The 72,089-nt window shown below is 35.1% G+C and overlaps 4 protein-coding genes and 1 long non-coding RNA gene across 8 annotated transcripts in view; 2 read left to right on the top strand and 3 right to left on the bottom strand.

Annotated features, from left to right (window-relative positions):
• Positions 1-14,563: 14,563 nt before the first annotated feature.
• On the bottom strand, positions 14,564-16,437 carry LOC109158108 (probable WRKY transcription factor 49). 2 transcript variants are annotated; one of them, XM_019305928.1, is made up of 3 exons: positions 16,101-16,437; positions 15,868-16,023; positions 14,564-15,198 (listed from the first exon to the last, which is right to left on the bottom strand). In XM_019305928.1, exons 1-3 carry the CDS (start codon positions 16,313-16,315, stop codon positions 14,700-14,702), a joined length of 870 nt encoding a protein of 289 aa, XP_019161473.1. In that variant the 5' UTR covers positions 16,316-16,437; the 3' UTR covers positions 14,564-14,699. The 2 variants fall into 2 exon arrangements, with proteins under 2 accessions (XP_019161473.1, XP_019161472.1); XM_019305927.1 differs by having other exon boundaries at positions 15,868-16,026; positions 16,101-16,436.
• A 12,497-nt stretch (positions 16,438-28,934) lies between these two features.
• On the bottom strand, positions 28,935-36,782 carry LOC109158329 (pre-mRNA-splicing factor CWC22 homolog). 3 transcript variants are annotated; one of them, XM_019306263.1, is made up of 9 exons: positions 36,617-36,781; positions 34,915-36,212; positions 34,466-34,655; positions 33,330-33,433; positions 32,838-32,940; positions 32,591-32,695; positions 32,382-32,545; positions 30,048-30,353; positions 28,935-29,532 (listed from the first exon to the last, which is right to left on the bottom strand). In XM_019306263.1, the coding sequence occupies exons 2-9, from the start codon at positions 36,199-36,201 to the stop codon at positions 29,203-29,205; spliced, it is 2,589 nt and encodes an 862-aa protein (XP_019161808.1). In that variant the 5' UTR covers positions 36,202-36,212; positions 36,617-36,781; the 3' UTR covers positions 28,935-29,202. The 3 variants fall into 3 exon arrangements, with proteins under 3 accessions (XP_019161808.1, XP_019161807.1, XP_019161809.1); XM_019306262.1 differs by having other exon boundaries at positions 32,382-32,695; XM_019306264.1 differs by lacking the exon at positions 28,935-29,532 and adding an exon at positions 31,793-31,845 and having other exon boundaries at positions 30,309-30,355; positions 32,382-32,695; positions 36,617-36,782.
• A 1,821-nt stretch (positions 36,783-38,603) lies between these two features.
• On the top strand, positions 38,604-39,188 carry LOC109158017. Its single transcript, XM_019305836.1, has one exon. It carries the CDS (start codon positions 38,604-38,606, stop codon positions 39,186-39,188), a length of 585 nt encoding a protein of 194 aa, XP_019161381.1.
• Positions 39,189-49,452: 10,264 nt separating this feature from the next.
• LOC109158016 lies at positions 49,453-51,450 on the bottom strand. Its single transcript, XM_019305835.1, has one exon. The coding sequence runs from the start codon at positions 51,448-51,450 to the stop codon at positions 49,453-49,455; it is 1,998 nt and encodes a 665-aa protein (XP_019161380.1).
• Positions 51,451-60,139: 8,689 nt separating this feature from the next.
• The window catches only part of LOC109158106, a 22,761-nt gene continuing 10,811 nt past the window's right edge, over positions 60,140-72,089 (top strand). The window contains exon 1 of the long non-coding RNA XR_002050306.1: positions 60,140-60,154. This is a non-coding gene — a long non-coding RNA (uncharacterized LOC109158106). The remainder of the gene's footprint in view (positions 60,155-72,089) is intronic.

Genomic DNA, 72,089 nt, shown 5'->3' with positions numbered 1-72,089 from the left:
TTTCGGCCGAACCACTCGGTACCGAAGGTACCCGAGTCATGAGAATATATCCCTCAGTGCTCCCACCATCTTGTGAACCAACGATCACAGGTGTAGCTTGGGAATTAGCAACATTGTTGCCATTTCCACCATTGTTGTTCTCAACAATATTCTCCTCCCACCCACTAATTGGTATTAAAACCAATTGTGTAACACCTGTAACAGCCACCCACTAACTAGGATTAAACACAATTTTAAAATTGGAAACAACAGGCTGAACTTTCGGGGGTGCACCCCAACCTCTCGTGCTCTCAGTTTCGATCGAACCAAGTGACTATATCGGCACTCTCGGTTTCGAATACCGACCGGCTCCAAAGGCCAGCCAATTTCCGGACAACATTCGTGCCCGCGCACACGAGCTCGCTCGGGCTTGAATCAGGCCTTTTCGATCTCGTGTCTAGTTGGAATTTGATTTGCACCCCCCCCCCCCCCCCCCGCGCGCCGCGCAAAAGAGAGCCTCTATGCTATACAATTCTACAAGCTTTAAAAGAGCTCTTGTATATAAGGGGGGCAAATCCACTTTCCAAACCAATGTGGGACAAAGTTCACTTTTTCCCTTCATTTCCCAACTCAAGTGGGTCTACTTTGAGAATCAATATCTCATTCACCCATTATCCGTTTTGAGCGTACAATATATCAATCTCTTCGTCTTACTACGAAGAATCCGAATCCACTTTGACCCAACCCAAATCGGAAGTGGACCCCACTGATAATTGTACCACAAAATAGCCACTTAATATGCCAATTTATGTCATTTTAAGCTATTTTTTCCAACAACTCCTTGATGGATTAAAATTAATTAAGTCCTTGATTCCCTTTGTTCTTAGTTTGCATACAAGACAAGAAAGAAGCCAAGTTAGACAATAGAAATAAAATTTGCAAAAGTAAAGAATTGAAAGAATGTGTAAGCTCGATCTCCTAGAAGAAAGTTTCCTTATGTCGAGATTACAAACAAGAGTTAAACACCGCTACTAATCCCCAACAACGACGCCATTTTTTTTGAAGAGTATTTTCGTAAGGATGAGTAATTGCTGTTCTCTTGAGGATTTGTGATAGATGCATGCTTGCTTAAGTTCTCTCAATCACAAAGTACTAAAACCTCTAAAGAAATCTAGCCATAAGAAAATTCATTTCATGCAACAACTAAAACAAATAGCAATAAGAACAAATAACAAACAATAGAAGAGGTGGAGGATGAGAGTTTAGACTATGCTCAAGCAATGTGACTAAACTGAGAACAATAATGAGAGTTAAGTAACTTCACAATGGATGTCTTCAAATGGGAGGAACACCTTTCTCAAGATCATTCCACTCCCTTAGAACATGCATGGATATTCTCATGACTCATGAATGCCTAATAGGCATTTCATCAAACATCTTGTGTTCTTGACATTCCATACTCCCATTTGAGTTAATTACCAAAATGGTCCCTTGACTATAGCAAAATTATCGATTTGGTCCTTGACTATTTTTTTTGACCAATTAAGTTCCTCAACTTTAAAAATCTTAACCAATTTGGTCATCCGTTTGTTTTGCCGTTAGACTTCCTTTAACTCGGGCCAAATTGGTAATTTTGCTATAGTCAAGAGACCATTTCGGTCATCACATACACCATTTTCTCCAAAAATTTAATTACTAAACATGTCACTTGACTAAAGCAAAATTACCAATTTGGTCCCGAGTTAACGGATGTCTAACAGCAAAACAAACGGAGAACCAAATTAGTTAAGATTTTTAAAGTTGAAGGACTTAATTAGTCAAAAAAATAGTCAATGACCAAATTGGTAATTGTGCTATAGTCAATGGATCATTTCGGTAATTAACTCCTTCCATTTTATCAAAGGTGGAGTATGATAAATTAACCCCTCGGGTCTAGATTAGGTAATCACATCCCAATCGGAACCCAATCACATTAATTAACATCATTAAGTCAAGTTTCATCACTCCTATTCAACCAATTTAAAGTCACATTTACATAAACTTTATCTTTATACCTATTTCCTTCCGAAGGGACTACTTACACATGATCATGATAAAAACTAACATATATTCAAAGACAAAAGAGAATTCTATATCAACAATAGGCAATGAATCAAAGTAGCAAAGCAACCAAGTAAAAAATTGACACGATCGGTCGGATTTTTCCAATACCTATATATATGTGTGTGTTAGATCTTATTAGATCTTGTTAAGTCATGCATATCATATCTATTGAGAATAAAATATAGTAATTTATTTTCTTACTAAACCGTCCGTATAATAGGGGTTTCAGTAGATTCTGCTCCATGATTGTGTAGGCGTCAATTGGCCAAGAAGGCTTCACCAGAGGACTAGATTTTTTATTTATGTTTTTTATTCCTTAGATGTTCCCTTTTCCTTCTGATTTAAAAGTAACATTTCATGAATTTATTTGTCTTGTAATAGTTTGATAGAACAATACGTTTATCATCGTTCTAATAAAAAAAATCCATACTAATTTATTATAACAGCAAGTTTCAGACTCTTCTTATTCCAATTAGGCAATTACCCTTCACTGGCCCAATAAGGAAAGCACCAATTATGCCCATACAGATTTACCTCACTGGTTCAGTAGGAAATATTTGGGAGAAGAAATCAAGGTTCGAATTTGGCAATGGCAGTAGGAGATTATGCTCAAAGTGGGCAGATCCCTTATGCATTTGGTCATGTCTGTTAAGCCATTGAGTCCGTGATTTACATCTTTCCAAATGATTTGTCGAACCGAGTCGGGGATTCAACCTTTTGGGGAAGGAAAGCACCAATTATTGGAAATTGAATGAATATTCATTTCTAGCAGTGCTGTCAAATATATCACCATCTTCTTCATTTGCTTTCCATATTGGTGGCCATATTATGTGGTTCCATGCATTTCTAATTGGCTTTCCACCCCGGAAGCAATGGACATGATTTGCTCAACATGACCAACTTAGATAAGCTACAATTTGAACAATACATACAAAATTATATTTCGAGAATTTATATCAATAACATTAAATTTATCAAATTATCTTATTAGAGATCGTGAAAGTGAATTTACATAATTTATTTTTAAATTCTAGACAATAAAAATAACTATTTTGTTCTATGGAAAAGTCTATAACCCCTACCCAATTGTGTGTTCCAGGTATTCAATAAAATATTTTCTTAAAATTTGGATAGTGACTTGCATTCAATAAATTGTCACTTAAAAGCATATACAAATCACAAAGCAGGACACCCTGCACTTTTTTTTTTTCTTTCTTTTTCTTTCTTTTAAATAACCCAAAGAAATAATAAAAAAAGTATTTACAAAATGCAATTGCACTTTCAAAAGTATAATAAAATGCCTTGTGCATCAACATTCATGGCCTACAATGATGAACTTCATTTCAACCATAAATATTTGTCACCCACAATTGATAGTGCTGAATTAAAAGAATTCCAACTTTTTGTGGCTTTAGAGCCACAAACCTGTAATGAGACTGAAACACTTTGGGATTTGCATGAATATATGTATTTTTAATTACTTTTTTTCTTTATATGTGGAAGCAAAGCAAAGTTCCATTAAAGTATCTAGGAAAAGTCCATCTACTTTAGTTTCTTTTAACCTAGGCTTTCTCAGCAGCCTAATCCAGTTGCCCTTTACTAGCCAGTGGCCTCCACGTCAAAGTCAAGAGGATGACTGGACATATATCCATTGCCACATCAGAAAAGGCTCAAACTGAGTCCTCAAAATGATGTGGCAATGCCTACACCAAGTGTTGCACTTTTATGTTATTCAAAGAATCAATAATATATAGTTGTGAATTTTTACTCTTTCTTTTTTCTTATCTAATTTTTTTTTTTCAGTACTGCTTATTACTCTATTACATTGTATTATTTGTTCATTTGTACTTTCTCAATCTGTTGAAGTACGAAGAGTCAACATCACCTCCACTGAAATTCGATCTTATGACCTCCCATATGAGAGTCTTTCCTATCTTATCTTAAACTCGTTATTATATCAACCCATCATTTATGTCTAATGCACTTATTAGAGCAACCTCAACATATGTTTGTTTGGAGTTTTTTTTTTTTTTTTTTTTTTTTTTTGTTCTTTTTTTTTTTTTTTACTTGCATTGGTTGAAGAAGATCGAGAAGGACGACTGAGTTGAATGGAAGAGGAGAGGATAGATAAAAAATAATAATTTGCAAGAGTGAAGATTTTTGTTGGCCCTACAGAAAGATAAAAACAAAATAAAGTTGTTATATATATATATATATATATATATATATATATATATATATATATATATATATATATATATATATATATGGAAGGGATCAGGTGCATTTGTGACTTCTCGTACAGTTGTGCGGTTGATTAATGTGCGTGAGCTTTGTACTTAATGTGCGTGAGTTTTGTGCTTAATGTGCATGAGTTTTGTACTTAATGTGCGTGAGTGTGTAATATTAATGTGCATGTGTTTTGTACTTAATGTGTCTGAGTCTTGTGTTTAATGTGCCTGAGATTTGTACTTAATGTGCGTGAGTGTGTAATGTTAATGTGCTCCTGTTGCTCATGTTGCTCCTGTACATATACGTATTCGTCTTCTCTTCCTCTCTTTTCCCTTAATCCTCTCTTCCTCTCTCTCTGTTCTTCTTCATATTCGTCTTCGTCTACGTCTTTGTCTTCTCTTCCTATTCCCTTAATCCTCTCTTCCCCTCTCTCTGTTCTTCATCATATACGTCTTCGTCTTCTCTTCCTATTCCCTTAATCCTCTCTTCCCCTCTCTCTGTTCTTCATCATATACGTCTTCGTCTTCGTCTGACTTTTGTGTTTAATGTGTGTAAGTTTGTGGTCTGAATGTATTTTGTTTATAGCTTCCTGTGCGATTGTGTTAAAAGTCACGCACATTAAGCACAAACCTCTCGCACATTAAGCACAATACTCGGGCACATTAAGTACAAAACTCACGCACATTAACATTACACACTCACGCACATTAAGTACAAATCTCAGGCACATTAAACACAAGACTCACGCACATTAAGTATAAAACTCACGCACATTAATCAACCGCACAACCGCACGGGAAGCCACAAATGCACCTGATCCCTTCCGGGTGTTAGCGAACATAAATGAAATTACTTGTGTTCGTGTTTCGTAAGCATTCGTTTATGTTTGTTTATTAAGGTAAACGAACATAAATGAACAAATTTTAGAGCTCCATTAATAAACAAACGAAGTCTAAACATTTGTAGGCTCGTTTGCTAAGAGCTCGTGAACAAGCTCATTTGTGTTCGTTTAATAACGTTTATGAACAAGCTCGTTTAATGATGTTTGCGAACAAGCTCGTTTAATATTCATTTAGCTAGTTTAGTATTGGTTTAATATTCGTTTAGTATTCGATAGCCCATTTAATATTCATTTAGTATATGTTTAGCTCGTTTAGTACTTGTTTAGTATGCGTTTGGTATTCGTTTAGCTTGTTTAGTATTCGTTTAGCTAATTAAGTATTCGTTTAACTTAGCTTGTTAGTATTCGTTTAGCTCGTTTAGTATTCATAGAGTATTCGTTTAGCTCGTTTAGTATTCGATTAGTATTCGTTTAGTATTCATTTAGTATTCCTTTAGTATTCGTTTAGCTCATTTAGTATTCAATTCGTTTAGTATTCATTTAGTGTTCCATTAGCTCGTTTAGTATTCGTTTAGCTCGTTTAGTTCTCATTTAGTATTACTTTAGCTCGTTTAGTATTCATTTAGTATTCGTTTAGCTCGTTTAGTATTCATTTAGTACTCGTTACTATTCATTTAGTACTCGTTACTATTCATTTAGTATTCATTTAGCTCGTTTAGTATTCTTAAGCTCATTTAGTATTCGTTTTGCACGTTTAGTATTTGTTTAGCTCGTTTAGTATTCATTTAGTATTCGTTTAGCTCGTTTAGTATTCGATTAGTATTCGTTTAGTATTCATTTAGTATTCCTTTAGTATTCGTTTAGCTCGTTTAGTATTCGTTTAGCTCATTTAGTATACGTTTTGCACGTTTAGTATTCGTTTAGCTCGTTTAGTATTTGTTTAGCTCGTTTAGTATTCGTTTAGCTCGTCTAGTATTCAATTCGTTTAGTTTGTTTAGTATTCGTTTAGTATTCATTTGCTCATTTAGTATTCGTTTAGCATTCGTTTAGCTCGTTTAGTATTCGTGTAGCTAGTTTAGTATTCGTTTAGCTCAATTAGTATTCGTTTTGCACGTTTAGTATTCGTTTTCCTTGTTAATATTCATTTACTATTCGTTTAACCCATTTAGGATTCGTTTAAGTATTTGTTTAGTACTCGTTTAGCATGTTTAGTATTCATTTAGTACTCGTTACTATTCATTTAGCTCGTTTAGTATTCTTAAGCTCATTTAGTATTCGTTTTGCACGTTTAGTATTTGTTTAGCTCGTTTAGTATTCATTTAGTATTCGTTTAGCTCGTTTAGTATTCGATTAGTATTCGTTTAGTATTCCTTTAGTATTCGTTTAGCTCGTTTAGTATTCGTTTAGCTCATTTAGTATACGTTTTGCACGTTTAGTATTCTTTTAGCTCGTTTAGTATTTGTTTAGCTCGTTTAGTATTCGTTTAGCTCGTCTAGTATTCAATTCGTTTGGTATTCATTTAGATTGTTTAGTATTCGTTTAGTATTCATTTGCTCGTTTAGCATTCGTTTAGCTCGTTTAGTATTCGTGTAGCTAGTTTAGTATTCGTTTAGCTCATTTAGTATTCGTTTTGCACGTTTAGTATTCGTTTTCCTTGTTAATATTCATTTACTATTCGTTTAACCCATTTAGGATTCGTTTAAGTATTTGTTTAGTACTCGTTTAGCATGTTTAGTATTCGTTTAGCTCGTTTAGTAATCGTTGAGCCCGTTTAGTATGCATTTAATATTCGTTTAGCTCGTTTAGTATTCGTTTAGCTCATTTAGTATTCGTTTTGCTTGTTTAGTATTTGTTTAAATATTCATTTAGTATTCCTTTAGATTGTTTAGTATTCGTTTAGCTCGTTTGTATTCATTTAGCTCGTTTAGTATTCGTTTAGCTCGTTTAGTATTCGTTTAGTATTCATTTAGTATTCGTTTAGCTCGTTATTTTGTTAGTATTCGTTTAGCTCGTTTAGTATTCATTTAGTATTTGTTTAGCTCGTTAAGATTGGTGTAGTATTCATTTAGCTCGTTAGTATTCTTTTAGCTCATTTAGTATTCGTTTAATATTTGTTTACTATTCGTTTAGCTCATTTAGTATTCATTTAGTATTCGTTTAGCTCGTTTAGTATTCATTTAGTTTTCGTTACTATTCATTTAGTATTTGTTTAGCTCGTTTAGTATTCGTTTAGTATTCGTTTAGCTCATTTAGTATTCGTTTTGCACGTTTAGTATTTGTTTAGCTCGTTTAGTATTCATTTAGGATTCGTTTAACTCGTTTAGTATTCGATTATTTTTCATTTAGTATCCATTTAGTATTCATTTAGTATTTGTTTAGTATGCACTTAGCTCGTTAGTATTCGTTTAGCTCATTAGTATTCGTTTAGCTCGTTTAGTATTCGTTTAGCTCGCTTAGTATTCATTTAGTATTCGTTTAACTCGTTAGTATTGGTTTAACATTCCTTTAGTATTCGTTTTGCTCCTTCGTATTCGTTTAGTATTCATTTAGCTCATTTAGTATTCGTTTAGTATTGGTTTAGCTCGTTTAATATTCATTTAGTATTTGTTTAGCTCGTTTAGTATCTGTTTAGTATTCGTTTAGTATTCGTTTAGTATTCGTTTAGTATTCGTTTAGTGTTCGGTTAGTATTCATTTAGTGTTCGTTTAGTATTCATTTAGTATTCGTTTAGTATTCATTTAGTATTTGTTTTGTATTCGTTTAGTATTCGTTTAGCTTGTTAGTATTCGTTTAGCTCATTTAGTATTCGTTTAAGTATTTGTTTAGTACTCGTTTAGCTTGTTTAGTATTCGTTGAGCTCGTTTAGTGTGCGTTTAATATTCGTTTAGCTTGTTTAGCGTGCGTTTAATATTCGTTTAGCTCGTTTAGTATTCGTTTAGCTCATTTAGTTCGTCTAGTATTTGGTTAAGTAATCATTTAGTATTCGTTTAGCTCCTTTACTATTCGTTTTGTATTCATTTAGCTCGTTTAGTATTCGTTTAGCTCGTTAATATTGGTTTAGTATTCATTTAGTATTCGTTTAGCTCGTTTAGCTCATTTAGTATTCGTTTAGCTCGTTTAGCTCATTTAGTATTCGTTTAGCTCGTTAGTATTCGTTTAGTATTCTTTTAGCTCATTTAGTATTCATTTAGTATTTGTTTAGCTCATTTAGTATTCGTTTAGCGGGTTTAGTATTCATTTAGTATTTATTTTGTATTCGTTTAGTATTCGTTTAGCTTGTTAGTATTCGTTTAGCTCATTTAGTATTCGTTTAGTATTTGTTTAGTACTCGTTTAGCTTGTTTAGTATTCGTTGAGCTCGTTTAGTGTGCGTTTAATATTCGTTTAGCTCATTTAGTATTCGTTTAGCTCGTTTAGTATTTGGTTAAGTATTCATTTAGTATTCATTTAGCATTTGTTTTGCACGTTTAGTATTCGTTTAACTCATTTAGTATTCATTTAGCTCGTTTAGTATTTGTTTTGTATTCGTTTTGCTCGTTAGTATTCGTTTAGCTCGTATAATATTGGTTTAGTATTTGTTTAGTATTCATTTAGCTCGTTTAGTATGCGTTTATTATTCGTTTAGTATTCGTTTAGCTCATTTGGTATTCGTTTACTCGTTTAGTATTCCTTTAACCCCAAATCCTTTACAAGTAAAATCGTGGAGGAACCCCTTTCGATTAATTTTAAAGCCTTGAGTGTGAAGCGGTTAGATGCAATGGGGACCCTTTAAGAACACATCATGGCCTCACTAAATTTTTAACTCGTTGGCGGATAGAGGTGACAAAAGTAGATGGGATGGAATGATGGATGAAAAATCAACCATCACTATGTTCATTAAAGCTATGAGGGTAGGGGACCTCTACAAGAGCCTTAAGAGGCCATGATGACGAAAACTTACTGATACACCAAAGTTGAGGAAGTGAGTTGGGCCAAAGGAAATGAGCAATAGGGGTCCTCCAAAAGGCCTCAAGTAGATGAACCCCACAAGCCAAACAAGAGACTACCATGAAACTTACTGTAGTCACTGAAGAGCACATCAAGCTGAGAGCTTTCCCATTTTCTCTTGACAGTTTGATTAAATATTGAATATACTACTTACCTAGTGGCTGCATTAACTCATGAGTTGGTATGCAAAAGCTCTTTTTAGAGAAATTTAACCCAGCCACTCAGATAGTTAATCTTCGCATGAAAATATGTGGGATCAAGCAAATGCTTGTAGAGACTTTATATGAGTATCTGGACAGATTCAATAAAGAGTAAATACTCAAAATGGTCCCTTAACTATAGCTAAATTCACAAATTGATCCTCGACTTTCAATTTTAATCAATTAAGTCCTTAACTTTGCAATTTTAACACGATTTGGTCCTCCCTCTATTTGACTATTTGTTGACCGTGATCTCTGAAGATATATATGTAATTTCATCGCCGTCCGCCCTCATCCGCTACCGTGACACAGTTTATCGCCCAGCCACAAACCACTGCCCAGCCGCCCTCATCAACTGTCATGACACACTCCACCGCCTAGCCTTCACCTACTGCCACGACACAATCCACCGCCCAAACACCTTCGCAAAATTCATCATTACCAGTGCTACAATCCAATTTGCAATCTTTATCAGGTCCAACGCCACAAACAACCGTGTCTGAGTCTACTGGGTGGCGCCGCGATTTGGGTCGGGCCAAGTACCGGCTCATGCACGTGGTCTGCACGCACTAGGGCGCCGACGATAGAGCCTACCGCTATGTTTACGGGCAGGAAGATCCGCAAGGGAAAGTCGGAATCAACCTCTCAAAAGACCTAATGGCGATCGCCGGCGAAGCCCTCAAATCCAACATAACCACAATCGGTCCGCACGTTCTCCCGCTGTCGGAGCAGCTCTTCTTCCTCTTCACCCTAATCGACCAGAAAATCTTCAATCCCAAATGGAAACCCTACATTCCCGACTTCAAACAGGCCTTCGAACACTTCTGCATCAACGCCGGCGGCTGCGCCATCATTGACGATCTCCAAAAGAACCTGTAGCTTTCATCGGAGCACGTGGAGGCCTCCAGGATGACGTTGTACCGTTTCGGAAACACGTCGTCTTCTTCGCTCTGGTACGAACTCAACTACATTGAATCCAAAGGGAGGATGAAGAAAGGCGACAGAATTTGGCAGATTACTTTCGGCAGTGGATTCAAATGTAACAGTGCGGTCTAGAAATGCAACCAGAACCTTAAAAAACCAAAGATGGACCATGAAATTACATATATATCCTCAAAAATCACAGTTAACAAACGGGCAAATATATAGACGGAGGACCAAATCGTGTTAAAATTGTAAAGTTAAAGACTTAATTGGTTAAAATTAAAAGTTAATGACCAATTTGTGAATTTAGCTATAATCGAGGGACCATTTTGAGTATTTACTCATCAATAAATTATGTCAACTTTATCCTCACCATCAATACACATAGGTTCAGTTGATCTAGTATTTTTATGGATAGGACAATGTTTGATGATGAAGACACGTGTAGATGCTTGGAAGCTTATTGATACAATGGTTATCAATTCACAAAAATTTGGCACAAGACAAGATGTTGGGATTAAAAGGGTTACTAAAGTAAGAATTTTACATCTTCAATAATAGCTTGTTGTCACAAATCAACAATTATCACAGCTCAGTACCTTGATGGTGACTCAATTGAATATGCAGCAAGCTAAGAAGGTATGTGGTCTTTGTGCCTCTCATTCTCATTATATTGATCATTATCCTTTTTTGTTTCATGCATAGGTGGAAGAATCTCATGTGGTTGGGTTTCCTAGTTTTTCATACCCCAACACTTGCAGTCAAGCACGAAAGAATAAGCTTAAAGGGAATGATCATGAGAAGTTGAGGATGAGCGAGAATGTGTATGCAATTCTTCAAAGGAAGTTGCATGTTAAATGCGACGACAAAGATTCATTTTCTATTTCTTGAGCTATAGGGAAAAAGAGATTAGAGACGGCTATGTGCGATTTAGGTGCATCAATTAATGTTATGTCATACTCTATATTCTATAATTACTACCTCAGAGACCATTTTTTTAGGACTTCAAGGACCAAGGTTGATGTATTTGAGGGGATCTTTACTATGTACTTTGATGCTAAGATTACACGCTTCAACCTTTTTGAAGCAATGTGTTACCCCAACGATGTTCATAGTTTGAAGGTAGTCGAGTCAAAAAACTTGATTAATCCTTGTTGAGTCATTGATGGTTGTATTAAGCTAATGACAATAAACAAAGGCGTTTATTGGGAAACAATCCAATTTTGATTCTCTATCTTATTTTGTATTTGCTTTATTTTTATTTTATTACTGTTTTGATTTTTATTTTAGTTTCATAGGACTTTGATAGATTGAGTGTGCTTTTTGTTGTCTGCACTAGAGGGGAATTTCCAAGATTTCTAAGGATTAGTTCAATTTATTACTGTTGTTATAAGTGTGTTTGTCTTTTTGCATTTTGTGAAAAAATAACACCACAACGACAACAGTTTTAAAAAACCGTTGTCTATGTGTATTTTTTTAAGATCAATAGTATGGTCTTCTAATATAATTTCACTTTGACTAACTGCCAACAATCTTTAGAAGTGACTATTTCAATTGGGTATCAAACAATTAATGACAGAATGATTGATCGATAGAGTTGATTTAGTTAGAAATTTGGCTTGGCTATTGACACATAGATTTACACTTGGCAATGGTTTCAGTGCTGTTTAAACATTCACTGAGAGCTAGAACATGAGGATGGGAATATATATAATGTAGCGAGTCTTGACCATATATATATATATATATATATATATATATATATATATATTCACTGTTGAACCCATGGAAATAATCAGTCCTTCTACTGATGCTGAAGTTGCCCTTGCACTTAAGAGTTTTGGATGGCTGCTGTCTGCTTCATCAGGAGATCACCATTTTGGCACATCAATACAAGGCCATTCAATTCCGGTATGTAAATAATGTAGATGGATTTTCTTGGACTTCTTTTTTAGTGATAAGCGTGGACTAATTTGACTCATCCATCTAGAATGATCAATGGCTAAAAAATGATGGGTCAATTTTATAAATGTTAGTATAAGGGAATTAACTTAGGGATTTCATGCATCTATTTCATGTAACAAAACTAATTAGACTAAATATGTGCTTTTTTACAAACTAGCAACAGTAACTCAATTGCACTTGCACATGAGACACTACCAATAAAAAAGAATTGAAGCGGATAAGCAATAAAGACAAAACAATGACAAACTTATCCAAAAGAAAATTAACAAAACTTAGAGTAATTCCAACCTATAGTATATCTACTACCTACTACCATACCAACTACAATAAGTATTTGGATAATTGTTTTTAGGAAAGTGCAAATTAAACATTAATATAATTTTAATGACAATTATAATGAACTTCTCATATATAATCTTGCATTAATATTCTTCGAATTATTTATTTAAATACAAACATTGGGCATTAAATTAATTACGTAGTGCACGTGTAAATCTAGTATATATATATATATATATATATATATATATATATATATATAAAAGAGTTTAATGAAAACAAAATGGTTTTTATTTGAAGGGCCCAAAATGTGTCATAAAATTAAATTAGTCTAGCAAAATCAGTTGGGCCAGTTTTCATTTTTGTTGAAAGGCTTTAATAACTGCAGTCTAATTCACTTGCAGTTCCTGAATCATCAATTGCAATAGCCATAAATGATAGGCAATTTATATCGGGCACGGGCGCACATTGCATTGTGCGTCCTGGTGCAAAATTACGTCGTTTTGTACTTTTTCTTTTGGGAAATCTCGCTTTCTATGTCTGCTGTTAATTTCTTTAAAAACAAATCTCATGTTTTGAAAATGTACATAATTGTATAATAGAATATACATAATTGTATAATAGAATACACATACTCTTTTTTGAAAAGATAATACACATAATCTAACATAATACATAATATACATAAACTCATAACATAATACACATAAACTCTTAACTCTTAAAAAAAGTCTCCTATTTCGGATGTACATAATTGTATAAAAAATGTACATAATTGTATAACAGAATGTACATAATTATATAACAGAATACACATACACTCTGTCGCGTCAACTCCCCATGCAACTTAACAAAATGACATTGTTTTAGGCGGGGTGGGGCGCACAATGCAGTGTGCGCCCTGGTGCACGATATAACAATTGTAAATGATAATGGAAGCCATCACGGATGTTTTGGGCAATTTATATCGTGGAAGAGGTCCACATAGCATTGTGGACCCTAATTTAAAACGATGTCGTTTTTATTTTTAAATTTTAACGGATTACCAGTTTTCTGTTCCTTATGTTTATAGACAATAATATATTTCAGGTACAAAATTCGTACTCTTAAGGTACATAATTATGTAACATAAGACATACAAACTGACAACGCAAGACACATACACATGTTATATATTTACTTATTTTCAAATCTGATTTGGGTAGATAATTTATGTTCTATAAGCATAGAATTTCACAACATAATACATAAATTCATAACATACATAAGACACATAATATGTTGTGTGTTACACAACTACTAATCTATTCTAGGTACAAAATTCACTTTAAGGTACATAAATTTATAACACAAGACACAAAAACTCACAACGCAAGACACATACATGTTATACATTTACTTATTTTACACAACTACTGATATGTTTTAGGTACATAATTGATACTCTTAAGGTACAAAATTTTATAACGCAAGACACAAAAACGCGAAACACAAGACACTCTAGGTACAAATAAATAAGGGATAAAGTACAAATAAGTCACTGAACTATTTGAAAAAAAAACAATTAAACCATCGAACTCAAATAACCCCCAAATAGTTCACTTTCAGTTTCACCCTTCTCGTTAAACGTAAAAAAAAATTAACTGTTTATTTATTTATTTGTGTCATTAGTTTGTGAGATGGAAAAGATAATATTATTCATGTTTAAATGGAGATTATAAGGCCTTTCAGCCTTTAACAAATTTGTTTTACTATTAATAAATGATGAAAAGTTGTAAACATCACTCATATTGAGATACACTTTATAACACTCAAAGATGGTAATTAAAAAAAAAAAAAAAATTGCAAACTCAGTCAAGCATACATCTCACATCATCTTTTAATACAGTTTATTTATTCATGTGTAGTTTACGAGTTATTACATATGAATAAGGTTTACTAAATACAGACTTTCAAGTAGTGTATGTGATACCAAATAAAAAAAAAAAAAAAAGTTTCTGAAAATAAAAAGACCATATACAAAAAATAAGAAATTAATTTATTGCGCTGCTCCTTAAAAACTTTATACAAGTACAAACTCAAATTATATATGTTATTATCTTATATATTTATATATAATACAAGCTACTAAGCTAGTACTTATTTAATTTATTAGAAACTGTAAAATACAAATACAAAAGCCACATGGTTTTAATAATTTGAAGCATCAAAATCTGGCAGAAAACAGTTATTAGTGGAGCATGAGAGTGAGGGTGAAGTAGGAGGAGAAAGAAAAGAGGAAGACGAAGAATACGACGTCGTCGTGGCGTTACAAATAGTTGATGATGGTCTGCGAATAACTAAAGGAACCACATCTTGAAGCAACCCTTGTGATGAATAATCCCATTCATCATCAAGAAGTTGTGCAATTGGGGTTGGATTTGTGATGCCTGGATTCTCGTACACTACTTGGTTTGTCTTCTCCTGTTCCTGTTCCTGGGACTCCACTACTTCTGCAGTGGTCTTCTTTTGTTTCTTTGTGGGTACGACGTCAATGGTGTTGTTGGGTTCATTATCCAATGTGAAAAAGGGATATGCAAAATGGAGATGAAGTCCTTCGTATGTGATTATTAGGGTGTCTGGATCATCACTGCATCTCTCCACTTGTTTTTTTGCTCCACACTTGGGGTTTGTGCACTTGTAATAGCTCCTATATATGCCAAACTCTAGTTAGAATAGTATGTACTTGCCCGTACAGGCTTAGTTCAATCGTTCAGCAGACAGTATTTAAATTCGGCAACTGTAGTGTGAGATTATGTCCAAAATGGACAGATCCCTCGCTGTGATTTACATCTTCTCAAATGCTCTGTCGGGTCAGGGTGTGGGGACTTGCGGTTGGGGATTCAACATTTTAGGAGAAGAATATTATGTACTCAAAATAATTAAGGATACAAACCGGTAACCAGTCCACAAAGTCACGAGTTCGAATCCTAACCCTCTTGGTTTGAGACGGTCAGCTATAGGCAGTGTAGGCTGGTTTACCCGTACAGAGGGTCGGATTTTGGGCTGTGCAACAGCACAGTGCCTCAAATTTTAGAGGGTCCAATATTTAATTTTTACCTAGCTAGTTAAGACATTAAAAGAAACTAAAATTACAATTAATCTTAAATAAAAGACTCCATGGAGAAATGATAGAAATGCATTTCTATGGTGTTTTATCTTAGAGGTCAAAGGTTTGATTTTAAAGATTGTACTTTTGATAGGACCTCATTTATTTATAAGAATATGGCGCACAAAAATCTAAAAATTAAACCCGCCCTACCAATATAGACTCTCGAGTAGTGGCCGGAGTTACCCAAACAGAAGTGATTAATCTAACCTGGGATTTGGGCTGTTTTTGATAGATTTCTGGCCATACTTCCTCCACTTATAACCATCATCAGCCATTGCATTGCCACAATTAGTCTTGATTCTCAAAGTATATTTACTCTCATGATGATCCCTACTCACCATCAAACCTTTATCCAACATACAACTTCTGCAAACATATACCTTAAAGTCATCACTCACACAAAACCAAATCTGTCAAGAAACCAAAAATTAGACACAAACCTGCTGGCATCATGCAGGGGTTGGTTTGCATGGCCATAAATCAAGCTGTTAAGGAATGATGAGTAATTTGAAACACCTGCAAAACTACTGGACTCCATTATTGTCTCTTGAGGAGCCAAGAACAATGGCGATTCGTCGTCAAGAAGCTCCTGTATTAGCTCTTCAGCATCCATAATCATACTTTCTGGATACATAAACTCAGTATGAGCAGCCATCCCAGCAGCTTACTTTATTTAGTACTGCAACAAAGGATTATGAAAATTGAGGAAAATTAAAGGTGGGTGACAGTGGAGTAGATAAAGGGAGGGTGTTGGAAATTATATATGTTTAATTTCTGTTGATGCACTTGTAGTATCACAATGCCTTATTATAAATAATGATATATTCTCTGGTTGGTAGATGGTGCCTCAATTCCTCTGCATAAATTAAGAAGATAAGGTGACACTCATTGGATGTTTCTGTGTTTTTGTTTTATCATTGGTTTTGACTTTGTTTTTTTATCAAAGAATTTCACTCCATAGATGTCAATGGTTAAATTCTTACCTTTTTTGTGTTACTGCAATCTCTCATCTCTCCTTCTTTTTTTTTTTTTAAAAAAAGTCAGAAATTAAAAAAGCGGTAAGCTTATATAAAGTCTATAAATTTAGTATAAATTACAGTACAAGATATAGTTAATTGGCTCTGTTTGGTAGAATAGTTAGCTTATCAGTTAATTTTGGCTTGTTTGACAACTATTAGCGGTTTGACTTGGTTAAACAACTAATATGAGATGTTGATTAATTAACTTTTTGTAATAACATATTGCTCTAAAACACTAAAATTCGAAAAGCTGCTCAAAATAGCTTTTTCGATCAGCTTTTTGCCTTTTTTGAAAAAGTCATTTTGTATGTAATCAGCTATCAGCTAACAGCTAATTTACCAAACAATTTTCTACAATCAGCTAATGCTATCAACTAGTCAAACCCATTAACTCAATCAGCTAACAGCTATTTACCAAACACCCCAATATCAATTTTTTTTTATAAATCTACTCTGTATATCTTATACCAACATTCATTCATGTTGTTAAGTTAGATTATCATTTGCCCGCATTGGTTCAGTAGACAGTATTTTGGATAAGAGACTGAGGTTCGAAACTCAAAAGTGACAGTGTGGGAATTATGTCTATAATGGGCAGAGTGCGGAGATTCATTGTGTGCACCACCGACATTTGACCATATTTGCTGAGCCACTAAATTACCATAAGATGTGGGAAGTCCTTGGAGTCGGAGATTTAATTTTGGGAAGCTAGATTATAATTTGAAACTTTTATATCTGATTAAAAACTTTTAGATTCAACCATAGTATATTATTTTAATTAAAATTTTTGGAGGTGGGAAAACAGACAGTTGTAGGTGAACTGTCACATTGTTTATTAAGGTATCTAAGCTTCACCTGAACCATGAAGTGTGTTAGGAATGAGCATGAATCAACCACTAAAGGCAGTGCTAATAACTACTTATTAAGTAGCACAGTTTTCCTAGTAATTATTAATTAATTCTATTGATACAATTGTTTACTATTTGAATTCCTCTTAGTCCTGCTAAATATATATTTAAAATTGAAATTGTTTTGTTTTGAAACTATTTTAGTATCATGATATAATATATTAGTAATAAAATATTATATTTACAATAATGAGCTGAGTCATAATAAAAATCTTTCAGATTAAATTAATTGATTAATATCAAACTAATCTAAGGGAGCATTACTAGCTTGGAGTTGTGTTATTTTAAGATTTGTGTATGTTATAAATTAGCAGGTTGGAGCAGTAGATAAATATGTCTTTGGAATAATGTTGTTTAGATTTTGATGATGTTTATATTTCTATGTTCAATCAATGGATCTTGTCCAGAAGATCTTGCAATAGATCTTTTCTTTGGTAGAAGTCTATATGATAAATTGTTTGTTAACTGGTTCAGCAAATTTTGATAAATCGTACGTCTAATAAATTTTATGTGATCAATAGATTCTCTTAGGGTAGTAAATTAATCCAATGTCCACAAGTAAAGATATATCTGAGTTTTGACATATGTCAATAAGAGAAATATGAAATGCCTTTTGATAAAAGGAGTTGTTAGGCATGTGTCTTAAAACTCCTGACTTCAAGATATATTCAAAAAGGTCTTGAATTTGCTGGACACCTACCATCTCAAAGGGCGCCAACGAATAGATTTCAAGCCTTTTTAATTTAATTTGTGCCTTCTCAACTCTATAAATAGAGCTCCTCCTTACGCTTTTTTTTCTCTTTTTTTTTTTAAAGTTGGTATTAAAGAGTTGAGAAAAGTTAATTACATGAGTACACAAGCCATCAAAGCATTCTAAACAACTTAAGATTCAAAGAATCATTTTCGGTTATGGTCAATTGTTTGTTAAAACAAAATCATATCTTTGTGACTAGGAGGTTGGAGTTGGATCATCTTCATTCAAGACGGCTTGGTGGATGACACTTGAAGTAGGAAGCTAAGATTGGGCAATGAAGAACGCGCAGCATAGTGAAGAAAGCCTTCCAATGACTGTCAAAAAAAAAAACAATAAGTTAAGTAACTCTTTTTTTTATTCCTTTTTTTTTTTTTTTAACACTACTGACTCTGTTAGAGAATTCTAGGTAAGACCTTCCTAGAATAAGACTATAAGAGTTAAACTTTGTTAGCGCAACTCGAATCCAAATTAGTCATAGGCCCTGTTTGGTAAAATGACTGTTAGCTGATAGCTGGTTAGTTGTTAGCTGATTGTATAAATTAGAGGGTATAAATAGTTGATATCATTAGCTGATTGTAGAAAAGTGTTTGGTAAATAAGCTGTTAGTTGTTAGTTGAATTTTAGCCTTTTGGAGTTGCAAAAAGCTAATTAACCAAACATTTAAATTGATATTTCAACTAAATCAAACAATTAATAGTGGTCAAATAAGTCAAAATTGACTTATATGCCAATTTTTTACCAAACAGGGCCATATAGTGATGGAGATACATAATGCATGTTATATATATATAAAAAAAAATGTATTTGTTACGAGTTCGAATTTATATATACCACCTACGTCATACCTAATCCAACCAGGTGGTGTATATATGATTTATTTATTTATAGTTTATAAGTCAATAATTATGAATAATCATATCTTAGTGCAATAAAGTCTTAAAGTTGGGGCAAATCTTGGCAAAGCTATATATTAAAAAATAGAATACAATATATATAGTTTTTCTTTTATTTTGGATGAATGAAATTAACTTGCAATTTTGATGAATATTTATTGTTTTAAAAAATTGAACATATTAGTTATTATGTTAGAATATTTTTATTAAGTCTTATGAATTTTTAGTTTTAACTTTTGCAATTATTTTATATTTTATCAATTTGTAAAGTTATTTATTAAAGACTAATAATGATGAACACCTCTTATATATTTTCCTTTAATTTCAATTTTTACCGCCTTCACACAACATAATTTTTGTGGACAACTAACTTCATTTTTAAATTAGCTGTGGGTAACTAATTCATGGACACCTGATGAATAGAAAGTCACCATGAAAGAAAAGTTGAAGGAAAAATTAATGGGGAAAATTAATGAGGAAAATTAAAAAGGCATTTTCCTTTGTTAAAATATAAAATAGAAAGTATGATTGTGAATATAATTATACCTGATGATGGGATTAAATTTTTTAAATATCCACTCGTTACGAGGTAATAATAATAATAATAATAATAATAATAATAATAATAATAATAATAATAATAATAATAATAATAATAATAATAATAATAATAATAATAATAATAATAATAATAATAATAATAATAATAATAATAATAATAATAATAATAATAATAATAATAATAATAATAATAATAATAATAATAGACATTGAAATTATAAAAACAAATTTAATTAATGGTGAATATGGTCTATTCCAACTCAACTCATCATTTCATGTCTATCTCCAAAGCATTTTGTCCATGATTCAATAACCTCTATATGACCCATTGGGTTCTTGAAATGAGTGGACAAATTAAACTAGAGAGACAGGGACTTGACCTCCTAAACAGGTTGTTGAAACCAATGGATCGGAACGGTACATAAGACAAGAAATTTATGTAATTAGGATCAAGGACAACGTACGGGTGTTTATCCATTTAATCGACATTAAAGTCTACTAAATTTTCAACTAAAGGTCATCATGGCCAATCGTTATATCGTGGATCAGGATCTACGTGTCCTGGTCTTAAACGATATTGTTTTGAATTTTAATTTTAACAGCGACCGTTTGTTATTCAATTAATTAACGTTATCGTTTTTTTTTTCTTTCTGTAAAGCATGTGTATGTATGCGTTTTGTATTATGCGTTTCTGTGTCTCATGTTATGCAATTATATACCTTAAGCGTATGGATTACCTGAAATAAAGAAAATATAACATGCACTTTTGTGTCTTGTGCTATGCGTTTCTGTCTCATTTATGCAATTCTGTACCTTAAGTGTATAGATTTTGTACCTAAAATAGATTAGTAGTTGTGTAACAAACAACATATTGTGTCTTATTTTACGAATTTATGTCTTGTATTATGAAATTATGTGCCTATAGGAGTATAGGACATATATTATATACATAAATAAGATTTGAGAATAAGAAAATATATAACATGGTATGTGTCTTGTATTGTGAGTTTTTGTGTCTCGCGTTATGAAATTATATACCTTAAGAGTATTGATTTTGTACCTAAAATAAATTAAAATTTGTGTTGGAACATGAAAAAAAAAAAAAAAAAAACTACAGAACTATTAAAGCTTAAATATCACAATGATATTGTTTTCGTCCAGGGTCCACAATGATATGTGGACCCTGGTCCACGATATAAATTGTCCATCATGGCATGGATTCAACAGTATTTGATCATACATTGCAGTTTATTAGATTAATTATTTGTATTGTACTTTCATCGTTTTAAGCAATAAATAATCACAAATTTAACAAGAATCATATAAATCTGCTAATCTAAGTCAGAGATTTCAGGTTCAAACATTATAGAAATTGTTCGGCTATTGAATACCTAATCTACTAACTAAATACAAATCTTAAGGTCTATAAAAAGGAATTAGTTAAAGATGTTAAGTTACCATAATTAGTCATTAATTTCCCCAAGAAGATCATATTTTCTTCGCTAAGCTAAACAAAAGGACTAATTAAGACTTAAGAGTAGATCTACTTTAAATAATAATAATAATAATAATAATAATAATAATAATAATAATAATAATAATAATATTCACATTCATATTGAGTTCAATGAGTAATCACAAAAAACTCACAATTAAGATTCACAATATGACTAACATAACTATATAATTATATAGACCAAGATATATGTTCATGATTATTACCAACATTAATATAATGTCAGGATATATATGAATATATTATTATTTGAAAATTTCAACATGTCGATCAATACCGGTACATCTTATACCCAGTGTTGTAAAAATCGGCCTAAGCACCGACTAGGCGCTAGGTGCTCCTAGGCCGAGGTAATTTCATCCCTAGGCGGCTTTTAGTTGGCTGACCGATTAATCGGCCGACTAGGCCCCCTAGGCGTCGAATCGGCAGAGTTGAGCGCCTAGCTCGGCCGAGTCGGGTGCATAACTCGACCAAGTCATTGCCTAACTCGACTGAGTTGGCGCTCAACGTAACTCGGCTTAGTGATTTTTTTTGCCCACTCGACTACTCCTCTTCTATATTTCTTCAACCATGTACTCAACTATCTAACATCTGTAGTTGACTAGTTTGAGTGATTATAAGAGTCTAACAACTTCTAACCCTGAATGAAAAAAGTGGACACGATATACTCGGATTATTAAGTCGTCTAGGCGGCGCCTAGGCGCTAGGCGCTCCCGAATGTCTGACTAGCGCCTAGCATCTAGCGCCTTCTGCAACATTGCTTATACCTAGTACAATCCTAAAGCAAATGGTAAAAGTTTTGAATTTGTAAATTATCCCAACAATACGTGGTACAAACCTAAAGCAATTTTAAAACCTAAAGTAATTTTAAAACTTTTTTTAGCTTATACCGACACAAACAGCATTGGTATTCTTCCCGTAGACTTTCCCAATATTATATTTATATTTTTGAAAGTAAAATTATGCATATGAATACTAAAGCACGTGCAAGTAGGTCCAAATCGGTGGTTACTAAAGAGTGATGGGAATTTTGTCGATATATGGCGTTGACTAATGGAAGAGCCAAAAGGAAAAGAGGCCAAATATCGGGTGTGCATTGAAAGAGGACAATATAATATATTAATGTTTATGGGTTTGACTGATGAATGGTTTTCAGTGGAGCTGTTCCAACTGAAAGTAAGACAACAATGGCTGTATGGAAACAAGGCAACTTCACAGACTCTCATTGCAGCCTAATAATGTACACAACCTTGACTTTTAACTTGCATATGCAATGGAAACCCCGTGACTATTTCTTGGTTGTGTTTTCCTCCATATGTCAACGCTTTTTGACGTGGACCCCTTGGACCACATGCCCCACTTCCATTGACTTTAAATTCGTGTTTCGTTAGAGCAATCTAGAGCATCCTCAATAGGCATAAATTTAGAGTAGTAATTTTTACAGGTGTGACTAGAAAAGAGAAGATGAGAGGAAATGAGAAAAAAAAAAGGAAAAACAAAATCTAAAAAGCAAAATAATAATAATAATAATAATAATAATAAATAAATAAATAAATAAAGAAGAAATATACAGTTTAACGCGCTTGACTGTGCGCTTCTGGTGTGCTTCACGCACACAGCACACTAGAGGAGGTTGTTGCTTTTTTTGAGTGGGGCTCACTTTTCTTCCAAAAATCAAGTTCTTCTGCAAGCAACTAAGGCTGTCCTTATCCCTGCAAACATCTCTCACTCTCAAAAATGGGTCCCACTTCCACATCATCTTATTTGCAAATCATCTCCTATTCACACTACATCCCTACAAATCTCTCTTACTCTAAAAAATGGATCCCACCTTTATTTTATATTATATATATAAAAATAAAAAAATAAAAAAGAATAAAAAAGTAAAGAAAAGTACATATTTGCAGGCAGCATGGCTGCCTTGCAATACTAAAGTACAAAGAAGGCTGCCATTCGGCAGCCTTCTTTGTACTTTGCAAACTTGCAAAATATGCAAGTTTGCATTACACATCATAAAACAAAAAAAAAATAAATAAATAAAAAATAATTCCATGTGGCATGCCAAATAAGATTGCAAATGGGTACACTTGCAGGGGTAAGGTCAGCCTAACACCTTATATTTCTTCTTCCTCTCTCTTCCACATAAGCAACCCAACGTGCTAAAACCATCCAAAATCCTCCTATTGGGGGTGCTCTTAGTAGCAAATTTTTTGTGGTTTTTGTCCGTACAACTATGAATGAGAAATTAAAGAAGAGGAAAGGGGAAAAAAAACAAAAAATAAAAAATAAAAAAGGTGTAAAGATTAATGTGTTGGGCGCGAGATTTGCGTCGAACGCGAGAACCCTACAGTAACTTTGTTTTCCTTTCTCTCTCTTCTGGGCCCACAAAAAGCCTATAATTTGCGGTAGAAAAAACACCCTAAGAAGCATCTCTATCAGTTGTTAAAAATCAGCCTACAACTTTTTTACTGTATTAAAAATCACTAAAAAAACTCCTATTAAGATTACTCTTAGACTTAATTTTATTCTGACAGGGAACATGATTGAATTACTCTCATCCTTAGAGCTATATCTAACTTGGTGTATTGTGATTGATTGACAAAGTAATAACTCATCTAAATTTTGTATATACTTGTCTTACAAGTTAATTAGAGTCAATGGAGCTGAGGGAGTTAATAATTTGGTATATCCTATTATTTATATACTTAGATATATATGCTGTCTTTATTTATTGTGTTTGCATTGTTTAGCTAATTTTTCCCTGTTAGGGCTAGAGTTAAGTTTAATGAGTTATTAATTGTATTATCTCTATCTATATATAGTATTTACAAGATTTATTTTCTATAATTATTTATTTCTTTTTTTGGATATGCAACATATAGAGATCGAAAAGGTTTTGGTATTATGCTGAAGAAAGATGAAGCTTAATGCTTGAATTAGGGAACTAAATGTGTTTGATATATAGGGCTAATTCTGGGTTCGGATGGCTCCTCTCATGCGAACATGCGGATAGATTGTGATGGTATGAACTCATATTAATGGTTAGAAATCGATAAAAAAAAAAAAAAAAAAAAAAAAAAAAAAAAAGGGAAAAAAAATACAGTCGCATTTTGATAATTTCAATGATATGCTGGTGTAGTTAGTGTTGGGCATCGGCCGGGTTGACCGCGTTCAGCCCCTGCTCGATTCGAGACGTGGCGCTGTGGTTGGCCATGGAGGGATGTTGTTAAATGGTTATGTCCACCTACTTATCACCAATTGGTTTTAAGTTAGATATGGCAACTAGATAGCCAAAGAACTGTATGGTTCAGCGTGCTTGACTTACAGCAGTCACATGATAGGAGACCCCTGCGAAGTAAGCATAATGCAGTACAAAGATCTAACTATTGGTATCAGAGTCGAGGTCACGGGTTCGAATCGATGGTGAGGCGAAAGCCGAGTCCAGTCCCACATGGGATGTGGACGTAGGTCGGGCCAAGTCCTGTCCTGGGTGTGGGATTAGTGGGCGCGGAGGCTAGGTTGCGGCAGGTACCGGGAGGGGGATTTTTGGGCATCGGTCGGGTTTTGCCACGTTCAGCCCCTGCTCGATTCGAGATGTGGCGTTGTGGTTTACCATGGAGGGATGTAGTTAAATGGATAGTGTCCACCTACTTATCACCAATTGGTTTTAAGTATGATATGACAACTAGATAGCCAAAGAACTCTATGATTAAGCGTGTTTGACTTACACCAGTCACATGATGGGTGACCCCCTAGGAAGTAAACATAATGCTTAAGCGTGTTTATTTGACTTACATCAATCACATGATGGGTGTGACCCCCTGGGAAGTAAACATGCATAATGTATAAGAATAATGCAACGCTGAAATCTAATAGTTAGATATGTTTCATGGTGCTTTGAGTCCAATGCACCGTCAAGCATTCCCGTGTGCACCACAGACCAATATTTGGTGATGCACCATAGAGCAACCCGTAGTACACCACAGACCGATATTTAGTGCACCACAAAAATATACTTGGTGCGTAAAATTACCAAAATGTCATTGTATTTTTTTTTTCATTTTTATTGATTTTCAACTATTGATCTAACCTCATCCAATGGTCCCGATTTGTCTGCATGTGTGTGTCTGTATTTTTTTTTTCACTTTTATTGATTTTCAACTACTGATCTGAGCTCATCCAACGGTCCCGATTTGTCTGCATGTGTGTGTGTGTGTGTGTGTGCGTGTGCGTGTGTGTGTGCGTGTGCGTGTGTGTGTGTGTGCGCGCACGTGTGTGTGCGGGGGATTAAATGAGAACAGGGTCTTCCTGTAAAAGTGATGACTAATCTCAGCCGCCCATCAAGGTTTATCAATGATTGAGAATTTTAGTAAAAAAAAAAAAATTTGCGAGTCAATTTTATAATTATTGAAAACTCAATCATTAATCTACTTAGATTGATCGATTAGATTAGTCCTCACTTTTTACATGAGAGCATGTTCTCACCGGAACGGTTGAACCTTCCCATATATATAGGTATAGTTAATCATTATGATCAAGTGTTTAGTTTTTTTTTTTTTTTTTTTTTTTTTTTTTTTGAAGAAAGAGAGGCTAGCCCTCAAGAAATTATCTAATTCTACGGGTGCAAGAACCACCAACATCTCAAATAAGGAAGCTATCCAACCTGTTTGGAGCATCTTGAAAGATCCAAGTGCTCCAGTCTTTATTCTGGGCTAAGTTTGCTAAAAAAAATCAGCACATTGATTTCCCTCTCAAAAGATATGATTGAACGAGATCCTTTCGAACTTCTTTGCCATGGTAGCGCAATCGATCAGTAACGTACAACACTATATTACGCCAAGTCTATGAGCCCCGACCAACTACATAGCATGCCTTCAATTGGATTTGTGTAGATTTATTTTCGGGCTTATACTTGTGTAGCAATCAACACTACGTTTCTCCCCTCTTCGAGCACCTACATACAATACTAATTATTGAGATTAAGGCCTGCATGGGTAGCTCAATTGGTCATAGAGGTGAAACTTTGAAAGAATGACTAGGGATTGAGTTTCACTAGCTGCAGTGTGGGAGCAACCTCTCAAAGTGAGGGGGGCTCCTTGTGCGCAGTAAGCACTGGTCTAGCCTTTGTGGTTCATGTTCAGTTGAGTCACCATGATTTATACATCTTCCCAAATGCTCTGTCGAGTTGGGGTTCAACCTTTTGGAAGAAGAATTATTTGGATTAAGCATTTATCACTATGTCAAAAATTATAACTCATAGCAAATATATAACTTTATTTTCTTATATTTACACAACTGTGCCACGTTTAGATAATGGGATGTTAGAATTGTCCCTCTAAATCACCACCCAACCCTAACTAAATGCGACGTTATTACATGATTACCATATAAGAGTGTATTGAATTGACATTATTCATAATCACTAATTCATTGTTTTTATTTAATTAACCTTCTAAATACGTGTTTCAATGTGAGCTGGCCATGGTGTTATTACCCTCAAAATGGTTATATAGTGGATGGCTCTAATCCTTTGCTAGATACACCTTAGTCTCTCAAAGAAAAACATATTTATAGGCATATGAAAGGCAACTAATTAAGAACACAATAACACAATTCTTTGTTAGCAACCAATTCAAAAATGGAGATCACACATGAAAGGCAAGAGAGATAGATGTCCAACAAATTGAAAAGAAACTGAGTCTTCATTTAGTAAGGAAAAAGATCTCAAAATTAAGAGTGTGTTTATTGTGAGACTGTCTCAATGATCTTTATTCATGAGATGGATCGAGTCAAGATGAAAATATAATATTTATGTTAAAAAATGTAATACTAATTAGGAATAAAATATTTTTTTAGCTATAAGGGAAAGTGTAATACTTTTAAATCAAAATATAACATTCACGGATTGAACAATTACTTATTAGAAAAAGTATAATACTAATCTGGAATGAATTGATTGATTGTTGCTTACGAAAAAAAGTGTAATAACTATGAGGAAAAATGTGATACTTTTGATGAAAAAATGTAATACTTTTAAATTAAATTTGTAATATTAGGGGTTAAAATGTTATTTATGAAGAAAATTATAATATTAATGAAAAAAATTGTAATACTTAGGAAAAAGTCGACTCCACTCACATATGAGGATCTCTGAGGCGGTATTAGATTTTCTTCCAAAATTAATACAAATTTAAGATATTTATGGGTATATCTTACGCCACCCTAGTCCTACCCTAGTTAGGGAAAACTAAATCAATTAATTAACTAACAAAAAAATAAATATAAACTAAGGACACACTATGCAGGGCTAGAAACTTCATGTCTATTTTTAACCATTTTTTACTCTAGAAACTCCAAACATTGGCCCATTTAGTTTGCATGAATATTAATTTCATGGAGTTTCTATTTTTAAAATTTAACTTTTTTAGTCAAAGGTCTTGCGGTTAAGTGATATAATTGTGACTTTTTCAAGTAAAATATCACAAATTTGAACCCTAATTGAGACATTGATTTCACAATATTTAAGAAGAAAGATATCACTATCATATAGAGGAGTTTGAATCTTTATACTAATACTAGTTTTACACGCGCATTGCACGAATGAGTTAATGTCCAATATTTATAATTAAATAAGTATGTATGTGAAAGTATATCAAATTATCAATGGAAGATTATATATGAGAAGTTCTTACATAGGTAATTGAATGTCGAATTTGTTTATTTAAATATGTAACTATATGAATAAAAAAAGAATATAGGATATATTCATTATAATTATCACTAAAATAAATGTTTGCAACTTTATAAAAGCGATAGTCTAACTACTTAGTTAAAAACGGTAGTCTAAATAAATACTACTTTTGGTTTGAATTTTTCTAAGTATTCTTACTTCTCTTTTGAGTAGCATTGTCAATGTCTTCATCATCTTCACTATTTGTCATCTTTGTTTTTTTTTGTAGTGTGTTATTTGCAATTGAGTTACTATTGCTAGCATAGATGACAACGTCATGCAATGAGATTATGGTGTAGGAAGCTGCGAATTTTTCTTGTTGTGTATATTATTTGGATCTTAGTTGTATTATCAAACTCTTGATCTTGCAATTATATTTCTCCTAATCAAACTCTGAAATTTTTCACTTCTTGAAATTAAGTGAGAAAAGAATTGCAATTCCTCTCTACCAAATATGTCATTTAAGCCTATAGTATTAGTCCTTAAATCTAATAATGCAAATGGCATTAAAGCAAAACTGAACTTTCCTATATTTGTCCTTAATCTAATAATAATGCAAATGGCATTAAAGCAAAATTTCCAATTATATTATGTACCCAAAGTTTATTTTACAATATAGACTGTGATACAATATTTATTTTTAATAGGTTCATTATATTTTGAAATAAGTTCATTTTAATGTATTGCAAGCAAAAATAAATCTATAATCTATAATACATTAAAAATAAACCTGCAATATAATAAGAATAAACTTATACCAAAAACACATCTAATCCAGGCAGTCTTATAATAACTTCAATGTGTGAATAAAATAACATCAAATCCACAACAAAAATGATTAGTCAAATAGTGTGTTCCCTCATGTAGCCTTTTTGTTCTTTTTCTCTCACAACTAACAAGTAATAAAGCTTCATTAGCCAAAGTGGAGTAGAATGATCTCCAATTGCATACTCTATTTGACTAGAACTAGAATGAACTAACTGCATTTTCGTTACAAGTAAAAGGGCATATTACCCTCATCCCTATATGAAATTCGGAAAGAAAACTCACCATGAACTACAAAATATCCACAACTCTAGACTATAACTATGAATTCCCGAGTGAATGTAATTACACTACGAAGGGCAATTTATATACACAGTCAAACATTTGGACACATCACTAATGTCTCCTCCGTTTCCTTCGTGTATCCTCTTCGGAGCTGGATGATTCAGATCCCGACTCAGACTCCGAAGAATCAGAGCCAGAGCTCTCAGATGCGTCTGATCCAGATACGGGTTTCTGTTGTTGCATGATTAGCCGTGGCATATTTTTCAAATATTCCCGAAGATTTTCTGTAATCCCACCCAGACCAATGGATGTGAAGAAATTGATTGCAAAACGAGTGTTTTTGGGATTATCCTTTGGAAATATTGACTCAAAAGACTCTTGCATTGTTTGGTCATTAAGACGCTCATTCAACAAGCGGATTCCAAGGTGTTCCGACAATTCCTGAACAAGAAATCAATGTAAAATGAATATAAATACGGAATAGCATATAAACAAAGGAAAATTATGCTTTCTTTTATATTTGATATAGAAGCCTATGGATGCTGGGAATAAATAATGGCTCACGCCCAGAAATCTCAAACATAATTAAAAAAAGCACTAATGAAGTTACTATTATTTACCTCCACAAGGTAAAGAGTATCTATATACAAAATAACTAATTTTGCATTAAAAAGAAAGTCAAACAGAGGATGATATCCCTATACTGAACAATATTTGTCAGGATAAATTATTTGGGAACATACAAATAACTATTATGGACTATGCCAAAACTGAAGAGGCAACTGAGGATTATAAGGGGTCATTGCAGGCAGGTTCATACATCATACAACAAAAATAAGAGACATAAATAAAAATCAGGAACACAAATATATCATGAGTTAAGAATATGAGGAGCTGAAGAAAAGACAAAGTATAAACGAGAATACAAAGGGAAATATAATTAATCAAGCAGTTACCTGGAAGAGAATCTTGATAAATATCCGAGAAGAAGAGGTAGTGTCTTCTTCTGTAAGCCGGATGTACGCCAGAACATGCCAAGGCAATGCATAAGTTCCAAGCAGATGTGCAAAAAACTTGGCAACATTTCGAAGTTTATTAGTTTCCAGACGGTGAATCATTGAATACTGTTGCACAAAACACGTCTCGAAGTTCTCCTGGTGAACTTTGTTGATCATGCAAAAACGCTGCCCTAAAAGACCATAGTAACGGAGGTAAGTTCTCTCCTGACTGCAGCACTCTAAAAGCATTATGCATAACTCCATCTGGCACAGACAAACAGAAATACACCAGAGTTACTAATGAACCCAATCATTGACCAGGCCAAAAAAAATTTTAAAAACAAAATCAACCATCAAGAGAAGCATCTCAAAAAACTAGTTCACACCAGTAATCACCAAGAAAAACTAGTAACAATATAACGTCTAACAAAGTCCTATTCTCAATTTAACAGTAATACAGCCCATTTCACATTTCCAGTCTTACCATATAAACTGTTATGTTCTCGGGCAAACACATGCATCACAGGGGGGATTAACACTATTGGAGGTTTTTGGGGGTTGCCTATGTTGAGAGATGAAGTAATAAAGTAAGAATTCAAATTACATTGTTTGGTAGGCAGGAATAGAGTTACTAGGAATTGAAAGGGAATAAGTGATATAAAGACTAAAATGTCCTTGTGTAATAATAATAATAATAATAATTCAATTCCACAATAGGAGGGAATTGCAATTCCATCCAACCAAACAATGTAGTTGTGCTCCACAAAGAATTAGGCTGTAGTTGAATTACAACTACAGCCTACCAAACAAGCCATAAAGGAACGAGGGAGGAAAGACAAAAGCTGACTTTAATTGGAGAACAAGATACTGGGAATGTTTTGAGAGTTTTCCCACCTCTGATTTTATCTTAACTTCTTGTCTCTTTTATTAGAATGAAAATCCCCTTTATAGGAGGGTTACAAAGACTAAATTAAAACCTAAAAAGGAAAGGAGAATCATTAAGGTTCCTTACCACAATTATTATATATATATATATATATATATATATATATATATATATATATATATATCGTGGTTGCAATAGGCGCTAGGCGCTAGTCGGGCGGTAGAGTAGCGCCTAGCGCCTAGAAGGTCTAGGCGGGGCCTAAGCGGCCTAGGCGGTCGCCTAGGCGGCTAACTGAAATAATGAAAAACAGTGCACGTGTGTAGGTGCATATATGTCATATTACACACACACACACACAGAGATATATATATATATATATATATATATATATATATATATATATATATATATATATATATATATATATATATATATAAATGACGAGTTAACTCGGCGTAATCGGCCGAGTTAGGCGCTAGGCGGACGCCTAGGCGGCCAGTCTCCTAGGCGGGAGCCTAGGGGCGAAATCGCCACGGTCTAGGCGGGATTTTTGCAACCCTGATATATATATATAAAGGAAATAAATCAATTCAAATAGCAAAGATATTTTAGAATCAACTAATCAATCTCATGATTTTCTTTGCCTGATTTCCTGAATCATAACATATACATTTAAAACCAACAAAGTGTAAACAATTTCCCCAAAAAAAAAAAAAAAAAAAAAAAAAAAAAAACAAATTAAATAAAATATATACACCAACCTACTTCTCTAGGCATAACCAACCATACAATAGTTAACATTAATCACCTTCGAAGTTCGAACTTTTCAACCAATCAATACCCAGAAAGTAAATCATCATACCCCATCTCCTACAAAACATAAACCATTTCTCCTAAATGTGTAAAATCAATGAGTACCACTAAATTAGGATGGGAGATAATCTACGTGAAGTACGAGTGCACCACTTTAACTTAACAAATCCACCAGAATACAAATTGCGGCCTAATCTATTTAATTTTAGGCATAGGAATAGTTTTGTGTATATTGCCTCAAGATGTTTAGACTTTAGAGATCCCAATCATGTTACAAAACTATCTTATTTGCATAAAAATGTCATAAACACAAAATGTGTTCATATCCTACTTTTGTCAACATCCATTATAGTTTTTTTCTTTTTAACTGCAGCCCTACCACCCTCCCTTTCTCTTTGTGGGGAAGGGGTAATCAGGCATGAACTGCAACACTAAAATAGCATAGCATACTGCATACCAATTAGATGCCAATAGAATGATAAATTCCTTCTGTTGCAATAGTCATGGTCAAGTATGAATCATCAGTTAAATTGGAAACAAACAGTGAAAAGAAAATAAAATAGATATGTAAAAGAAACATTCACAAAACCAACCTCCTGACCAGGCTCGAGTTTGATCTTCAACAACTTATGGCCTGCTTCCTCAAAGTCGACGCTTGACATAATTGTCAGATAGATAGTTCTCCGAAGGTTGACTAAGTTTGTTTCTGTCTCATCTTTTATTTTCATTTGCTCCTCATCCTCTTCTTCATCTTCATCTTCATCCCCATCCTCATCCTCATCCTCATCTCCAGACTCGGCACCAGAATCCCCTTCTTCCTCAGATTCCTCCTCACCTAGGATTGCCTTCTTCAATTCTTCATACTTCTTTTCATTCTCTACGAAATTGGGATCTGGCTTAAAGATATCTGTGCATTGACAATCACAATGAAAAAAGATATGCATCAAAATCACACATATTCTATTGAAATATAATGAGCAATTATTGAGACATACCAGAGATACCTAAAGTGACTAGTATCAATAGTATCTGAGAAAGTGAGGGCATACCTAGAGCAATTTCAGGATCTATAGTATCTTGGAAAGATATTTCGTGAGTCAACTGATCCTCTTGCTCTACTAGATCAAGTTCTGGACGTACCGCAGGGTACCCCTGTGTAAGAATTCATATAAAGTAACCAATTCAAGACTCTTACTTTGCTAACATTTTATCATTTTATCATAAATTGACCTAAACTAGCACTTCCTATGTCCAGTTGTCCCTTTCCGTTCCCAATGGTAAATGCAACATAACATTGACCAATTTTTAAGACGATTCTTTAAAATTTTGAGATTTCAATTCTTGAAAAGAGGTGTAATCTTTATGTCTTTTCTTAATCTCTAAATTTTATTTTCAAAAAATAATATTACCAGAATAAAAAACTTGAGTTGATACATGCTCAAATTGAACCCAAAAAAAAAAAAAAAAAAAAAAAAAAAAAAAAAAAAACAGTAAAGGGACACCCCTATAACGGGAAGGGAGTAATATACGATTTAGTTTACCTGAAACTTTGCTTTACGTAATGCAAAGAGGCCTTCGATTAAGAACTGAACCCTTTTATCTATCTCTCCTTCATGAAGTATCCCACGAAACCACTCAAAGATGCCTAATTAAATAGATATTCATATAGGCAAATTCATTAAAATAATCAAAGAGTACAAGTTTCTGCAAGCAGAAGGAGAGGTATCCACAAATTCAGTAAACAAAATGCAAATTTCAACATTAGCATCTTAAACAAAAAACAAAAGAGAATGTAGACCCTTCCTCAGGAATTGAAGTCACTCTAAAAGTATAAATATAGGGAATTGAAAATGGCAACAGCAACATAATCATGTTTAACCAGTTGAATTAGGTAGAAAACAGGATTTATATACCAGTCAAAAACAAGTCAGCTTAGATGAGAATTCAAATCTAGGTAGATCTAGCAAACCTCAATCTTTGCAGCAATTTATCCATTACACAATCTGTATGATATGGGCAACTGCTACCATCAGTGCTAATTAAAATCACAATACACATGGGCAAAATCTCCAAGAGTTATCAAGCCAGTCCATTACTTCCCAAATATGAAGTCAAATATATGAGTTTTCCTTCTATTTTTATCTCCTTTTTCCCTACTTATTTTACAATATGCTAAAGAAGTGCAGTGTACAGACAAGGATTAGCTGCAAACAAAAGTAGTGGTAATTAAACTAACTATCCCACCCCTTTAGCTCCCAACCGCCTCCCTCAAAACACAAAGTGAAAGGAACTTCTGGAGGTGGCACTCACACCATCATCAATAGCATATCCAAAAAAAAAGCATTTCACAGGCACACAACAAAGACATATATAAGCCAAGAAAGTCTCAAGGGCAAATATCAAAACCTTTAAAATAACAATATTGGAGGGGAAGGAATATTTAAAAATAAAATAAAAGAAACAGTAAAAAAGAAAAAGGAAAAAGCTGCATTAATCTCAAAGTCAAGCAAAGTGATGGAAACGTATATGAATCTCGAAGCAATAATCAAGTTCAATATCAGACCGCCAAATCACTTTGCTTAAACAAATCACTTGTGTGTAAAATGGACAAAACACATAAACTACAAGATAGGCCATTATCAGATTATGGAGTACATAAATAGGAAAGTTTGCTCACCATGCAACCCGCGGGGAGTGAGATCTTGCAGTATGGATCCACACTCAGTAACAAAACCAACTGCTACCTCAACACTATCATCAGAGGGATTCTCCAGTAAAACAGCAAGTAATTCCAGAGCAATGAGCTCATGAACTACTTGCTGGTTCACAAGATGAGCAATGAATTTAACAGCTGCCAATAACTGGGGCTGCACAGAAAGTACACCAAGGATGTAAATACATGAAATCAGCAATAGAAATTACCACATGACTGAAATCTGATTTCCTATGCAAAATAGAATGTCAACTTTAATTTTTGTTCCCCCACCCCCACCCTTCCTCTTCTCGTCTTTCCTCTCATTTTTGCAAATAAATATGACAATTGCATTAGAAGATTAACATATACTCCTTATAAACTACCAATATGAACAAAACAAATGGAGGCCAAGAACAGAAAGTGGCACAAACCTTATCATTACGTTTATAGGCCCTTTGAAGTTGTAATATAATCCTCCTCAAAAGAAGATCACCCACCTCTGGAAACCTAGTGTTTACAACAGCAACTAATGCTGCAAATACATCTGTGAAACCAGGAGAAGCCATTTGGGACTTCATACACGACCGACAAAACAGACCCCTTCCACGAATCAGGTTCTCTGCAAACAATTCCGGAATGATGTTCTTTATATTTGTCGCATTCACTTTATTCACTAACCCATTTATACTCTTCCTAAGAGCATCCCATGTCATTCTTTGGTATTCAACAGAGCTTTTGTCCTGTATCTCCTTCATCATCCTTGCCAACTTGAAAGGAGGAATATAAACTCCTCCACTTCTCCCCAAATTGGCATTCTCCATAGTCATATTTCCTTCTTGCTTTGACACTTTAGAATCCTCATTCAACTTTGCATTATCTGCACGTTCTTGTTTGCTCTCATTATTATACTTTTCCCTATCATACTTCCCTTTCTTGCTTTTATACCTCTTACCTTTTTCACTATCCTCTGCACTATTAACCTTCCTATCTCTTTCTTTCTCCCTCCTACGTTCTTCTCGACTAGAATCCCTATAACGATCCTCCCTGTGCCTATCCCTGCGGTCAGTTTCCCTTCTGTTATCATTCCCATCATAGTCCTTGCACTCCTTCTGTTGCTCATTCTCCCTCTTGACATTCTGTCCACCATCATCCTCCATCCTGTCCAAATGCCTTTGCCGCTCCACTTTCTTATTACTCTCATCTTCAGAGTCATGGTGCTGTGATTTACGCTCCCTACCCCTAACATCATCATCATCATGATTATCATCTTGTCTCCTCCAGTGCCCATTCTCGTATTTATTATCCCCTTCATGACCACTTCTACGCATCCGCTCATAATCTCTATCTCTACCATTGTACTTTTCTTCATCTCTATACCTAGTCCGGTAATTCTCGTCCTTGTCTCTTCTACTTCCATTTTCCTGCCTGTCAGTATCATCTCTGCCTCTTCTACTTCTTCCCTTTCCCTTCGCTGTTTCATCTTTCCTTGTGACTTCACACCCATCAGAGTGCTTCCTTCTTCTATCACTTTTTCGGGGAGAGGTATCGTGGTCGGAACTAGAGCTGCACTTCTTATCTCCACCTTCTCTTTGGTGCTCAGACCTACTCCTTTCGTTTTCTCCTTCAGCTGCTTCTTCATCACTAGAGTGATGTCTGCCGCGTATTTCACCTTCCTCATCTGAAGCACTAGAGTCAGAATGCAGATACTTCCTAGCCATAGGGCTTAAACCTTAAACAATGGCCCCAAAAAAAAAAAAAAAAAAAAAAAAAAAGAAAATTGCTGAGTGGGGGTAAAAATTAAAAGAAACCATAACTCAACCACAAAACAACATTTAATTAATCTATCTAACAACATTCATCAACTCAGCAAGTTTCAAGCACATCTATATGTTCGTCAATTCGTAAATAAATTAGAAACTACAGTATAAATGAAATACTGTAATAAATTAAGAAATAAATCAAACAAAAACTATCTTCATCAATGTTGTCTTGACCACACACAAATAAATTAACAATTGGACTTGATAATTTAAATGGATAAATCAAATAAAAACTTCACCAATTTGATATCAAATCTAAATTCATTATTCATATATTTAAGGATAATATACACGGACTTGCAGATTCTAATACCTCTATATAGTGACAAAGGGTAGTAGCGGACTGGCGGTGGGCGACGGCTCTCGGCGGTCGGCTAGAGGGCAGTCGCAGTGGCGGAGGGACGCTTAGAGCATCCACACTTCTGCAGTTCTGCGGCAGTCAGTTTCGTCACTTCGTTCTTACTGAGGGGAGTGTATTCAATCCAGACCTTTTAAGAGTTTTATGATTTTTAATGACTTTTAAAATTGAGTGTTATTCAATTTAGACTTTTAAATTGATATTTGATTCAGACTTTTAAAAGTTTATTGGTATTTAAATATTTGTCAACTCTCATAAACTCTATCAGAATAGAATTTATGTAGACATTTTCTTCATTAATATAAGGAATAAGGGTCAAATAAGCCATCCAACTGTACACAATAATTCAATTAGGCCACTGAACCTAAAAAATCAACAATTGGGTCCCTAAACTAACCAATTTCAAACAATTCTTCCAATTTCAAGGTTTCCAACAGGTCAACAGGTCATCCTTCCAAATTAATTATTTTTTAAAAATAAATTTTTAAAATTAATTATTTAAATTTAAAAAATAAACAAATAAACAAAAAAAAAAAAAAAAAAACAGGACTGGCCGGAGATAACTTGTTTTTTTTAAACAAAATTTAAAATTAATTATTTTTTAAAATTTATTTTTTTAAACAAACAATTAATTTGAGAGGATGACCTGTTGACCTGTTGGAAACCTTGAAATTGGAAGAATTGTTTGAAATTGGTTAGTTTAGGGACCTAATTGTTGGTTTTTTAGGTTCAGTGGCCTAATTGCATTATCATGTGCAGTTCGATGGCCTATTTGACCCTTATTCCTTAATATAAATAGATGAAATCCGATCTTCCAACCCCAAACTTTTTAGTTTTCTCTATAAACTTTTTTTCTCTATCTAAATCAAACAAAATTTTTCATCATTTTCCGGTACGTCTCAAACTTTTCATGATAGTATACGTTGTAACTTTTATTATTATTATTATTTATTCAATTTTGTGTTTGCTGCGAACAGCAACAAGAAATTTCTTGATGCGCATTCGTGAAATCTTCTTTACATAAAGAAATTTCGCAGCAGAAATCTTCTTTATTGGTTATATTAGTGAAAATTGATTATATTTTCTTTATGTATAATATAATCTATTTTTGTAACAATTAATATTTATTTTTTATTTTTTTTGCAATGCATTAATTTAGTTATGATTTATATAAATATATTTTTGTACATAAATTATAAATAATGTATTAATAGAAGTTATGGAATGTTTGTAAGGGTGTATTTAATTTAGAATTTTAATGACTTTTGTAGACTTTTTAATATGAAATTTTTTTTAAAAGTCTATAAGTGTTTGTCTTATGGATTTTTAAAGACTCTTTCAAAGTTGATGAAAGTTTAAAAGATTCTATGAAAGTTTACAAAATCTCTACAAAAATCATTTAAAATCCATCTCTTTAAAAGTCTGGATTGAATACACCCTTGAGTTTCGGCTACTTTGACTAATTAGGTTTTGATCCTTCCTTAAGCGGGAGTTTCTTAAAAAAATATGACGTTTTTCTGGGAGTTTCTTAAAAAAAAAAAAAAAAAAAAAAAAAAAGAGGACGTTTTCAAAAGTAGGACAAAATTAAGAAAAAGACAATTGAAAAATGTGTTTTTATGTCTGTCCTGATCAAACATATACACAAGTCCCACTTGTATATATTTTTTTCTTTTTTTTTTTTTACGGAGAAGCCAGCGACCAAACTGGTGTCTTCGATTTCTCCAGCAAAGGAGAATGCGACCAGTGACATTCTCCTTGGCTAGAAAATCGGCGACACCAGTTTGGTCGTTATATTTATTTATTTTTATGTACTATATATAGCTCATACTTTACATCAATAAAGGTACAGTTTCTTTCCTCACATGGTATCAAGAGCCATAATCCCCTAAGGAGTTTTTTTTTTTTTTCCTCTTATTTCTTTTCCTTTCGCCATTCTTTAAACATGGCTACAACCACTAATGATATTGTCCAGCTTAATGCTCCATCTAATTTCCCTATCAAACTCACCTCCATCAACTTTCCTATCTGGAGACGCCAAGTTCAGTTCAAACTGATTGGCTTTAATCTCTTCGGATACGTCAACGGTTCTATCAAAGAACCAACTAAGTTTACTGATACTGCACAAACAACTCCTAACCAGGCACACTTAACTTGGTATCGCCAAGATCAGATAATCACCAGCGCCTTACTTGGGAGTTGTTCAGACACTATTCAACCCCTTATAGCATCCGCCTCAACAGCATCTGATGCCTGGCAACAGCTCGTTGCTAACTACGCTAGTGCCTCCCGAGGACGAATCATCTCCCTCAAGGCTAAGCTTTCCAGGAACCCGAAGGGTAGTCCATCAGTCACCGCGTTTTTGAGCGACATGCGGTCTATAGCTAACAATCTCGCCCTGGCTCAATGTCCTGTTTCAGATGAAGACATGGTTGTGTACGTTTTAACACAACCAGGAGACGAGTATAGTTCTATCGTCTCTGCAGTTCGTATCCGTGACAAGCCCATTCCGTTGTGGGGAATTAGCTGATGTCCTCACGGATCATGAACGTCAGTTGGCTGAAGCTGATGATACTCGCCAATCTCTTTTGGCTACTGCTAATGCCTCCCAGCGTGGTCCTTCGGCTTCTCGAAATATTCAGCACTCCACTGTCGATCGGAGGTCCCGCAACAACAACAACAACACGTATGGCAATAATAGACCGAATTGGTCGCACAACAGCAACACTCGACTTGGTGTTGTGTGTCAGTTCTGTCACCTTACTGGCCATGAAACTCGTGTTTGCCGTAAGTTAGCCCGATTTTTAAAGGCCCATAACGTGTTTCCCGTGCAGGCTCATCCATTTCCTCAGTCTCAGTCACCAACAGCTAATTCTACCGTGGGATCGACTACGCCGTGGATGTTTGACAGCGGGGCATCTCACCATGCCACACCGGATATGACTCCTCTGCACACTTTCACTAAGTATAATGGTCTTGATGGGATACGACTGGGCGACGGTAATTCTTTAAACATCTCTCACATTGGCCAGTCATCTATTCTCACTCTCTCACTTCCTATTCCGTGCTCACTCTCCAAAATGTCTTACGTGTTCCACAATTGCATAATAATTTAATATCCATATCGCAATTGTGCAAAACTAATCAAGTGTCGGTTGAATTTTTTGATTCCCACTTTCTTGTGAAGGATCTTCGAACGGGGATGTCATTACTACGGGGGGTGAACATTGATGGTGTATATTATCGACCTCTCCTGTATCAACCCACAGCCAATTCCATGCAGTTGTCTCGCGTTTCCCAGTGGCACCATTGTCTTGGTCATCCGTCTAATAAGGTGTTGCATCGTGTGTTGCAACACTGTAACGTTCCCATATCTATGTCAGCATTAAATAAGTTTTCCTGCCAATCATGCAATGTATACAAAGTCATAAATTACCTTTTTCCAAAAGCACACTTGTTAGCACTAGGCCTCTACAACTGGTCTACACTGGTGTATGGGGCACATCGGAAAAATCTATTGATGACTTCGCTTATTATGTTATATTTGTAGATCACTTCTCTAGATATGTCTAGTTATATCCTTTAAAACGAAAGTATGATGTTTCCTTGATTTTTCCTCAGTTTAAAAGGTTAGTGGAGAAATTTTTTGGTCTGTCAATTGTGTCAGTTTATTCTGACAGGCAGGGGGGGGGGGGAGTTTATTAAATTAATTCTAATGCTCAATGCTCATGGCATTTCGCATTTTTTGACTCCTCCACATACACCTGAGCACAATGGCATGACTGCACGGCGACACAGGCATGTTGTCACAAGTGGAATGTCACTTCTTCACGCTGCTTCTTTGCCTTCTTCATACTGGTCTCACGCATTTCAGGTTGTCGTCTATCTCATCAGTCGACTTCCAACGTCGGTATTAGGTAATCAATCCCCTTATCAAGTTTTGTTCAAACAAACACCCAACTATGATAAGTTACAACCTTTTGGTTGCCTATGTTTCCACTGGTTGTGTCCCTATAACACCAAGAAACTACAACCGAGGTCACGTCCGTGTATTTTCCTTGGCTACTCGAACACCCAATCCGGTTATAAATGCCTAGATTGCAGTTCGAATCGTATCTATGTATCTAGGCATGTTAGATTTGTGCCCCATGTATTTCCTTATAACGATTTGCAAAAGTCATCTAACAGCTTACCTTTTGATTCTCATGATTCCGTATCACACCGTATTTTGTGCAAGTCGTCTCCTTTGTCTACACAGGTAGAGACTGTGGGTGTTCCAGCACCAGTTCCAACACCCGTTCCAACACCAGCTCCAACTCCAGTTCCGAGTCCAGTTCCAACACCCGTTCCAACACCCGATCCAACTCCAGTTCCGCGTCTAGTTCCAACTCCAGTTCCGACACCAGTTCCAACACCATCACCGTCAGCTGCGTCCAATTTATCATCTCCCACTGTCTTAGAAAATGGTCAAACCAGCCGTCGTTCGTCACCACCTCCGTGTCGTTCGTCGCCCACTGTTACTACAGCCGGTCAACCACCCAGTCAACCCAAACATTCCTCGTCCGACACCTCTCAGTCACAAGATGGGCTGCACCGCTCCTCTATACCATGTTGTCCTAACCCCAGGTATTATGACTATGTTATCAACCACGCCACAACACATCCCTTACCTCCCACTTTAAAACCTTCTACCGTCGCTCAGGCCTTGAAGGATGCTCGGTGGAGGAAAGCTATGGACGATGAGTTTGACGCACTCCAACGTAACAAAACATGGTGCCTTGTTCCTCGCGGTGTTGCGGTTCCCATTGGTTATAAATGGGTTTACCGTGTCAAGCATAAACCCGATGGCTCAGTTGATCGGCACAAGGCACGCCTTGTGGCAAAAGGCTTCTTACAGACTGCTAGCCGGGATTACTTTGAGACCTGTAGCCCGGTTATAAAAATGATAGCGTAAATTGAACCGGGGGTTACGGTTATACTACGAATACGTATGTTTGTGAACGAGTAGAATGAAGCGCTCGACGGTCAGCCGGTCGGTCGGTCGGACTACCGGGCGACGACTGAGCGGTCCGAGGCTAAGTAGTATTGCAACTAGTAAGTAATAGGTTACAAGCGGGTTGCTATTACAGGGTGAAGGGTACAAGTAGTAAGTAGTAGTTACAATGAGATGAAGATGAGATGTGAGGAGGAGATCCTCCTATTTATACTGCTTGAGTCGGTCTACGCATTTAATGCGCCTGCTGCAAGTGGATCGACGTGGCGTCTTCTCGTTGGCTCAGTCAGGCGGTCGCTCTGCAGCTATGCGTAGGTTGACTGATCGATGAGACGGAGCCGTCCTACCTGCAAGATGTCCATCACCGCCCTGCAAGTGCAAGTTGCATCCCAAGACTTGTCGTGCAAGTTACGTTTTCGGCTCTGCAGGCTACGTCATCTTGCAGGCCGACCGGTCACCCTACGGTAGACTGGTCGGGTGATTTTCCGTCGGGGCAATTCCAAGAGTGATCCGAGAGCATATTCTCTTGTCACGAGGCCTATCGGTACGAACGGTGCGGTTGACCACAAGTGATTTAGTCCTGTCGGGATTATTACCGTAACGGACCGGTCGGATGACTTCTTGACGGACCGGTCATACGGATTATTCTTCTATACGTATTTACCCATCACGAGTCCCCCACTTCTTGAATCCACGAGAATTGTTGGGTTCGAGAAGTGAGAACTATTTCCTCCGTAACTCTCCCTGTCAGCTTGTCACGAAAAAGGTGTCATCCGGTCATCCTACCGTAGGGTGACCGGTCAGCCAGCTGTTCTCCTTCCGGTCTACCGGACAATTTTTGATAATTTTTAAAAATTCCCATCAGTCTTGATCGGATGGTGCATGCGCAATGTTGTGACACGTGTCGCAATCCGAGCTTTCCACGTGATCGGGCCGACCCTTCAACTTCCAAGCTCATCATCTACCTATAAATAGCTCCCTTAATTTTTTCTTCATTTTTTACTCTCACTTTCCTTAGCTTAACTGATTTTCTGAGATTTTTCTTCATCTTACAAGGTAAAAAATTTTCACTTTCCTTTTGCTTTTCTTTCCTTTTCCTTTCCATTGCTTTGTTTTATATTTTTCCTATTCTTCGTCCGAAAAAAACCCTGGCTGCTAAAGAGAATTCTGTTCCCGCTGCTCCGTACGTCAACCGTCCTTCCACATAGCTGACCGACCGATCGTAATTCTTGTACGTCGACCGCTGCCACCAACTTACGTATGTTTCTCCACTCTCCTTTCGTAATGCTTCTTTCTTTTCCTACTAAATGTGTGTACATGTGCCATGCTTATCATGCACCACGTGTGTTTTTCCCTTGCAAATATATATGAATGTATGCATGTGTATATATATTTGTTTGCTTTCTTGGACATGAAACACTTCTGCTCTCCCCTTATATATATATATATATATATATATATATATATATATATATATATAAAAGGTCGGTCGACTGTTAATTCTTTTCTTTTTTTCGATCGATCGCCCCAACATTACTGTTGTTGTTGCTTTGCTTCAAATTACTTGTTGTTGTTGATCCGTCGCCAATCGCAATCCATTATTTTGTAGACCAAACATCCAATTGCACATTTTGTAGACCGATCGTCCAATTGCTAAACTGATCGACCATGCGCCAACTGTTGTAGTTGTTTCCTTGCTATTGTCATTTGTTTATGCTACCTAGTTGATCAATCACCCCGCCATCCGGTCGATCGTCCGGATGGTTGACCGGTCGGTTGCTCCACCCGTCTTGGCTCCCATCAGTTTTGCTTCATCAAAGTGTATTGATCTCCTTTGATTATAACATAGCTTTGAGATTTAATTTGATCGATTGCTGATTTATGCTTACCAATTTTTACTCTTTTTTATCGCACAGCATGTCATCGGATGATAGTTAGAATCTCTCCGCCCGCGACTATGATGACGAGGAAGTTGAGGAAATTAGTGATTCTAAGGGGTCGTCCTCGGGTCTAGAAGGTGATGGGTTTGCTATCCCCGCTCGCCCGGTTGGCGAGCGACCGACCAGGGCATGTCCGGCTGTCCCCATACGGTCCGTCTCGTCGAAGGCAACTCAAAAGAAGAAGAAGAAAATGCACAAAGGGGAAAGTACCTCATCCAAACCCCAAGGGTCGTCGGTCAGCAAGCCCGATATGTCGGGTGTCAAATATGTCACTCTGGACCCTGCAGGTGCTCGTGACACCCCTCTGAACTTGTCCACCAAGGATGTGGACTTTATCAAAGAACATTTTGGAGCGGAGGTCACATACAAGATTGACTGGAGCCTCCCCCACGTCATGAGTTGTCATTGCAAGAGGTGGATAGGCGTTCATCTTGACTCCTTGAAGGTCGGCATGCAGATTCCACTTGATCCATTTCTAGTCGCATTTGTGAGTTACTATGGTATAGTCCCGAGTCAAATAGCGCCGAACGGTCACCGCATACTCGCATGCTTCCCTCAGATTTGCAACGGCACCAAGTCCCCTGCACAATCGACCTCTTCAATTTTCTCCATCTCGTGAAACCTTTGACGAGGTCTCAAGGCAGCGGCTTCGTTATGATCCAGTGTCGCGGGGCAGTCGGGAAAATCAACGATCTGCCGGACAGTAACCACAATTGGAAAGGGAAGTTTTTACGAGTTAGGCTGGATGATGAGCCGCCATTCACGAACAAGTGGTCGTCGCGGATGCGTAAGTGCGTGTGTCCGCCCGAGACTCCAGAGATCCTTGATGCTGTCGAGAAGATCGGATCCAAGTCTTATCTTTGGGAGGTTTATCACTCTTCGGGTGCCTTGAAAGCGGATCAGCTTCCTCGCCCGACCTACGAGCCATTGGGTCGCTCTGTCACAAGTGGTGGGTCGGTCGGTCGAAATATCGCGACCTGTTTCCTTTTCACTTCTAATTCTTTTGTTTGTTTTGTCTCTTGTTGCGCAGGTCAATCAGCAATGGCTTTCGACGATAATCTAGAAAAGATGTTAGATGCTGCTAGGAAGGCTTCGCCAGGTAGCAAAAACAAGCGGAGTCTGAAGGTTGTTCTGAAGAGGACGACCGCCTCTTCCGGGGATCACCATACTGCCGGCCGAACACCTGTCGGCCCCCATCCGTCTGACTCCTCTGCTGCTCCGATTCAGACTAAATCAGCCGGGAAACGTCCTCTAGGTGTGGCGGAGGTCGAGTCATTCTCGGAAGTCCAAGCTGCTGACCCTAAAAGAGCCCGGGTATGCGAGGAGGCGCCTCTACTTGCTAAAGCACTTACCCAAGGCACGACCAATCTGCCGGAGATGTTCAATCTGTTGTTCCAACTGAATCCTCCACCTGAGCTCCTAACTAATGGGTCGACCGACTCCCTGGGAGGGCAAGTTGCCCATCACTTGGCCCTGGTACTTACTCCGGCTACCAGCCGCTTCCCGCTCTTTCCTTGCTTTCTCTTTTCTACGTCTGTCAATGTTACATTCCTTATTGATTTGTGCACATGTCAGGCTGCTAGTGGAACTGCTGAGTTGTTCATCCCGGCTAAATGTGAAGCCATGGGGCGTGACTCAGAAGTGTATAAACTTGAGGAGAGGGTTAGAAGCCTAGAGGCTCAAGTGGACTACTGGAATCAGTATCCTGGTTTTGCCCCGTTTTTTCCAGAAAGCTGCTGAGCTTTACCTTTCCCAACCGGCCGAGCTACCTGACCTGGCCAAGTCACTTTGTTCGTCCGAAGACGCCGTTGTCTCCTTCCTTCAAGCATTGTGCCGTGATCCCGTCGGTCTGCAGGTAGTGCGCAGGGCGACCGCCTGGGGTTACCAAAGGGGGAAGCATGCCATGCAGGTGTCTTTGCACCAAGCTCTTGAAGAAACACTTCTCCCAGAGGATTGGGAACAGGTCCGTACCGGGCTACCTAGAGAAGTAGGGCCACCAGCGAATCCCAAGCCATTTATTGATCCACCGACCGACCCCTCTACTGCTGCTTCTCGGAATCAAGGTTCTTGATTGTGATGTGATGTGATCTGTAGTTGTCTTTCACCTTTCCTAGACTTTTGACTCCTCGTTCTCGGGAGGCCGACCCCCTTCTTGTGTCAGTCAGACTTTGCCTCATTTGCTTATGTGTTATCTATTTCCTTTGCTCTGTATTGACTACTTGTGATTTTCTGTTCTTCATGTGTTGATCCGACTAACCGTCTTCCCTTCACCCGATGGGTAAGGCTTCTTCTCGTAAACTAAAAAGCGGGTGACAATTAGACATGTCAGACCGACCGGTCGAGTGTGACCGTACTGGTCGGTCTGAAGAAATCAACCGGACAAAATCGTGCAGGTAAGGCCAGGGTAATTCTACCGGGCCAAACCTCAAACGAAAGAGTCGGGGAAACAAGTGAACTTAATCACAAACTCAAACGGACAAAGTCGTGCAGGTAGGGCCGGGATGATGCGACCGGGCAAAACCTCAAACGACAGGGCCGGGAGAACAAATGAACTTAATCACAAACTCAACCGGACAAAATCGTGCAGGTAGGGCCGGGATAACTCGACCGGACAAAACCTCAAAAGATAGGGCCGGGAGAACGAGTGAACTTAATCACAAACTCAACCGGACAAAATCGTGCAGGTAGGGCCGGGATAACTCGACCGGGCAAAACCTCAAACGACAGGGCCAGGAAAACAAGCTGGCCGACCGGCCGTTTTTTTTTTTTTTTTTTTCTTTTCTTTTAAGGAGCCACTTGAAATATTCGGAGCGAGGTCGGAAATGATACAACGACATTAAGAGGGAAAATTTCTATTTAATCATCCGAGTACATGTAATATAGTAGTCAACCTACAGTACTTGTAAAATTTCATGAGGTGCTCGGAGTTCCATACTCGGTCGATCAGTCGACCGGACAGGGTCTCTAATTTGTAAGTGCCAGGTCAGACAACTGCCGAGACTTTGTAGGGCCCTTCCCATTTCTTAGCAAACTTTCAATGGTCGGTAGGTCTACTTGCTTCCCTTCGCCGGAGTATCAAGTCACCGACTTGGAAATAGCGTGGTTTCACCCGACCGTCATGGTAGGTTTTGGCGGCCTTCTGGTACTCAACCATCCTCCGTGCCGCCATATCTCTCTTCTCATCAATAAAATTTAGCTCTGCACCTTGCAACTCATCATTTTCTTCTGGCTGATAGTTCTTTTCCCGAGCAGTAGGGAGCCATGCTTCAATTGGCACTCTCGCTTCAAATCCGTAGGCCAACGAAAAAGGTGTTTCGTTGGTCGCCCGTCGAGGAGTGGTTCTGTAGGTCCAGAGAACATACGGGAGTTCCTCCACCCAGCCTCGACCCGCGCTTTGCAACTTCTTCTTTAGTCCATCAAGGATCGTCCGATTGGTGTTTTCCACCTGTCCGTTGGCTTGCGGGTATGCTACAGCTGCTCGAGTGTGTCTGATGCCCAGCCGAGCCATAAAGTTTTTGAATGGCTGGCTATCAAATTGCGTCCCATTGTCAGTGATCAAGTAGACTGGAACTCCAAACCGAGTGATCACCTTTTCAGAGAAACCTTTGGCATTGCTGTGAGGTGATGGTTGCAAGTGCTTCCGCCTCCACCCACTTGGTGAAGTAGTCGATTGCTACGATCACATATTTCTTCCGGCCGGCCGTCATTGGGAACGCTCCGATCAGGTCCACTCCCCATCTCGCAAAGGGTATTACCTCGCTGATCGGTTGGTAATAAGTGGCCGGTCGGCCAGGCAACTTGTGGAATTCTTGACAAGTAGCGCATCGACGAACGTACTGCTCGCAATCCAAGTTGATTGAAGGCCAATAGTACCCTAGCAAGATGATTTTTTGCGCCAACGTCCTTGGTCCCTGGTGGGCGGAACAAATTCCATCATGAACTTCTTCAATCACAATTTTAGCTTCGTCATTGGTCAGACACCTTAAGAGTGGTCCGCCGTACGACCGTTTGTAGAGCTTCCCGTCGACCAACTGGAAACGCGGTGCTCTCAGTTTGACCTTCTTTGACCTGGTGGCGTCATCCGGTAGGGCGCCATTGGCTATGTAGTTCTTCAGGTCGTACATCCAATCTGGCTCGCTTATTTCGACCGGTCGGACCTCAATGATGTCAATGCTTGGCGACCCGATTTCTTCAATCCGTGCGATTTTGGACACGTACTCTGGGGCTTCCTGGGTCAATTTAGACAGCATGTCGGCGTCCGTATTCTCTGTTCTGGGCACTTGGATCAACTCGTACTCGCCAAACTGCTGTAACAATTCCAGCGCAATGTCCTTGTACTGTATCATCCGATCCTCCTTTGCTTCGATCGTGTTGGAAAGTTGACCGATTATCAATCGGGAATCTGATCGTATCCTCAGTCGGTCGGCCTTTATCTGTCTGGCCAACCGTAGTCCGCCTATGAGTGCTTCATATTCGGCTTCGTTGTTGGTGGGTCGAAATTTGAAAATCAAAGCCTGGTAAACTTTGAAACCTTCAGGGGAAGTGAGTACTATTCCTCCTCCGCATCCTTTCTTGCTGGACGACCCATCAGTAGAGGCTTCCCACCATGGTTCCTCCAGAGCAGTCGGTCGGTCTGGCTCCGGGTCTCGCGCAGTGCACTCTACGATGAAATCGACCAATGCTTGTGCTTTGATTACAGGGCGCGGCTTGTACTCAATCGCAAACTGGGTAAGCATCATAGCCCACTTGATCAATCGCCCCGACGATGTTGGGTTCCTGAGAATCGTTCCGAGCTGCTGGTCGGTCAAAACTACCATCGGGTGAGCTTGGAAGTAGGCTGCAAGTTTCCTGGCGGTCACCCAGAGTGCAAATGCGGTCTTCTCAAACTTGGTGTATCTCAATTCCGCTCCCTGGAGGGCTTTGCTGACGTAATAGATTGGTTTTTGGACTCCTTTGGTTTCCTCTCGAACGAGCACCGAGCTGACCGCCCGATCGGACACCGCCAAGTAGATGAACAAAGTTTCTTCTTTCTCTGGCTTGGAAAGGACTGGTGAGGAGCTCAAGTAGGCCTTCAGGTCTTCGAAGGCCGACTGACATGCTGGTGTCCATTAGAATCCATTGGATTTCTTCAATATTTGGAAGAAAGGTAGAGATTTCTTAGCTGATTTAGACAAGAAACGACTGAGTGCTGCTAGCCGACCGGTCAGTCGTTGAACATCTTTGACCTACCGGGGGGGTTGCATCTCTATTATGGCTCTGACCTTCTCAGGGTTTGGCTCGATCCCTCGCTCTGTCATCATGAACCACAAAAATTTTCCTGTCTGGACGGTGAAAGCACACTTACTTGGGTTCAGGCGTAAGTTGAAAGTCTCCATCACTTTGAATGCCTGAGTCAGGTCGGCTGGGTGGCTCTCCTTCGATCGGCTCTTGACGAGCATATCGTCAACGTATGCCTCCATGGTCGACCCGACTCCCGAGCAACCCCTTGAACAACTTGTTTACCATTCGTTGGTAGGTGGCCCCAGAGTTTCGTAGACCGAAAGCCATTACCACGTAGCAGTACACTCCGTCAGGGGTTATGAACGCAGTCTTCTCTTCATCTTCCTTGCACATGAAAATTTGATGGTACCCTTTGAAGGCGTCCATGAAACTTAGCAGCTCACACCCGGCCGTTTCGTCAACCATCTGGTCGGGATTTGGTAGTGGGTATGGATCCTTCGGGCAAGCTTTGTTTAGATCAGTGTAGTCTACGCACATCCTCCACGTAGGGGGTTTGGGCGCGAGTACTACATTTGCTAGCCACTCCGGGTAGAACACTTCTCGGATGTGTCCTACCGACAGGAGAGTGGCGGTTTCCTTCTTCACGAATTCTCTTCTTTCACTTGATAGATGTCTCTTCCTCTGCTTGACTGGCTTGAAGCCTGGTTGGATGGATAACCGATGACATATGACTGACGGTCGACACCAGGCATGTCCTCAGGTCCCCAAGCAAAGACATTTTTGAATTTCTGCAATACTCTGATGATGTCTTCCCGTAGACCGACCGGTAGGTTCCAGCCAATCCCGACTACTCGCTCCGGCCGGCTAGGGTCAAGCGTGATCTCTTCTATCTCTGAAGCTGGTTGTGGCCTTTCCCTTTCTTCACCTCCATCAACTTGCTGGGATATGGTATGGATCCTAGCATCTTCGCGGTCGGACTGCTTGACTGATTGTACGTAGCACTGACGGGAAGCTCGCTGGTCTCCACGAACCACTCCGATCCCGTTTGGCGTGTGGAATTTCATGCATAGGTGGTTCATTGATATGACGGCGGCCGCTTGGGAGATACCCGGTCGACCGAGTATTGCGTTGTGAACACATTTTAATTTGACCACCACAAATTCCATGATAGTCCTCAAGATATTCGGCTGGATGCCTAATTCCACATTCAAACTGATGACTCCCTCTGCCTCTATGGAGTTGCCGGTGAAACCTGATAGCGGGGTCCGAATAGGAGTCAGCTGGTCGGTCGTCAGACCCAACCGGGTGAAAACGTCGAAGTACAAGATGTTCACCGAACTTCCTGTGTCAACTAGCACTCGCTGGACATCCGTCCCATTAATGTCCATCGTGACGACAAGTGAGTCACTATGGGCTTCCCCATGCATGGGAAGATCTTCATCTGTGAAGAAAATCGGCTCTACACGCTTCTTTTTCTCCCGGGGTTCCGAGTGGACCCACCCGACATACAAATTTCTTGCCCATTGCTTCCTTTGACGTGAAGAGGCTCCGCCTTCTGGGCCTCCGTAGATGACGTTGAATACAGGTTTCTTTCCGGTCGCCTTATCGTCAGATGACCCATGCAGACCGGGTGCCTTAGATTGCTCTTTGGGGTTCCTTTTCCACACGTTTTTCTTGAACTTCTCCTTGTCTCGTTCGTTCTTTTTCACGAACTGATCCAACTCTCCATTCTGAATGAGTTGTTCAATCACCAGGCGTAGGGCTATGCATTCCGCCGTATCATGGCCTTTGGTCTTGTGGAAAGCACAATACTTGTTCTTGTTTGTTCTTTCAGGTATTGGTTCGGGCGGGTGGACCAAGTTGCACTGTTCGGCATACTGTAAAACTTCCACTAGGGGTCTGGTTAATGGAGTGAATCGCGGTCCGTCTTCCGGTCGACCACGTTGCTTGAAACGTTGTCGGTCCCTCCTTGGGTCATGATTTCTATCCCAACTGACCGGCTGCTCGTCCCGTCTCTTGGCCAAGTTAGCCTCTGTGGCATCGGCATGGTGTCTGGCCCGGGTGATTGCTTCCTCGTAGGTCTTGGGGGGATTAACAATGAGGTCGTAATAGAGTGCCCCGGAGCGAAGTGACGTCAGGAAGGCGTGGATTGCCGCCTGATCTTCCATTGGCTCTACCTGTTCGACCTCACGATCCCACCTTTGTAAGAAAACGGACAAGGCTTCTCCCACGTCCTGCTTGACTGGATTAAGATAGGTGTATGGCTTCTTTTTCAATCTGTTGACTGCGAACCGTCTCACAAATTTGTCAGCTAGCTGGCTGAAATTTCCAACCGACCGTGGCTCCAACTTTCTAAACCACTCGGCCGCTTTTCCAGCCAAAGTGGCGAAGAAGGCCCTGCATATGACTGCGTCGTTTACTCCTAACATCAACATGTTGCCGTAATACATATCGATGTGTTCTTGAGGGTCGGACCGCCCGATGTATGTTCGCATCATCGGGATCCTGAGATCTTGCGGGTAATGCGTGTTCATGACGTCGTCGGTGAAAGGAGTCGAGATTAGCGGAGTAGGTGGCTCTTTACTTGCACCGTTTTTTTCACGGAGTTCTTGCTGTAGATGGTCTATCCTCTCTTGCATTCTAGCTAGCTGACGGCGAGGACTATCTTCTCTGCTTGGGTGTCTTTCTCTTCTGACCGGACGGTCACCGACCCGACCATCTAACCGGCCAGTCCTGCCTCCTTTGAATCGCGGGGCACTTCCGGTGATGCTTCCTTCTGTCTCCGTAGTCCTTCGAGATTTTTGTCTTGAGCAGTCCTGGTCGTCTTGGGGTCCCAACCGAGATCTTACACTTTTTCGGGGTGATGATTATCTTGGCGCTCTTCTTGGTTAGATCTTCGCGACCGATCTGCTGACTGGATTTCTTCAGGGTCACGATCTTGGGGTTGCGGGTGCTGGCGTTCTTGGGGTGGTTGAGCCACTGGTTGATGCCGCTCCACGACTGGAATTTGGGGGGTCATCATCATTTGCGGGGTTGGCGCCATAACGTAGTACCCCGGCGTTCCAGACCACGGTTGGTAAACCTTAGTGAATCCTTGTTGCGATGTTCCTTGTATGGGGTTTTCTCCAAGTGCACCCGGCGTTGGTGGCAACATCTGACCTGTCGGAGGTAACATGGTGTACGTTATTGGCATCGTGAAATTGGGATTGACTACGCCATTCCAAGGTACTGGGATGTCGGGTGGACGGTCATGCATCCAGGCTGCTGGTCGGTATTCTGTCCGACCGGATGGGTGGGTTGTGTATCATGTCCTCCGTGGTTGGAGGTGAGCTCGTTCATCAGTCCTCGTGATCGGTCCAACTGTCTTCGTAGATCATCTTCGAGGAGTGTTTCAGCCGTATTGTTGGGGTGATGTCCAACCTGGCGGGTTGATCCTTCCCTCTGCATGTGACTTTGGCTCCGGCTCCTCCTGCTGTTTGCCATTTCGATCAAGCGAGGTAGATGTGGAAAAATGGTAACGGGACAGAGAGTGACTCGTTCAGGTCCCCACGAACGACGCCAATGATAGCGTAAATTGAACCGGGGGTTACGGTTACACTACGAATACGTATGTTTGTGAACGAGTAGAATGAAGCGCTCGATGGTCAGCCGGTCAGTCGGTCGGTCGGACTACCGGGCGACGACTGAGCGGTCCGAGGCTAAGTAGTATTTCAACTAGTAAGTAATAGGTTACAAGCGGGTTGCTATTACAGGGTGAAGGGTACAAATAGTAAGTAGTAGTTACAATGAGATGAAGATGAGATGTGAGGAGGAGATCCTCCTATTTATACTGTTTGAGTCGGTCTACGCATTTAATGCGCCTGCTGCAAGTGGATCGACGTGGCGTCTTCTCGTTGGCTCAGTCAGGCGGTCGCTCTGCAGCTATGCGTAGGTTGACTGATCGATGAGACGAAGCCGTCCTACCTGCAAGCTGTCCATCACCGCCCTGCAAGTGCAAGTTGCATCCCAAGACTTGTCGTGCAAGTTACGTTTTCGGCTCTGCAGGCTACGTCATCTTGCAGGCCGACCGGTCACCCTACGGTAGACCGGTCGGGTGATTTTCCGTCGGGGCGATTCCAAGAGTGATCCGAGAGCATATTCTCTTGTCACGAGGCCTATCGGTACGAACGGTGCGGTTGACCACAAGTGATTTAGTCTTGTCGGGATTATTACCGTAACGGACCGGTCGGATGACTTCTTGACGGACCGGTCATACGGATTATTCTTCTGTACGTATTTACCCATCAGAAACATGTCACAATCAGGTTGGTTCTGACTATTGCATTGAGTAACCACTAGGGTTTGCGTCAATTGGACATCAACAACGTGTTTTTGCACGACACATTACATGAGGAAATCTATATGGACCAACCACCCGGTTACGTTGATCCACTGTATCCGTCCCATGTCTACAAGTTAACAAAAGCTATATGGCCTTAAACAGGCCCCGCGAGCCTGGTACCCAGGAACTCTCATTGTTCTTGCAGCAGTCTGGGTTTATTAAGTCACAAGCTGATGCTTCACTTTTTATTTATTCAGCCAAAGGTGTAATTGTCTACTTTTTAGTGTATGTAGATGACATTTTGTTGACAGGAAATAACTCTACCTGGCTTGATCGTTTGTGGGGTCCTTGTTAGCACAATTTGCCCTTAAAGACCTTGGTACTTTACATCATTTCTTGGGTGTGGAGGTCATTCCTACTGGTGGTGGAATTTTTCTATCACAGAGTCAGTATATTATTGTCATACTGATGCAGTTCAAAATGGATGGTGCAAAGGATGTTTCAACACTGCTGGCTGCTTCAGAGAAGTTGGTACCGCTGCGATCGTCTGATGTTGCAACTGATGCCACTCAGTTTCGTCGCTTGCTTGGTCTAATGCAGTATTTGGTGATCACACGTCCGGATGTGGCATTTGTGGTCAACAGACTCTTGCAGTTCATGCATGCACCCTCGGTGTTACACTGGCAAGCCGCTAAACGCCTCCTGCGGTATCTCAAAGGAACAGCTTGCATGGTGACGTTGATATACCTTGTCCGTTCTCTAACTCCGGCTTCATATTCCGTACTCAACAGAGAAGCTTTCATCCAACTTTTATCCATCACAAGTCAATCTAGGATAATATTAATTCCAATTAAACTTTTGTTAACATTGATTCAACTCTATCTAAAATAATTGTTGTGGTGAAAATAGACTAGTAATTACAAATATATACAAATAAACCCTAAAATGCAAATAAATTGACTAAAATTCGAAATTAATCAATAATAATTACAAATATATACAAATAAACCCTAGAATGCAAATAAATTGACTAAAATTCGAAATTAATCAATAATATTTACAAATATATACAAATAAACCCTAAAATGCAAATAAATTGACTAAAATTTGAAATTAATCAATAATATTTACAAATATATACAAATAAACCCTAAAATACAAATAAATTGACTAAAATTCGAAATTAATCAATAATATTTACAAATATATACAAATAAATCCTAAAATGCAAATAAATTGTCTAAAATCGAAATTAATCAATAATATTTACAAATATATACAAATAAACCCTAAAATGCAAATAAATTGACTAAAATTCGAAATTAATCAATAAAAATTACAAATATATACAAATAAACCCTAAAATGCAAATAAATTGACTAAAATTGAAAATTAATCAATAAAAATTACAAATATATACAAATAAACCCTAAAATGCAAATAAATTGACTAAAATTCGAAATTAATCAATAAAACTTACAAATATATACAAACAAACCCTAAATTGCAAATAAATTTAATAAAATTCGAAATTAATTAATAATAATTAAAAAAAATTACAAAACTTACCGGCGATTATGGCTCCGACGATGGCTGGCGGCAGCGGCGGAGAGCAGGGCCGGTTGAGACGGTGTGGCGGCGGGAGGAGAGGGTGAAGCGGCGGCGGCGGGGTTGAAGTTGCAGCGGCGGGGAAGGACTGTGGCGTCGGCGATGTGGACGATGCAGCGCAGCTGGGTGGGCGATGTGGACGTCAGCGAGAAGCAGCTGGGTGGACGACGTCGGCGCGGAGGACGTCGGCGGTCTGAGACGGTGAAGCGGTGGGAAGAAGTGCGGTGGGGAGGAGATGGGAGAATCAGAGATGGATGCGGTGGTGGTATGGTGCGTCGTCTGGTAATTAGTTCTCAGATCTGGCTTTTTTTAAAACTTTATAACGTCGGCTAAATTGATTAGCCGACGTTATAAAGTAAAAAAATAAAAATAAAAATTAAAAACAATACGACGTCGGCTAGATAGTTAGCCGACGTCGTATTATATTTATTTCTCTCTCTTTTTTTTTTTTAGTATATAATGTCGGCTAAACTGACTTAGCCGACGTTATATATAAATAACTTTTTAAAAAAAAAATAATAAACAACCTACGACGTCGGCTATTAATACAGCCGACGTCGTAGGTTATATATTTCTTTTATATTATTATTTTATATTTATAACGTCGGCTATTTTGTAATAGCCGACGTTATAAACTTAATTATAAAAAAAAAATTAAATGTTTTTAACGTCGGCTATGTATATAGTCGACGTTAAAGACCCGACGTTGTATGTGAATTCTGTAGTAGTGACAAGTATTTAAACCCACGACCAGTGAGAGAGAAAATCTCAAGAGCTAATAAGCAAGATCAAGCTCAAGACTTCGGCGACCATCAAGAAGATCTCAAGCCAATTCTACAACTATGCAGAATCATCAACCTTTGTGTGATCAACCAACACTATCTACTTGGAGAAGTAGAAAAAGACTGAGTAACAACTGGTGTATACTTGTGAAAAACCTAGAGACTTGAGGTTAGTTTTGTAGTCAAAGCTCAAGTGCTCATTCTTGTACTAAACGAACATAGTACAAACCTCCTAGGAGTTATAGGAGAAGTGTGGAGTAGACTGAGTTTGGTCGAACCAATATAAAAATTCTGTGTTTGTGTGTGTTTATATATATATATATATATATATATATATATATATATATATATATAACAAGCTTTACATTCCAGCTTAATTATTGGGCAAACCTAAAATTTTCAAGAGCTAAAAATGTGCAAGATAATTTTAAAAGGGGTTCAAAAATTTTCGTTATGCACTTTGCATTAAAGTTGATTTATTTTTTTTTGGGAAAAGGGTCAAATACGCCCTTGAACTTTAGTGTAAAAGTCAATTAGGCCCCTAAACTTTTTAAAGGTGCAATTACACCCATCAACAATTCATTTAGGTGCAATGAAGCTCAAAAACAAGTTAATGACCTGCTATCACAGGTCATTAGGGTTCAGGCCACCTTTCGGCAAATTTTCCGGCAAAAAAAAAGTGACCAGCAACCGACCCAGATTTGCCAAAAATTTCGCCAGTCATTTTTTTATCGAAAATTTCGCGGGTCGCTTTTTTTTTTTTTTTTTTTTTTTTTTTTTTGCCGGAAAGTTCACTGGAAGGTGGTCTGAACCCTAATGACCTGTGATAGCAAGTCATTAATTTGTTTTTGGGCTTCATTGCACTTAAATAAATTGTTGATGAGTGTAATTGCACCTTTAAAAAGTTTAATTGACTTTTTAGCTAAAGTTCGAGGGCCTATTTGACTCTTTTCCCTTTTTTTTTTTTTTTTTTTTTTTTTTTTTTTTTTAAGTTCAAGATTTCTTGAGCTTAAAGATCTCTTTTTTTTTTTTTTTAAACATACAAGTCTACCTCCCCTCTCTCTCTAGACTTGTAACCCAACTCCTCGATTCAGATCAGCTATCAACTAATTGCCAAACACCCCCTAATTTTTTAAGGGGGATGTTGGAATTTCTTGGATTAGGTTTAATTTAATTAATGTGCCAAAGTATTATGATTTCTCGGTGGAGGGGAGGGCAAATTACACCGTGGACCATGGTCCAAAACGGTGCCGTTTCTTTTAATGAAAATAAACGCACCCGTTTGTGTTGTTCTATGTGATAAGTGTGTTTATGTCCATATTTCTACCCCATATATAGACCTATTTTGAGTGAACGATACTTGGTATTATGCAAAATGTGCCTTAATTCATTAATTTATATCCTTAGGTGCATAAATTTTTGATTTGAAGACAATCGTATGCCTTTCGGGCATTTTGAATGAATCTCGAGTTAATAAGAGCTAAGGTGAAGCTAAGGAGGTAGCTAAAATAGTTCAAAGGGAGCCAAATAGTGGTGTCTTCAATGGTTTTGATCACTTGGGCAAACCAAGGCAAAAGTGGAGCAAAAAAGCAAGAAGTTAAAATTCTCGCACAGATTGACCATTGTTCGGTATTTAGACCATATCTCAGCCTAGGAATATCCACTGAACTGTCGCCAATCTGTGCGAGAATTTTTTACTTATTGCTCTTTTGCTCCACTTTTGCCTTGGTTTGGCCAAGTGATTAAGACCATTGAAGACACCACTCTTTGGATCCCTTTGAAGTATTTTAGCCACCTCTTTAGTTCACTTTGGCTCTCATTGACTCGAGATTCATTCAAAATGCCCCGAAAGGCATACCATTGTCTTCAAATCAACATTTATGCACCTAATGATATAAACAAATGAATTAAGACACATTTTGCATAAAACCAAAATATCATTCACTTAAATTAGGTCTAATATATGGGATAAAAGCATGGACATAAACACAGTTATCAAGATCAGAATGGAAAAGGGTCAAAATCAGCCTACAAACCGGAGCTGCGTCACATGGTGATTCTCGACGCGTCTAGCCAAGGTCTCGACGCGTCGAGAGCCACAAATCTGCGAATGTTTTCTGTCTTTTTTGACCCCCATTCTCCACCCCCACTATATATAGCACCATTTCCTTCAAACCCTAACATGGGTGGCAGCTTGGGAACACAAAATGAGTGAAGAGAGGTGATTCTTCACACTCCAAAGGAAGAAGGAGGGATCCTCATACCTTGGAAGAGTAGAATCACACCAAAGGCAAAATATAGGATATTAGAAGCTTTAAGTTACACGAAAGGCAGAGGAAAAGTTTGGAAGAACTTCATTTGGAAGAATCTCTTCCCTTTCTTTTACTTCCATTGTTTCTTGCTTCTTCTTTAATACTTTTGTAATGAAGACAATGTTAGCCATGATTGGCTAAGCTTAGTTTGGGGTTTTTGGGTTGAAAAGTATTTATGAACCTATGTGTATTATATTGTTCTTAATTTCCTTAATGAAATATATGTGTTTGTGTTTTATGTCTTGTGTTGCAATTGTGGTTTATATTATTGATACTTGTAATTGAGGATCTAAATTACTTTTTTCATTGCTACATTTGTGTCTTGATGGAGTTAGGGCATAAATTTGGGCATCCACAATTGCACTTGGCTATTGCACCTTGAGAGAGGGCATTTTGGCTAAGGATCGGAGTTTTATCTTAATTGTTTGCTCTTGAATTGTTTGAGTGATTATTTCATGGGAATGAATATATTCACTCACATTATTTTGGGTTGGAATTGTGGAAGTAATTTCTCTTCTTTGTATGCAATCTTTCAAACTGGTTTAAGACCAGATAAATTACTTCACCTTAGATTGACATTAGGTGATGATTAAAAACTTGACTCGCAGAAATCTCAATCTTCATTCTATTGAATTTCCAAGTTTGTTTGCCTTATCTTTATTTTACTATTATTTGATTATATTGAGCTATCTCTTGTGACGTTAGGAATATTTTCACAAAAATAGATTACTAGCTAGTGTTTAAAACCACTTCCCTGTGGATCGATAACCTCGGAATACTCCAGGTATTTGTTTGTTAAAATATGCTACAATCACTGTGTAAAATAGTTTTGTTTGTATAACATATTCGGTTTCATTTTATATACAATGCAGTTTCATTTCAACTACATTTTCATTTCAATATAACTACAATTAATTCGACATTATACACTCAAATATGTGAAATTGTTATTCAGATTCATTTTATATACTATACACTATAGTTTCATTACAACACAACTACAGTATCATTTCGATATAACTACAGTTTCATTGGACAATATATACTCAAATATGTGAAACTGTTATTCAGTTTCATTTTATATAAACTGCAGTTTCATTTCAACACAACTACAGTTTCATTTCGATATAACTACACTTTCATTCGATATTATACACTCAAATATGTGAAATTTTTATTCAGTTTCATTTTATATACACTATAGTTTCATTACAACACAACTATATATAGTATCATTTCGATATAACTTCAGTTCCATTGGACAATATAGACTCAAATATGTGAAACTATTATTCATTTTCATTTTAGATACACTGCAGTTTTATTTCAACATAACTACAGTTTCATTTCAATTCAATTAGAGTTTCATTTGATAATATATATACAAAAATATGAGTTAATTACCGAAATGTCCCCTTGACTATAGCGAAATTATCAATTTGGTCCTTGACTATTTTTTTGACCAATTAAGTCCCTCAACTTTAAAAATCTTAACCAATTTAGTGCTCCGTTTGTTTGACCGTTAGTCAACCGTTAACTTGGGACCAAATTGGTAATTCGCTATAGTCAAGTGACTATTTTGGTAATTAACTTTAAGGGTGGGCAATTCAGTTCAGTTTTCTCAAACCGAACCGTACCAAACTAGTTAGATTCGGTAATATACCGAACAACTGAACGGTAATAGATTCTTGTATACCGAACGGTTCGGTAAAAACTCGAACCGAACTGAATTATTCCGTAAAAATCGAACCGTACCGAATACCGTTTGAACTTTGGATTGTTATTTTGTTATATATTAGACTTTGGATATGGACTATGTAAACACCATAACACATAATATAGAACTTTTGATAACAAACCATAAAGAAATCAAATAAAACATTTACGAAAGATACCTTTGAGAATATGAGCTGGACGACAGAGCAAGGGACTTGGATTTACTTTTTATTTATTTATTTATTTATTTATTATTATTATTATTAAATATTATTATTATATTTAAAAAAAATTAACAGGTATTCGGTTCAATTCAATTTTTTACCGAACAATTCGGATCGATTTTTTATCGAACCTTTCGGTATACATGAATCCAATACCGTTCGGTTGTTTAGTATATTACCGAACCAAACTAGTTCGGTTCGGTTAGAGAAAAACTAAACCGAATTGTCCACCCTTAAAGTTAAATACCAAAATGGTATCTTGACTATAGCGAAATTACCAATTTTGTCCCAAGTTAACAGTTGACTAACAGTCAAACAAACGGATGACCAAATTGTTTAAGATTTTTAAAGTTGAGGAACTTAATTGGTTAAAAAAAATAGTCAAGGACCAAATTGTTAATTTCGTTATAGTCAAGGTGACCATTTCGGTAATTAACTCTAAAAACAATATGTGAGACAGTTTCATTTTAGATACACTAGAGTTTCATTTTGTAATTAACACACCAAAAATACGGGCTCCGTTAAGATGTAACGGCAGTCGTTTTTTACTTAAAGAAACGGCGCCGTTTTTGGACCATGATCCACAATATGAGTTGAACGGCAGAGCAAGGGACTTGGATTTACTTTTTATTTATTTATTTATTTATTTATTATTATTATTATTATTATTACTAGTATTTGCGCCCGTGCGATGCACGGAATAGATTTGTTGTAATATATTAAAAATATTTGGACTGCTATATAATTTTTTAAATTAGAACATCAAATATTATATAGTGCAATTTAAGATGTGATTCGAATCATTTATGTGTTTTGATGTTATCATTGCTTGATTTTGAGCAAATAATTGCTCAAAGTAATAGCTAATATGTAGATGTACGCATGCGGTGCTGTAATTTTGAAGATTTTATTTATCATCATTTAGTATTTTTTATAAATTTGACAAATGTGCTCGTTCTCTAGCAACTCAGTTATAGCAATGAATTGCTATCTTAATTCATTTGCATATATGGAAGATATATTTTTTATTGTCTAGATATATAGCAATTTTGTCATTTAAAAAAACATAATGTCACCGATTGTATTTACACATTATTGAAACCTTTTATAGACGACATTGGTAGTCCCAACACAATTTTGTTCATCCTCGTCTAGAGCTAACATCTTCCGTCCATCAGGACATGTTACTCGGGTGAAAATATATAATGGTAGAATATCACTCAATTAGTGTTCCCTTAATTTTTTTAGTCAATTAGTAATATCATATTCATTTTCAACAAATTATTCTTTTTTTATTTTTAGTCAATTAGAATATCAGATTCATTTTCAGCCAATTATTTTTTTTATTATTTTCAGTCAATTAGAATATTAAATGCATTGATATTTTTACTTAATTTTCGCTCCATTTTTAATTGATGATGTAGATATTATTATTGAAATATTTCCGTTCCATTTTTAATTTACCTTTATTATTGTTTAAAATATGCATTAACTATTGAAGTTGTAGAATATTATTATTAAAATATTTTCGTTTAATTTAAATTTATGCTTCATTTTTAATTATAATGCAATGATCTGACCATTTGTTTTTTTAGTCAATTATGGATCATTAATATCAATTTTTTTTTATATTTTCAGTCAATTAGTTAATTAGAATATAAATGCAATGATATTTTTACTATTGATAATGTAGAATATTATTATTGAAATATTTCCTTTTCATTTTTAATTTTCCTTTACTTGATGATGTAGAATATTATTATTGAAATATTTTTGTTTCATTTTTAATTTCCATTCTATTGTTTGAAAATGTGAAACATTTATGATATAATTGTGATTTGATTTATTCTACTGTGTAATATTATTGTCATAAATTAAAATTCAAGAATTTGACAGTTTCTTTTTCCATTTTATTCAATTATGGATAGTTTTTTTATTTTCAGTCAATTATTAATATTCATTTCATTTTCAATGTATTATAATTATTAGTCAATTATACTAAAATTATCATAAAAATTACACAGAAGAAGGTGATGAGAATTACCATAAATAATTATTAAGTAATAATATAAATTATGAAGACATGCATAATTTATTTTGTACTAATGTATATAATGTTATTAGTACAAAATCAATTATACTTTATAATATTATAAGGTATAATATTATGGCAAGTATAATTGATTTTGTACAAATAATATTATACCTTTATATATATATATATATATATATATATATATATATATATATATATATATATATATATATATATATATATATATATATATCACCATAAAAGTATTCTAATAGTTACACATAATAGAATGATAATATATTTTGTACTAATAATATTACACCTTTTAAATATAAAATAAAAATATTAGGCAATTCTGTTAATAAATAATTAATATTTTGATACATTAATTTTAGCTAGGAAATAATTAGGCTGGAAATAATTATAATAAAATAGTATGCAATATGAATGTCATGAAAATGAATTTTTGAGATCCAACTTTCAGTCTTGGGATCACTCATTCAAAAACATTCCTTCCCATGTCTTTTTCCTGGCTTGCACCGCCTTCCCTCCTCTAATTTCCGGTGGGTTTCCTATTCCACTAAGACGCTTTTATATTTTCAATTAATTAATAATATCAGTTTTCTTTTTCAATTTACATTTACTATTGTTTGAGTGGAAATTTTACAAAGGAGGATTTTTAATTTATTAATAGTATAGATAGATTTAAATTTTAACGGTAAATTACATAAATAATTATTATTAACATTATTATTATTATTATTATTATTATTATTATTATTATTATTATTATTATTATTATTATTATTATTATATACATATTAAATTTTAATTGTAAATAATATTTGTATCCAATAGTAATAAAATGAGTTTGATAAAAAGGAATGCTTCTTGAGTGTGGGAGCAGAGCAACCTCTCAAAGTGAGGGAGGTTCCTTGTGCGCAGTGAGCACCGATCTAGTCTCTGTGGTTCATGTTCAGTTGAGTCACCATGATTTACATTTCCCAAATGCTCTTAGGGTTGGGGTTCAACCTTTTGGAAGAATGAGTTTGATAGAAAGTAAAGTACGTAATGAAAACATTATTATTATTATTATTATTATTATTATTATTATTATTATTATTATTATTATTATTATTATTATTATTATTATTATTATTATTATTACTATTATGGTAATAATATCACGGTGAATATTTGTTGGAGACTAAAATGGAGTAACCATATGATGATTGTCAAAATGCCATATTACTCATTAGTCAATATAAATAGATATAGGTACTCAATATAAATACCATATTATGCAATATTATCAATTAATAGGTTTTAATTAATTTCTAGCTTACCAAATAAGATTTATTAATTATTTGACAAATAAAATATTTAATTAATGTGGTAAAAAAGTTTGGGTGAAATAATGAAGTAGGGGAATTATATATATATATATATATATATATATATATATATATATATATATATATATATATATTAATATTAATATTCAAGTATTAATATATTTTATTTTTATTTTTAATCAATTATTAATATTCATTTCATTTTGTGCATTTTAGTCAGTTTAAAATATTTTTAATTTTCAATCGATTATTAATAGTCATTTCCTATTTCAATTGGCATAAATTTTGTGTCGTTTTTATTCTCAGTTAATAATTATTTTTGTAATATTCTTTTAAATACTATTATTTCACCTATGGACATGCATGTGTGGGTAAATGAATATTCAAATGAATGTAAACCCATTAAATCTTTCAATTTAAACAAAAGACATACATTTAAAATGTAAATTTTTAAATATAAAATCTATATGCTTATTCGTGCAATTTACTGAATATGTTTATTACTAATTAATTATTTTACCAATTATATTATAAAATACCATACATATTATTACCAATTATGCTATTATGTTATTACCTAATTAATATTTTTTGTACACGATTTTAACAATAGAATATTTAATTAATTGACTACAAAACTTAGAGCGGAAAAATGAAATAGGAAGATTTTATCAATATATATATTAGGTATTATTTCTATAATTAAGTTATAATATTATTAAATCAAAATTATTTAAAATATATAGATTCACATTAAGGAAGATCTTATTAATTTTAGATATTAAAATTATATATTTATATTAAAGGTGAAATTATAAATAATTCAGTTTCAATAAGTTTAGTTATTTCGTAAATTATATATGGTTAGTAATGAATATTTTATATATTAGATTATGCTTATAAATGCTTTATCCGTATTAACCATCACTATATTAGATTAATATATAATTATTTTAATATAATATATAATTAAATATAAACATATAGTTAATATTTATTCAATATTATTATGAAAGTATTACAATTATAAATTGATAATTATAGCTTTGTATATGAAAAATATAGAAACTTAAATAATTTAAATCAAAATTATTAAAATCAATGTGTCTACAGTACAAAATAAATTATACATGATTTAATAATTAATTATTAATATAATTGCCTAATATAAATTTACAATTATTAATAATTATTCGTGGTAATTATTAGGCATTAGAAAAATAAAAAGAATAAGAAAAACAGAAGAGGAAATATAGATTCCATATGATATCTTACATAAGGCAAATTGATATAAAATTTAATCTAGAATTATGGTAGGAATAGGAAAAATAGGAAATAATATATTATATTAAGAATTGTATTACCATATTTTATTATACAATTGTTGTACACAAAAGAATTTTATATTTATTAATAGTATAGAAAAATTTAATTTCATTAGATTTTAAATAAATGTTGCCATAATTATATGTAGTAATTTGTCATATAAAAATTTCTTACTTTAATAATATTAATCATATGATAATAGATTCTATTAATAAAAAATAAAATCATCCGTGCATAACACAAATAGAACAATAAAAAAACACCATGAGATACTCAGTACTTAAAACACAACTCACAATATATATATATATATATATTTAAAAAAAAAACATTGAATGGAACAAATAACCCATACTCTAAAAAAAATAAAAATTGGTTTTTATAAGAATTTAATTACAGGAAATCTAAGTTTAGGTCAATCAAAACAAAAAACACTAAAGGGTACTTTCAAGTATGCACATATAGAAATATTTTAATCTATTGGCCTTCAATTACTTCTTAGAGTAAGAAGAAGTATCTTCATTAGATGAAGATGAATCACTTTCCACCACCTTGTTATGAATGTTGCCATCGACTTAATTTTTTTTTTCCTTCTCTATAACTTGTTTAAAAACAGTGAACTCGGGTAATATCTCTTACTGACTCCGTAACCATTGCATCACACAAATAACAAAAACCATGCCTGAAAATAAAATATATAAAAAATATTACAAAATTATTGTTTTAAACAAAGCAATAATACAAAAAATACATATACTACAAAATACAATTTTTTTTTTAAAAACAACAATTAAAAACAAATCCATAATAAAGAATGTAAATAAAAAAATAATAACTTTTTTTCGCAAAGATAGAAATAGATAGAAGAGAAATTGTACATTTAATGTCTTGAAATATGCATATTAGTTTGAGCAGCTATTGAACCACAATGATTAAATTGGTGATGAGAGAGTCATCTGCAATGTAAAATGAAGACTTTAATTTTTTTAGTCATCAATTCATTGTATTTATAGGTGAAAAATATGAGAATTATAAATTTGTAAGATTTTTCAAAAGGAAATTGTATTTATTTATTTAAGGTATTGTCATAATTAATTTATTATATTGATGATCATAATCAAGTCATTATATTAATATTTCTAATTAATTTTATTACTAATTAATTCATAATATAGATAGATAGATTGGTATTGATATTATTATTAATCTTTAAATTCATATAACGCAGAATATATATGAATTTACGTAAATCTATATATAATAGCAAATTGTAATTGTTATTATTTAATGCTAAACTTTACCAAATTAATCTTTCCATATAAACTTCACACGGAGAATATATATGTTATTTAATGCTAAACTTTACCAAATTATTATTTCCATATAAACTTCACACGGAGTATATATAAAAGTAACCCCCTTCTGTTTCAAATTTACTACTAACTTTTTTACAAATTATTATTAGTATTATTAATTGGTAATTTTTTCCCCTTTTTATTATTACTTTTTTTTTATACTAATATGTGAATGGAGTAACACAAAATCTGAAATTGTATTTGTTATTTATTTCTTCTTTTTAAATAATCATTGTTTTTGTGTTTTACACAAATTTAGAAAAAATCAAATATAGTGAGATTTTTAATAGGTTAAACAAACACTCTACTCAAGTTGATATATATATATATATATATATATATATATATATATATATATATATATATATATATATATATATATATATATATATATATATATTGATTATAAAAATGCTGTAAAATGAACTCTGTTTGTTAAAAAAAAAAACATAGAAACTTGAATGACATGTACAAATCTCGAAATCAACATACTAACTCTAAGTTTCAGAAAATCTTACAAAATTATCAAAATTACCATCTTTATCATCCTCAGTCGCATCTCTACAATCTTCCATAAAAACTAAACCAATAGGGTTCTGTTACAAATGCTCTTCCTCCTCAATTTTCTTTTGTGGAAGCAGAGTCTCCTTAAGTATCTTCAAACTCATACCAGACGATATAAACTGTAAAATATATTGAAGTACGTGAGAATATAGTTAAAAAAATGTAGAAAATTCATACAAAAAGAAAGCAGAGAGATGAGTCTGAGATTCTTTGATTGAAGAAGCCCTTGTATTTATAGGTAGAAAATACTAATTCAAAAGGAAAGTATAATAATTTATTTATTTAAGGGAAAATATAATAATTTATTTATTTATTTATTATTATTTATTTAATTTCCATTTGACATTTACTTACCAAATAAGTTTTACTACAAAAGTTTTGGGGGGAAAATTTGTTAGAAGGATTTTACTTTTATATATATATAGATATAGATTATTATTATTATTATTATTTTGGTCTGTTGTGTTTGACGGTTTGACCACTAATTAACCATAATAATGGAAAATGGAAAGAGAAAGGGTGACAGGCCATTGTCTTGACTAGCTGACTTCAACTCTAATGAAGGTGTACGTTGAAGTTGACGCGTCTCACAATTTTGACCAAACCTTAGAATAAGAGACCAAATTTTAATTACTCAAATATTGCATAGATTCATATTTTCTACTTTCTATATGTAACTAAACTCTCTATATGTAGTCTTTTTTTCTTGGAAAGAAAAAAATAAAAAAAATTATTTATTACTTCTAATCCTTGCCCTACGAAGGTATATAGTCTAACGTATAGATAATGAGAACTTATGTAGTAAGGCTCGTTTTTTATTTAAGGAGTCTAAATTTTTTTTTTAAACACCAATAAAGTGATTTTAAAATTTTTATAGTTTCAATTCTATTTGCATCTATTCTATATTTCTACTTGTATGTAATAATAATAATCTTATCAACAACATATCACATATGTAATTAATTACTCAATCCGTCATATTTTATATATCTGATTTGCTTAACACACATGGCTTGTCTCAAATCATTTATAATTCAATTTTTTTTTTTTTGTAATATTAATTTAGTATTAACCTATAAAATTTATATATTTAACAACTACATTAAAAGAAGGGAAAATGACACTTTTTCCCCCTAAGTTATATACTTATAGCACTTTTCCCCCCTGAATTATTTAGGTGGCTCTTTTCTCCCCTAAAATGTTAAATGGACATATTTACCCTTAAAATAAATATTTAAAATAAATATTTCATTTATTTTTCTTCTCCAACAAATTATTACTATAATTTAGTTCAAACCAAACAGATACTATATAGCAACCAAACCAAAATATTCCAATTACAATTTAGAATCAAAACGCGATATTTAGAGTTTATTAAAATCGCAAACCGGAATGACCGGTTCATGTTCCAAACTGAAAAAATAAAATACATTTATTGCTAAATTTAGACTATTTTAAAATAAAAAATAAAATAAAATTTTAAAATAATGACGGTTCAAAATTGCGAACCGGATCCGGAACCGCCGGTTCACGGTTCATGATCCAGTTTTTTGGTTCATAAATTTAATAAATTGAAATTCAAATATTGGGTTCTAGATTTGAATCATAACCGAAAACTTTTAATTCGATTGCTATAGTGTCCGGTTCAGTTCGAACCGAACCGTGGTCATTGCTACATATACACAATAATTTGTTGGAGAAGTAAAATAAATAAAATGTTTACTTTAAGGGTAGAAATGTCAATTTAATATATCAGGGGGAAAAACCACCACTTTTAAAATAATTGAGGGGGCTAATGTGCTTACATAAATAATTGAGGGAGAAAAAGTGATATAAGTATATAACTTAGGGGGAAAAAGTGCCATTTAAAAGAATTATTAAAAGCAAAAGGTGAAATTTAAAAATTATGAGAAAACACTAAGGACCCGGTTAGTGGAAAATATTTGAGGAGAAATGGAATTGAAATTCTATGGAAAAGAATTTACCGGGAAGATTAATTACATTGTTTGGTTGGTAGAAAATAAATTACTGGAAATATCGATTCTATTGTTTGGTTGAGTTTGGAATTATAAGGAATAATGAGTATAAAAATAATTATTCCCCTACATAATAATAACAGCAACAATAATAATGGTAATTAGAAAAGTTGGTGAGGGGATAATTGTCCTACTTGTTTTTCATGAAAAACAAAAGATCAAAGGGGACCATGAAAAATGTTTTCCATGAACCAAACAAAGAAAAATCTTAATTTTCCTTAAATTCAAAGAAAACATTTTCCTTGAAAAACATTTTTCATGAACCAAACATGCCTTAATGAAAATAAGCGTAAAAAAAATTTGATTTGACCTATGAACTTCGACAAGTAAAATTGAACAAATGGAATAATAAATATGCAAGTTGTAACTTTCAAAAAAAAAAAATATGCAAGTTGTAAATTACACTAACGAGATTTATTAAAACAAAATCATAGAGGAAAAAACATGTGATGCTCCATCTCAAATTATGCATAATGCGTTTTTTTTTTTTTTTTTTTTTTTTTTTTTTTTTTTGCATAATATGTTTATAAAGTATCACATGTCACATGTGTAACTAGTAAGCATGAATAGCGTGAATTAATAAAAAGATGTGTCATAGATAATCAGATAAATTTTAACTGTTGAAATTTAAAATACTATCAATTATGATTGAGTTGTCAATAGAATGTCCAAATTGGCAACGTTATAAGAGCATTAATGGATTAAAGAAGGAAATCAAGGATTCATGATTTTTGTTGAAATGATATTTTAATAATCGGAATGGAATCCAATGGTAGGGCCATTGTAGATTTGTAGTATCACAAATTTTCCCACCTAGCGAAGTAGGCGCCGTCTCCTTTGAACATTATTCCAAGTCGCGGTCATCTGTGTCGCACTTTTTCCTGTCCCAAACTTATGACATGTACCGTTTCATGCTACGGTATTTAACACATGTAATTTAATTTTACTTTTTATTTATTAACTTGTTAATTAATTTTAATTTTTAAAAATACTATTTTTTTTTCAATTAATATAAATTATTTATTGAAATTATATATTTAGTTATTTACGAAGTATAAGTAATGTTTACTTGCATTGTAATTGTTTATTTGTTTCTTGTTGTTACTTAGTTGTAAATATTAATTTATGTTTTTAGTTTAACATGACATGATTTTTTTAGTTTAATTTTATTGTTATAGTTATATATTCATATTTAAAACGCCAACTACCATATAGTATGAAGTCATTTTGGGTTGTAATAGGTTCAATTTTAGTGAATTATAATTTTATTTTTAATATATTGCATATTAAATTTTAATATAATATAAGTTCATTTGTGCAAGTTTATTATATTCCTAATTTACGTTCATTTTTAGTATAAGTAATATTATTTTTTGGTGTATTACAAGTCCTTTTTACGTAGACATACTAAAATTGAAATTAAAATGAGCTAAAATCCTTACATTTTTAAAATGAATTTTGGATGTTAACACAAATTGAGAGAATAATTTACATGCAGGTTCATTGTTAACATGCATGTTTAACTTCAACGTGATGGAAATTTTGAATGAAAACATATATTCGTGATTTACAAGAATGTCTGATGTTGTTTGAGTAAATAATTACATTAATATTTTTTTCTCAAGTTTAACTTTATTGACTCTTATTAAGATTGTAAATATATATATGTATTGTACGTATATATGTATGTATTGTATATTTGTATGTAGATCAAAGAAGAAGCTAGAACAGTGGAAAATGTAAAGAGAAAATGTTTTAGGCCAATTGTTATATCGTGCACTAGGGTGCATAATGCATTGCGCGCGCTAAAAATTTCATGTTTCGGCCAATTGTTATATCGTGCACTAGGGTGCACAATGCATTGCGCGTGCTAAAAATTTCATGTTTCGGCCGGCCAATTGTTATATCGTGCACTAGGGTGCACAATGCATTGCGCGCGCTAAAAATTTCATGTTTCGTATGTACATAATTGTATAGTAGAATACACCTAAACTCCTAATATAATAAACATAATCTAACATAATACATAATGCACATAATCTACCATAATACATAATACACATAAACTCTTAACATAATACACATGAAATCTTAATATAATACACATAAACTCTTAATATAATACGCATAATAAACTATTAACATAATACATATAAACTTTTAGAGCGCACAATATATTGTGCATCCTGATGCACGATATAATTTGTCGTTTTAGGCCAACTCGCCTTGACCAAAATAATAATAATAATAATAATAATAATAATAATAATAATAATAATAATATTATTATTATTATTATTATTATTATTATTATTATTATTATTATTATTATTATTATTATTATTTTGGTCTGTTGTGTTTCACGGTTGGACCACTAATTAACCATAATAATGGAAAATGGAAAGAGAAAGGGTGATAGGCAATTGTCTTGACTTCACCTCTAATGAAGGTGTACGTTGAAGTTGACGCATCTCACAAGTTTGACCAAACCTTATTATAAGCACCCAATTTTAAATTACTTAAATATTGCATAGATTCTTATTTTTTTACTTTCTATATCTAATTAAACTCTCTTTATGTAGTCTTTTTTCTTGAAAAAACAAAAGAAAGCAAAAATATTATTACCTGTAATTCTCGTCATAAAAAGGTGTATAATCTAAGGAATAGATAATGAGAACTTATGTAATAAGGTTCGTATTTTATTTAAGGAATATAATCCAAAGTAAAAAAGAAAAAACAGCAATGAAGTGATTTTGATTTTCTTTTTTTAAGTTTCAATTCTATTTGCATATGTATGTAATAATCTTATCAACAACTACATATCACATATGTAATTAATTATCCGATCTGTCCTATTTTATATATTTGGTTTAATAAACATGGCTTGTGTGAAATCATTTATAATTCAATTTTTTTTTGTAATATTAATTTAGTATTAACCTATAAAATTTATATATTTAACAACTATATTAAAATTTAAAATAATTATTAAAAACAAAGGGTGAAATTTAAAAAATTATAACAAAATAAGAGAAAAAAAATTGATTTGAAATATGAACTTGACAGGTAAAATAGAACAAATAGAATAATAAATATGCAAGCTGTAAATTACAGTAACGAGATTTATTAAAACAAAATAATAGAGGAAAAAACATGTGATGCTCCATCTTAAATTAAGCATAATGAGTGTGTATGTTTTTTTTTTTTTTTTTTTCATAATGTATTTATAATGTATCACATGTAATATGTGTAACTAGTAAGCATGAACGGCGTGAATTAGATTAAAAACATGTGTCATAGATAATCAGATAAATTTTAATTGTTGAAACATAAAATACTATCAAGTATGATTGAGTTGTCAATGGAATGTCCAAATTGGCAACGTTACAAGAGCATTAATGGATTAAAGAAGGAAATCAATAAATAATGATTTTTGTTGAAATGATATTTTAATAATCGGAATGGAATCCAATGATAGGGTCATTGTAGATTTGTAGTACCACAAATCTTGAAGAATATTATTCCAAGACGCGGTCATCTGTGCCCCACTTTTTCCTGCCCCAAACTTATTACACGTACCGTTTCATGCTACGGTATTTAACACATATAATTTAATAACTTTTTATTTATTAACTTGTTAATTA

The sequence above is a fragment of the Ipomoea nil genome, unplaced genomic scaffold, assembly GCF_001879475.1.
Source record: "Ipomoea nil cultivar Tokyo-kokei standard unplaced genomic scaffold, Asagao_1.1 scaffold2805, whole genome shotgun sequence".
Taxonomy (NCBI): Eukaryota; Viridiplantae; Streptophyta; class Magnoliopsida; order Solanales; family Convolvulaceae; genus Ipomoea; species Ipomoea nil.
The sequence above is the reverse complement of the archived record's forward strand: the minus strand, read 5'-3'. Positions and strand labels throughout refer to the sequence as shown.

Excerpts from the sequence above, each read along its gene's own strand:
- LOC109158108 (XM_019305927.1), bottom strand. The coding sequence starts at position 16,315 with ATGGCTGCTCATACTGAGTTTATGTATCCAGAAAGTATGATTATGGAT. Across the intron at positions 16,027-16,100 it reads CCCCTGCATGATGCCAGCAG|AAGTTGTATGTTGGATAAAG; the intron begins GTTTGTGTCTAA and ends ATATGTTTGCAG. Across the intron at positions 15,199-15,867 it reads AAAAACAGCCCAAATCCCAG|GAGCTATTACAAGTGCACAA; the intron begins GTTAGATTAATC and ends TGGCATATATAG.
- LOC109158017 (XM_019305836.1), top strand. The coding sequence starts at position 38,604 with ATGGCTACAACCACTAATGATATTGTCCAGCTTAATGCTCCATCTAAT.
- LOC109158016 (XM_019305835.1), bottom strand. The coding sequence starts at position 51,450 with ATGCAAGAGAGGATAGACCATCTACAGCAAGAACTCCGTGAAAAAAAC.
- LOC109158329 (XM_019306262.1), bottom strand. The coding sequence starts at position 36,201 with ATGGCTAGGAAGTATCTGCATTCTGACTCTAGTGCTTCAGATGAGGAA. Across the intron at positions 33,434-34,465 it reads CACTCCCCGCGGGTTGCATG|GCATCTTTGAGTGGTTTCGT; the intron begins GTGAGCAAACTT and ends CTATTTAATTAG. Across the intron at positions 30,354-32,381 it reads AACTCGAGCCTGGTCAGGAG|ATGGAGTTATGCATAATGCT; the intron begins GTTGGTTTTGTG and ends TGTCTGTGCCAG.